This window comes from Rhinatrema bivittatum, chromosome 15, assembly GCF_901001135.1.
Source record: "Rhinatrema bivittatum chromosome 15, aRhiBiv1.1, whole genome shotgun sequence".
NCBI classification, from domain to species: Eukaryota; Metazoa; Chordata; class Amphibia; order Gymnophiona; family Rhinatrematidae; genus Rhinatrema; species Rhinatrema bivittatum.
The window spans coordinates 32509939-32570886 of NC_042629.1; the positions used below are offsets into that span (position 1 = coordinate 32509939).

At 44.8% G+C, this 60948-nt stretch overlaps 1 long non-coding RNA gene across 1 annotated transcript; it reads right to left on the bottom strand.

Moving 5' to 3' along the window:
- Positions 1 to 31849: 31849 nt before the first annotated feature.
- Positions 31850 to 59458, bottom strand: LOC115077063. Its single transcript, XR_003852949.1, has 3 exons — positions 59308 to 59458; positions 35213 to 35264; positions 31850 to 31889 (listed from the first exon to the last, which is right to left on the bottom strand). It is a non-coding gene; the product is annotated as an uncharacterized LOC115077063 (long non-coding RNA).
- Between the last annotated feature and the right edge of the window lie 1490 nt (positions 59459 to 60948).

The window sequence follows — 60948 nt, forward strand, 5'->3', positions numbered from 1 at the left end:
AAGTTTTGGCCTAACCAGTTACGTAACACGAGGCATCACTCAGCCTTGGATTTTCTGCTTTCAGCATAGACAGCCAAGTTGCAATATAGAATGAGCTAATAAGATTAACGTCATCGGCTAATGTCATCCTGTTCAATTCTAATTTATATGCAAATACAAAGCCGGTTCTGCACGTCACTCGCCATCATCCTTTGAGGCACATAGACCTTTACGGTGAGCGGCTGCAATAATTTTATCTCAAAGGAGAAAAATTAGTGATGACCGAGAAAAAGAAAATCTGGTTTTGGTGTGGGGAGGGGGGTTAATAGATTTTAAAATGTTACAGAAGCTTTGGGGTCTACCCAGCAACTGATTCATCTATCTTCTTTCTTCAGCTGTAATAATATGAGGGACTGGCAGTATAGCCGCTGACAGATGATAAATGGAGGCTCAGGAACGGTTTAGGAGTATTAGAGGAGAATTGAGCCAGACAGCAGAGGGACGGGGCCAAGAAATCAATTTGCAAAAGTACCTTTTCAAACAATGAAGCGGCTGGAAACCTTTCTAAAACCTATTAACCTGGAGCCAAGTGCTCTCCAAAACCGCTTCAGAAAAGCGGTGGAAACTTTGATTTTCGGGAGCCTGACAGCCACCCAGCACTGGAGTCCTCGGCGATTAATCTCAGCGGGGCCGGCCCCAGCTTCCAGCATGCTGTGTCTGCTTCCTCTGGCCCATCAAAAACCCCATATAAATATCCCCTTTAGCGAGGAGAAAAATAGTGCACGGAGTTTTGTCTAGTAATTGGTATGCACTTTTACCTTTTTCTTGTGAATCTGCGCCTGCAAAGGTGACAAAGAAAATGCTGGCAAGTGACAGCGCCTTGAGCACAGCACAAGCAGCAGAAGTGCAAGCTTCACAGCCCCACACGTGCACACTGCCTCGCCGCGCAGCACCAGCACAGCTTTTGGAGTGAGTGGCCTGTGCACGGGACACCTTTCTGTCTGCTGCTGTGGTCCCTTTCGTCTTCCACCGGCTCCGCGTGATCCTCCCCTGCTGCAGTCCCCTTCAGCCGGCAGGGAAAGTCAGAGAGCGGCGCTTCTTTATCCTTCTACTCTCCTTTTTACCAGCTTCACTTTGAAGCGCACTGGGCCCTGAGGTCATGCGGAAACCACTGGCCCTGCACGCTTCCGCCTTAACGTCATCATGAAGCCAGGAGAGGAGGAGGCAGTCACAGCTAGAGAGCATTGGTCGCCCTGTGCATCTTCTGCTGGTTGGAGGGGGGAGGGGGGAGGGGGGGATTTTGCTAAGGGGAGGAGAAGAAGATGATTTATGTAGTGTACTGGTCTGGTAGAGGAAGAGGGAGAAGACTTGTGCGATCAGCTGGCCTGAGAGAGTGGGGAGATGATTTGTGTGGTGTGTGGTAGCCGGGGAGGGATGGGAGGAAGGGTGCCAGGAGTGCAATTCCAGAAACTGCACTATCCTCTGTTTTAACAGCGATTCCATTAAATTTCCTCATCACCGAGATCAGATTAACCAGTTTGTAGTCCCCAGACTCCTCCTGACCTCCAGTTTTGTGACGGGGAATCACATGTGCCTGTTTCTAGAAGAGGTGGCGGTAGCCTGGAAGCCAATTTCTTAGTGAAGCCCAGAGCTCCTAGGAAAATCAGGCAGTGCTAGTCCTTCCTATCTGACAGGTCGATCCAGTATCGTCCGCTCGAGGATTGCCCGTCTGTAACGTGCTCGTAGCGCACAATTCGGGCGCGCAAGGCAGTTCGGCGATACAGTCTCCAGTTTCACGCGTCCGTATCGCTTCTGAAAACAGACGCATAACCCTTTCCGCACCCGGCATGTAAATGAACGAAAAAGCTGTATAATGAAGGAATTATCTATTCCCCTGCGATACTGTAACGGGCGCTGATATTATCTCCTCCGTAACCCGCTGTTCTGCCGCGGCCTTAACCTGCTAGTTTACCGCCTCCCCCTGGTAGGAGTTAGTGTAGTGTAGTGTAGGGTAAAAACATTGCTTACCCGCCCTGGTCCCGTCCGGTCTCCTGCTGCCCCGTCCGGACCGGACGGGGCTGCAGGAGACCGGACGGGACCAGGGAAAAAAAAAACAAACGAAAAAGTAGCAAGGCTCGGGCCTGCTATGGTAAGTTTAAAAAGTGTAAAAAACAAAAAACCTGTGTGTTATATAAAAAAATAAAACAATTTTAAATACCTGTCGGAGGGCCGTGGGTCCCGGTGGGCGGCGGGCAGCCATCAGCAGCATCCGGTAGTCCCTTCTCCCTTCCTCCCTCCCTCCCCTGCCTGGATGAGCGCCAAAATCGCACGGGCGGGTCGGCAGCGGGGGGGGGGGGGGGGGGGCGGCAGCAGGATCCGGGAGCGGCGGGTAGGTGGCAGCGGGGTCCGGGGGGGCAGCGGCAGCGGGGTCCGGGGGTGGCAGCGAGATCCGGGGAGCCAGCAGCGGCAGCATGTTCGATCGGGTAGGCAGCTAGGTGGCAAAGTAAAGATGGCCGCCTGCACGGGAAAATCGTGCAATTGGCCGCTGAAGACGTGACGTCACGACGTTTGGCGTCACGGGGTGTGACGTCACGTCTTCAGCGGCCAATTGCACGATTTTCCCGTGCAGGCGGCCATCTTTACTTTGCCACCTAGCTGCCTACCCGATCGAACATGCTGCCGCTGCTGGCTCCCCGGATCTCGCTGCCACCCCCGGACCCCGCTGCCGCTGCCCCCCGGACCCCGCTGCCGCCTACCCGCCGCTCCCGGATCCTGCTGCCGCCCCCCCCCCCCCCCCCCCCCCCGCTGCCGACCCGCCCGTGCGATTTTGGCGCTCATCCAGGCAGGGGAGGAAGGGAGAAGGGACTACCGGATGCCGCTGATGGCTGCCCGCCGCCCACCGGGACCCACGGCCCTCCGACAGGTATTTAAAATTGTTTTATTTTTTTATATAACACACAGGTTTTTTGTTTTTTACACTTTTTAAACTTTTTTACACTTCCTGGTGCCTGTCATTTCAAATGTCATTTTACTGTATAGGCGCTGTTACAGCGCCTATACAGTAAAATGGGTTGCGCGGGCATAACCCTTCCCTAATGCTTCACAGCCGCGGCATGCATTTGCATGCGATTAGAGGAGAGTATCGGGGAGTTAGTGAAGAGAACTGTGCGTGCGGGGAGGAAGGGTGCGCCTGACACTACCTCACTGTTTTTACCGCGGCCTTACTGGATCGACCTGTGAGTGTCTGAGCAGAGGAAAAAGGATCCATCCCAGCACCCACCCTCTAAGTAAGAATAATGCTAGATCCTACCTTACGGTACTGCTGGGATAGAAAGGATTCACGGGGCTGGATCTCCTTAAAAGGGAAACATTCTGTAGTGAATGAGTAAACTGGGAGGAAGCTGTGGGCTTTAACATTTTCGAGCATTGCTCTGAGTTGCAGATCTGTAGTTGTGGCGGATATATCAATGCTTTTACTATTGAACTGTAAACTGTAAACTGTGATCCCGACGTTCCAAGTCAAAACTATTAGGAGGAGGACGTTTCTACTGGAGAGTAAATTGTAAGATTTGGTAGCACAGGCAGATTGCTTTGACGTTCCTAGGCTTTCCTTGAGAATCTTATCGAGAACGGGAGTGGTGAACCATGATCTCTGAGATGGAACTGTGAAACTGACCCAGTTTGCTCACACTCAGATTGTGCCTATGAATGTTTTTCTATGTAAATATAAAAGTCAGGATAGAAGGAAGCTCATCCTGCTATCAGTACTGCCACAGAGAGAATATGCTCACTCTTTCACTTGAGTGCTTTCTCCTCTGGTGCACTATACCACCACGCTGACCATTCTTCAAAGAATTCGTAGACCATCAGAAATTGACCCCCACGAACAGTTACGATAGCCTTGAGAAGGGAGAAAGAAGACAGGTCAGGTGGTCATTATCTTTACAGAGTTTGTAGCAACTGTTTAACTGAAACTTATCTAAACTCTGCGGAAGAGCTCAGTGGTTTTTTTTTCTGCCTCTGCGTCTGTGACAAAGATCTTTTGAACAGGATGCACAGAGACCCGGATTCTCGGCAACCACACCCACTTAATGTATAGACTCTTTGTGCCACTAGCATGTTACAGGGAGCATTTTGGGCAGGGAGCCAGGGTTAGCTGACAATGTGAAAACCAAGGTCAGGAGAGAGAGAGCGACTGGACAAATGGACCTGCTGCATGCAGATCATGGTGGGCTCTCTCTCTCCCTACTGGCTTACAGTCCTTTGTCTGGGGCCAGTGGTTGGTCTGAAAACTGTCTTACCTTACTGTTAGGATTGTCATCTCACTCAGGACCACTCAAACCAGTTTATCCCATCCTACTTTTGCCTCCTTGCATGCATGGAGATCCAATTCTAATTTCCCTATGAACAATAGGACTACATTTCCATGCATGCAATGCATCAGCCCAGTTGGGTTGACCATGGTGAGCTGGCAGCCCTACTTTCTGTTTATAAAACAAAGCTTGTAAGCGAAAAGGAAAACGTCTTTGCTCACTGTCAGACTAGCTGCCCGTATCAGCAGAAGGATTGTTAGGGGAGGAAAATAGCAGAGGCAGAGAGGGAGGGAAAGAGAGATGGATAAGGAGGAGAGGCAGGGGAAGGAGTTGGAGGATGCTGAAAATGTTAGATTCCAGGAAAGAGCAGGAGGCTTGGAGGATATATGACAGAGGAAGGGGAAAAGGAGAAAATAAACAAGAAAAATGAAATTAGGAAACGAAATAGAGAATAAAGAAGCAAAAGAAAGTAAGAAACCAACCATTTAGCACAGAAGTTGGTTTTAGAAATATAGATTACAAAATAAAATAAAGCTGACATATATAACCTTTATATTATTTATTTTTATTTTAAAATAACATATTAACCACGTTGCTGATATAAAGTTGCCTGAGGCGGTATACAACAAATATATAAACATAATCCAACTAAAATACATTAAAATCAAACATTCAGTTAAAATTACTGGAACATATACTGTTCCAATCCAATTCCTGTTTCTTCAATCTCCCCTTGAAAAGACCATCTATAGCGGTAAGAATAATCAACTATGTAATATAAGCCGCCAGCCCAGAAAACACAAAATGAGATTGAAAAGGTTGCTAGACACCTTACTGTGAAGGTGCTTAAATGACCATTGACTAGATGAGTCAGAGACTCAGGTAGGAGATTTGCATATCACTGTCCCCTGTTGGTAACTTGCAGTGAAATTTCACTTTAAATCAAAGGATAGAAAAATGTTAAATTACAGAACTATGACTGGAAACATCCTACATTAGAGAATTCTGAATGAGAGAGGGATTTGTGAGAAAAACGTACTGAAAAACAGTCCTAGGAAGCAAACAGATTCTTACCCTGACTAACAAGGGGAGTCAGACCCTTGGGTACCCAGTTCTCAGACAACAGAAAAAAAGGGCCAGGCAGGATGGAAGGGTGTGCACATATTCTCTTTTCATGGTCCTGCCTGGGTTTTGGCATTTTGGCTGAGAGAAGGTAACCCATCAAGGCTGGGTAACAGCAAATGACTTGCCATGAGCTTAGCGGAGCCAAAATCACTGAAAGCTGACACTGTGGAGGGCCTGATTCATTGAATGCTAAACAAGTCATGAGCCTAGTTGAGCTGTAAACCCAAGCCAGGGAAAACCCTCCTACCAAAGGAGAAGAACTGAAGGACAGCATCAGATCTGGAGGTGGAGTGGCCCCCAGGAGGAAGGGAACCCCAGCAGCAAATCAGGAGGTGATCCTGGGTTCCCCTTGAGCAAGGGGATCCCAGAAGCAGATTGAGTGGTCCCCCAGGAGGGTGTGGACCCCAGTAGCAGATTGAGCTGCCCCCTCAGAAGGGGACCCTAGTGGCAGGTTCAGAGGTGCAGTCAGATTCCCCAGGAGAGTAAGGACTCCAGCAGCATTCCAGAAGGCAGAGACAGGTCCCCCAGAAGAGTGTGGACCCCAGTGACAGACCAGGAGGTGGAGTCAGGTCCCCAAAAGGGTGTGGACCCCAGCATTGGCACGGACCTTTCAGCAGAGCAGAAGAGGCACCGAAGACATGGCTGCAGTTTAGATACAATGGATTCCCCAGGCCCAGCTGCATCTTTTTACATAGGTAAGACTTGGGGGGGGGGGGGGGGGGGGGATAATAACACTTGATTAAGTGGGAACTGAAGAGGTCCCTTATATTCTATATGGTGGTATACTATGGGGGCCAATAACTACAAATTGCCAAATATTAAATGTTCTTGCTAACTTGTAGAAATGTATATAGTTGTGTGGCCTGAGACTATTAACCATGAGTAGATAAGTGTTCAGTTTGACATCCTATTAGCGATGTACATAGTCATGCAGAAATGTAAATACATATGTAGTCTAATAAACTTGTATATATTTGTACATATTGCCAGTCTTGTTCACAATCCCATTTGTTTTTCTGTGGTAAAAGGAGGGAAATCCCACCCATTAACACCTTCTTCCTCAGGTGGAGGCACCAGGTGCTAAGAACTTGAGGAACAATGGAATCTGTCCTGGGGGGGCTCCTGCCAGGTCAGTCTCGAACCCAGGAATACCCCATGAGGTAAGCGGTCAAGGAGCCATTACAACAAGGAAGCCTGAGATAAGTCCAGAGGAGGATCCCTAGTTGTGATGAAGTGAGGGGGAAGCTGAAGATCAGTTCTGCTCTGTGGCATTACACCAGGAATGAAATTGGGCAGATTAGATGCGCCATATGGTCTTTATCCATTATCCTATTCTATGCAATAGAGCGGTGGTTCCCAAGCTCTTATATGTCATGGCACATCCCGACACTGTGTCACTTCCTCGTGATATACCCTGACCTTCCTTCTTCACTCTGTCTCCCAACAGCATAATCACCCTTTCTTCCCCACACCCCTAGCATCACTGTAACCCTCCCACTCACTTGACATCACCACCTTCCCTTCCCTCCCCAACTTCCTGGCATAATCATTTTCCTTCCCTCTCCCACCTGGTATCACCACTTTCCTTTCCCTCCCTCCATCTTCCCATCCCCTGGTATCAATACCTCTTTTCCCTCCCTCTTCCCATTTCCTGGTATCAGTACTTCTGTTTAAAGGAACTTCAAAGTTATATTAAGACCTGTAAGGAACAATTATCGCAGCATGTTTTCATTGACTTACATTGGTCCACTTGGAGTATGTACAAGTGTCATGAATAAGGGGTGATTTGGCTGGATTGTTAAACTACAGATGGCAGTTCTGGATATTTACATGCAATATTGTATATTCGTTTTTGGAATGAATGAATCTGTTGACTGGTTGAGTGACCTTTTTTTCATTAATGTTTTTTTCTCCCCTGCATTTTTTTTTTTTTTTTTACTAAATGGCCTTTGAAAGGCTCTTTGTTGATTGGTCAAAATAGTAATGCTGCATTACGATTGGTGCTTGCGAACACTTATCATTTTTAAATGACTGGGTTTTTTTCTGTGCAGGACCACCTTCAGCACATACTTGGAGGGGTCTGCATGCTAACCAGAATGAAGATGAATTTCCCATGAAGCAGTCTTTTTGTAACAAAACACTGGGCCTGTGTCGGGATCTAATGCTAGAATGGTACGATAAGTATCCTGATTTCGATTTTATTTGAAGGTGTGATTTTCTTTATATGCACTAAAAATGTCTATTAGATAATGAGCTTAACTATATAAGGATCTTATATCATTTGGATATAAGTGTTTGATGCAGCAATTTCTTTAAATATTTCATCAGTACTTCCCTTTCTATCCCACCCCTGGCATCACCTGGCTTCTCTTCCCCAATCAGGAAGATATGTATGCTGCAGTACACCAGTGGAAGCCTCTGTAATAGGTAGTCCTTCTGTGAATAGTAGAGGAGAAAGGAGTACATTTCTCCCGATTCTTAGGGGATGGATGTCCCAGAATATTGCCATGTTCTCCTCTCCCATTCACAGAACCCATCCATATTCTCCATGAACTTAAGGCTGAATTGAAAGCTTTGGAAAGGGCAACTAAGAACAAGGTTTATTGTTTATGGTGCTTTATACATGGTGTTTATTGTACTGCAAATTACAAGTAGTTTCACAGAAGAGGACCTGAAATATTGTTTCAATTAGAAAGTCAGCGAAAGACTATTCAGTATTTGTAACTGCAAATAACTGTGTGCTTATAAGGAATGTGTTGTAGCTGGTTTCTCTCTTGGAAATCCACACTACCAAAAGGTATCAGCTTCTCAACTCTATTTCCACGTATCCTCCTTATCCGATGCTCATCATGGTGCCATTCAATGTGGTCTCTCTCTTTACTATCTATCTTTCATCTGGGAACCACCCAATACTTGTTAGGTTAATATTCCCTATTCAACATTAGTTTGATGACTAAAAGATGTCAATCCATTGAGTCAAAGAATCCAGAGAATCCAGAAAAATGTAAACAAATGTATTCGCATATATCAATGTATAGAACTTCAATCAGCAATGTTCCACTTATATTAGAGCAATCATTCTAAATGGAATTCATATTAAAACATTAAAAAGAGCATGACCATTAAACTCAATAAATAACATGATGATATCAATAAAGACAAGCAAACATACTATGAATGAATAAAATAACATACCATCAAATAAAAAAGGAAATCATGAATTTAAAAAAATATCCTAGAATAAATTGACTCAGGAGAAGGCCAGTTGGAATAAATATGCCTTCAGTCCCTTTTTGACCCTAGCGAATACGAGGGAATTCCTGGATCAGTAACTATTAATTAGCATCTGAACAAGCCTACTACCCTGTAATACCATTCACCTCGAAGGATTTTTCCCAACGTAGTTTTAAAAAAAATCTAAGTGTATAAAACTTTTCCAGAAGACACTTCCTGACCAATCAGGATCAGCTGGAGAAATGGGTTGTCCAAAGATCTCAACCCATGAATGTTATGAATATGGATCTGTGATTTATTCTGGTGTGTTTTTGTGATCCTGCACTCCCCTTTCCCCCAAGATTCCTCTAGCAACACCAGCTGGAGTGAGACCCAACCTGTATGATCTTGGAAGCTAAAAAGGAAGGCTTAAGGGAGAGGGCAATGGATCCCGAGATCAAAAGCAGCACTAATAGTCATATCTAACTTGCAAGTGAGCATTGATTTTAAATTAAAATGCAATTTAACACCAGGGCAAAGGGAGTCACAGAACAACCTGGACGTCTTGAGTCTCTGCTACGAAAATCTCGATTCTTATGCATCAGGAAGATTGGGAGTGGGTCTAGTACAAGGAATTTATGTGAGGTTAATAAAAGTTGGAAAGGGTGCCGGAGAGCACATAAGCAAATTCAGAGAAGCTGCTGCCTTCCCAGGCTTTTCATTAAAATTATGAGGACCGAAATAAGGAGGTTGTTTTTTCTAATTTATATTCCACCTTCTGTGACTGGTCAGGCACTCCAAAATGGATTACATAAAGAACTGAAGGTATTTCCCTGTCCCCAAAGGGCTCAGCATCTAAGGGCCCTATTTACTAAGCATTTTTCCCATAGACACAAAATGGGAGAAAACGTTTGTTCCTGAGGCAATAGGGGGTGATGTAATTTGCCCAAGGTCACTTTTTCTAAAAGTTAAAAATACATGTGTATTTTCACTTTTGCACGCATATCTATGCGCATAAAAAGGGGCTGTCTAGGGGAATACATTTATTTATTTATATTCTGTTTTTCGGGCACATCAGAGTGGATTACATTCAGGTACTGTGGCTGTTCAGCTTGGAGGGGGGATATGATAGAGGTCTTTAAGATCATGAGAGGTCTTGAATGAGTAGATGTGAATCGGTTATTTATACTTTCGGATAATAGAAGGACTAGGGGACACTCCATGAAGTTAGCAAGTGGCACATTTAAGACTAATCGGAGAAAAGTATTTTTCACTCAATGCACAATTAAGCTCTGGAATTAGTGTAGCTGGGTTCAAAAAAGGTTTGGATAAGTTCTTGGAGGAGAAGTCCATTAATGGCTATTAATCAAGTTTCCTTAGGGAATAGCCACTGCTATTAATTGCATCAGTAGCATGGGATGATCTTAGTGTTTGGGTAATTGCCAGGTTCTTGTGGCCTGGTTTGGCCTCTGTTGGAAACAGGATGCTGGGCTTGAGGGACCCTTGGTCTGACCCAGCATGGCAATTTCTTATGTTCTTATGTTCTTATTTCCCTGTCTCCAGAGGGGTTTGCAGTCACTTCGGGCAGGGCAACAGTTATGTGCATAAGTTGGCATTTTAAAGGACACGTGCACATTTGCCAGCTTACTCGTTTATTTTCACACCTGCTGATTATTCATTTATTTTGAGTATTTATATGCCGTGTATACCCAGCACTTAGGCAGCTCACATCCATACATTCATAAAATCATGGCGTATATAGATAAAACATCACCCTACAGTGACAGACAGCATTTGTTAGTGCGAATGTTAATTATGGAAAAAGTTCAACATTCTAGTTGTAAAATAGGCCATCATTTTAAAACTCTAGTGCCTGTCTGGAGTAAGTGGTATTGAATATGCTTATTGTCTAGTCCTGACTGGATGGGAGGACCGGGTGAATGGGGGAGATCAGGCTGATTAACCAGGAGGGTCTCCATGACCTGGGGGACTAATTGGTAAAACTGGTAATTTCACTCATGTGTTCAGGTTTTAAAATATGCGTCTAAATCCCGCTTTATTTTGCCACGTAAAATACATGCACATAATTTTTCAAAGAGATGGGTAAAGCATACGTGTTCAATGCATTGCATGTATTCGTGCATAAGCCTACGTACAGGCGTATGTACCGGGGTAAAGATAACTGTATTTCATAATACGCGCAGGTTATAGAAGACTAGCGTAGATGTAGGTGCGGCCATATATGCGCACAGATTCCACCGCTTGTAGTTGTGTTAGTTATCCTCCCTGTGCGCCCCTTTTTTTGTTCAACCTTTTATAGGCAGAGTTCAAATTTGTGCCCTATAAGCCAATGTAATGCAAATAATATTAGAATGTCTTGTGTACACTGTTTTGCTGTGTGCGCGGGCTCAGAGCTTGTGCTCATGTGCACAGCGTAAAGGGAACAGGGCACACAACCCACTGTGTTTTTTGCTTTTTCTTTTTTTTGCTGGGGTAGGGGGTTGTAATTTGTGTTGACTTCAGCACCCCCATTCTTTTTCAAAAGTTGGTGGTGGTTGCAGGGGAGCGGAGGGGCTAAGGCTCTGCTGCTGACTGTGACCTGCCCCTGTCTTCTCTCTGCAGCTGGGAAACGTTTCGCGGCACACCTGAGGTTCCCCTGCGGCACATCAGTGGGGAACCTCTGCTCTAGGCCGCAGCCGGCGTCTGGAGTTCTAACAAATCAGTACCTCTACTTTAGCTTGCGTGCCTGTATTTATTGAGCAAAGCTAGGGACGTAGGGGAATATAGTCTTCCACGTCTTTTTCTGACGCGGCAGAGATTAATGGGAAAGGCCAGGCTCCGAAGACACCAGAAAATTTCCGTGATGCAGGTGCAGAGGCAGGAGAATACAACACTGCTTCTTCCCATGCAGCTGTAAGTGGTTACTTGGGGAACACACAGAGAGATTTATACCTTCCAGCCTGACCAACACATAAGGCGGATGCCGACCAGCTGGCACTAGAGGACGCACTGCATGGCAGCAGTTTTAGGATAATCATAATCTTTTCGGCACAGTGGCAAGTGGGTTATTTTACAGCAAACATAGTAATCCTATACCTGTACCATAGCAACATTGGCTTGTTGTAAATTAGGTAATGGAACCTTGCCTGAGAGCTAATTACATGAGTGCGATTATTCTCTGACTCTTAAAGAGAAAAACAAAATTGAAAATAAATACTTTTTTTTAGCCCTGTAAGTCATCCTGTTTGTGTATCTGTTCTAGACTGGTGTTGATGAGCGGTGCAATAACTTTTGCTAGATGCAGCTCAAGTTTTCTAACCAGAAAAGAAGGCATTGGGTCCAGGGCAGAGGTGGTAGAATCAGTGCACTGTGCCCAGAAGCAGATTGATGCCTGCTGGTGTCATCAGATTAAAAGAAGTAAATGTATCTCAGTTAAGAAACAGGAGAAGTCTCATAACAGATCTCAGACTAAATTTGTCTACTGGAAAAAACTGCAGGATCCTCATCGGAGAATTCCTTACAGATTTTAGCAATTTTTTTTCCTAAAAATCAAAAAGCCACAAAATCTGCAGCGAGAGCACTAGTGATGGAAGGTATATCTGTAGGCGTATTAACAAAATGAGAGACCAAACAAACTAAACAATTGTTTTGGCCAATTATCTTACCAGATTAAGTTAGCTGGTAGATAGTTCTTTTTGGCCCCTTTTTTATATGTCATCCCGATAGTTATTTGAGCATAGTCTAACGCTCTCCTTTTCTCTAAAGTTTTCAGCCTTTGCCAAAGTCATCCACGATGACAAACCTGCCTCTTCACTAAGACCAGGGAGGAACCAAGCCTGACCAGACTTTGCATTAATGCAACAATGTTTACGTGGGGCAAGTTTATCAAGTGACCTTTCCGAAGCACGACGTTTGAGCACCTGATCTGCTTCTCAACTGGCAAGTCAATAAAATTGCCAGGAAAATGGCCCAATTCCTCAGATAATTCCTCTTGCGTTGGCAAAAAAAAAAAAAGGGATGTACAATCTTAACTGAAAGGATAGTAAAAAAAATGATCAGTTGAAGAAAAAGAAGTAATAGAATCATCCATCACCAAATTATTACCAGAAGACAGAATTAGATCAAATGTGTGTGTGTGTCGGTGACACAATAGGCATCTTAGAGACTTGCTGAGAGAACAGACAGCCAAAGGAACACAGAAGGACCAGGGTCCAGAATATAGCAGAATGACAGAGTGGTGGGATGGCGCTCTATATTAAATATTACATAGAGTCAAGTAAGATACAGATTCTGGAGGAAACAAAAGTGCACTCTCGAATCTCTATAGAGAGGAATCCCATGCATGCTGGGGAAGAGAAGAGCATGACGATGAAACAGATTGTGAAATACTAACAGAGATTAGAGAGGCTACTAAGGGGAAAACCACATTAATAATGGAAAATCTCAATTACTGTAATATTGATTGGGTGAATGTCTCATTAGGGCATGTCAGGGAGGTTACGTTTCCAGACTCCATTAATGACTGCTGCGTGGACAAACCGGTTCTAGAACCAGTGGGTGGGGGGCTGATTTACATCTAGCTCTCACTGGAAAAGCAGGATTTTGTGCAAGGGATAATGGTGGTAGAACCGCTTGGCGCTAGTGATCATAATGCATCTGAGATGACCACTGGAGGAAAAATAATAAATTCAGCTACTTCTTAACATGTACCTTTAAAAAGGGGTATTATGATAAGATGAGGAAACTAATTGAAGGGAAAGTAAAAGAAGCAGTTGAAAGGGTTAAAAGTCGGAATGAGGAATAGACACTGAAAGCACCGTCATGGAAGCCCATTCTATCATGTGTTCCACAAATTAAAAAAGCCAAAAGAATGAGCATCCGGCAGCATGGTAAATGGTGCCATGAAAGAAGCTATCAAAGCCAAAAAGGTATCTTTTAAGAAAAGGAAAACAGTACCTAATGATTCAAAATAGAAAGGCACATAAGGGTCCAGTTTAAGCCGCTGTCTGGACAGCAAAGTTAGGCAGAATAACTTTTCTGGATAACTTTGGTGGGATATTCGGTGGCGCAGCCGCACCATTGACTATACCCGATTATCTTAAAGTTAGCCGGATAAGTTTATCTGGTTAACTTTAGGACTGGAAAATAGGGAATGGTGATTTACCATTTCAAACAGTATTACTAGGGGACAGTCCATGCAATTACCAGGGAGCAGATTTAAAACACATTGGAAAAACATTTTTCCCCCCCTCTCATCATACAGTTCAGTTGTGGAATTTGTTGCCAGAGGACGTAGTCAAGTCGTCTAGCAATAGCTGGACAAAAAGGGGTTTGGAAAAGGTTCCTAGAGGATAAGTCCATAAACAATTATTAGCCTTGTAGACTTGGGAAAGCCATCGCTTAACCCTGTGAGTGAGAAGCAAGAAACACTTTATGGATTTATCTTGAATTGTTGCCCACTACCATAAAAACCGAGATACACAAGCCACTTCTGAAAATGTTCTCCTGCTCTTCTATTTACATTCCAAGGTTTGGCTCCCGAGCAAAAAAAAAGAAAAAAAAAAGAGACTTCAATAAAACATCTCTCTCTTCCTTGTTAGGTTTTTCCAGCTACAGCCACTGGTTAACGTTTCCGAATGCCCTATAAGCCGCCCTGGCCCAGATGCTGTTCCATGAACATTCCACTGTCACATGTAAAGTCAGATTTAAGAATCGAGCAAAGGCAAAATCAAGGTAACAAGCCTGTGACCGAGTTGCTTATAGAGTCCTGAAAAAGCTGCATCTGTTACCCAAGGGTAGAACTTTTTTTTTTTTTTTTTTTGCAACTTCTGTAAGAGGAAAAAAAATTCAGTAGAAAAATACTGAACCAAAATAAGCTGGGGGACTTTTGCTGTTAGTGGTTAAATTTAAGGACTGGGCAAAAGTCCCTCCGGGGCTTTCCGGCCAAGTCTCAGCTGGTTTTCGCGGCTTCCAACGAGCTCATTCGTTGGAGCGCCATAAGAACGCAGCTTCCAGTTTCCCGTGGCAGCTCGGAGGTGAATTCTGTGGCAATTATGTGACACACATGCAGACATCTGCATATTCAGTTATGTCCCTCTGTGCTCTACTTTATAGGAATAAAGGTGATGTCTGGCATTTCTTATTTATGGGTAGTGTATTTTGTTCTTTTTTTGAGGAAAAGGAATTTTAGTGATTGGAGGTGGGAAGGGAGGGGGCTAGAGCAGTGTTTCCCAGCTCTCTCTTCCAGCTAACTCGTCAGGTTTTCAGGATATCTGGAATGGATAGGCCTGAGATAGATTTGCATGCTTTGGAGTCACAACATATGTTATTCATTGTGGCAATTCTGAAAATCCGACTGGATAGTTGCGTCTCTAAGAGAAGCTTATGAAACTATGCTCTAGAAAACAGAGGTAGGGAAGGAAGGCTGAGTCTTGGAGGAGGGAGATGAAAAAGGAATCTCAGGGGGAGAGGAGCAGATAGACGGATGGGGTAGGAACAGAGGGCATGGAGGAAAAGGGAAGGAGAAAAAGGTGGGTTCTGGGGCAACTGGGATCAGAAGAGGAAGGAAGGGGGTAAATCCACTCAAACTCCTCCTTTCAATGCAGATCCCTTTTCTCTCTCTCATGCCCTCCAATCCCTTCACTAATTGCCTCCCCCCACAGCCCATCCAATCTCCTCACTTAGTTAAGCACTCACCCCCCCCCCCCACACACACTCAGCCATCTCATTCACTCCATAATCTACACCCCACTGTCCCCTTTACAATCAAATACACATGTAGACTCCCACCTCCAAAATATGTCAGGATTTGTGGCTCGTGGGTGGGTCCCGCGAGCTGCGGCACACATGGCAAAGGTGCCGCTTCTACAGATACCACTGGTCCCTGCACGCCGCTGCTGAGAGCAGCACGTATTCTGAAAAGAAACCTACTGCAGATGCTGCTGAGAGCAGCACGTATTCTGAAAAGAAACCTACTGCAGATGCTGCTGAGAGCAGCACGTATTCTGAAAAGAAACCTACTGCAGATGCTGCTGAGAGCAGCACGTATTCTGAAAAGAAACATACTGCAGATGCTGCTGAGAGCAGCACGTATTCACAAGGACGCCGCTTCACAAGTTCCGAGACAACTATGCCCTCCCTGACCTGCCTTAGGTGCGCGTGCGCCCAACTTGCCCATTCTTAAAGGGCCCGCAGAGCCTTCCGAGGAGCAACAGATGCCTCAGCAACAGATCTCCTCTTTGCAGTGTGTTTTTCCAGCGTTCCTGAGCTCCTGCTTCTTCAGCTTGCCTCCTCCTGCCTTGCATTGTCTCGTTCAGCTTTGCCTTTCTAGGCTCGACCTTGCTTTCTCCTGCTTCCTTCGTTCAGCCTACCTCATTCAGCTTCTCTTGCTCATCTCGTCCAGTGTCTTCGTTGTGTCTTCATCCTCCCCTGGCCTGACTCTCTGGATCTTGACCTTGTGCCTGGACCTGACTACTTTTGCCTGCTGCCTGGACCTGACTTTCTGCCTGGATCTGACCACTTTGTTCACAGCCTACCTCGACCATGACCTGTCTCTGACTCAATCTGCCTGCTGCCTGTCCTGACCACGGTGTTTTATTGGACTCTTGGTCATGCGTCCACCCTAGGGACCCGCCTGCCCCAGAATGTCCCTTCAAGTGCTGTGGTCTGAGGAAACTGCACCAGGAGGAAGAAGAATTGGAAAGGACCACAGAAGTGTGAGTAGCCTATGTATTTGGGACTTGCATTTGGTCCCATTGAACGTGAAAGTTGATATAGATGTGCTAAAAGGGAAGACCTGTCCCTAACAAGCCTGGGAGGTATGGTACCACATAAGAAGGTAAATACCAGCCATTCAGGTTGGGGCAAGGAAAGTATAGCCGAGAAGGAACGTATCATGTTCTGTAGCAAGCTGGGATATCGTATGTAATGCTGACTGTTGGAAACCCATCAATTTCTGATTTATTCAGTGCGCAAATGTAATCATGCTTCACATCCCTGTATGTAGTTTGCTGGCTGGTTAATCCAGAGGATAAAGTTTATAGGGCTGAATTTGGAACTTGGTGTCTGTCGCATTTTTCCCAGCCAGCATTGGGTTGAAGCAGGGGCTCAGAGCTGACGGAGGGGAGTTGAGGGGGTCTCCTCCCTGTGCAGTGGGTGAAAGATGAAAATGGAGTGCGGAGCATCTAGTCCTATTTTCGCCAAACAGCCCTCTTCACCATCTGCATGGCCACTCAACACATTTGGGAGGGCTGACTCTTAAACACTAGGGAAATCCCCCATCTATCAATTAAGGTGAATTGGAAAAGCTCAGCGTGCACACGCGTGAAGCTGGTATGCACTGAATTTTAAAAGCTGCTGAGATGCGTGCACATCTTACTTGTTTCCAAAAAGGGGCGTGGTCTGGGTGGAGTGTGGGCATGGGCAAGAGACGTGCATGTAAATACTTACACACCCTGAGCTCCCCTGCCGCGTAACTTTACTTCTTTCCGTCGGAAAAAAATCAACAGAACCAGAGGTCACGATTTGAAGCTCCAGGGAGGAAGACTCAGAACCAATGTCAGGAAGTATTTCTTCACGGAGAGGGTGGTGGATGCCTGGAATGCCCTTCCGGAGGAAATGGTGAAGACCAGAACTGTGAAGGACTTCAAAGGGGTGTGGGATAAACACTGTGGATCCATAAAGTCTAGAGGACGTGAATGAAGAGTGGGTGGCTCGCGGGAATGACGGCTACTACCTGGAGATAATACCCTTATTCAATAAATATACACACAGTTAATGCAACTCCAACATTGCTCTAAGCTTCAATGGCAAGAGGAAATGTGGAAAAAAAGGATTTGCATTCACAAAAAAGCGGGGAGTAGCTTGCTTGTTACGGCTGTTACTACCCCAAACCAAATAAGCCTGATGCTTCACATTCAATGCATATCCAGCATAGCTCTCTGCTTCAACGGCAGGGGGAATGAAGAAAAGTGGATCTATATACAGACAACAACCAATAAGGACTGAATTACATAGTCTGGGTAAACAAATAAGCATGGGTGTAGCTTGCTTATTGCGGCGGATACTACCTCTAACTAATCAAGCTAGATATTTCACTTGGATGCAGTTCCAACACTGCTCTCTACATTAACGGTGGGGGTGGAAGGGAAATAGAACCAAAAGGTTAATAAGAGCCAAGAGAAACAGATAAGTATGAGAAAAAAAAAGTGCGAATCTTGCTGGGCAGACTGGATGGGCCGTTTGGTCTTCTTCTGCCATCATTTCTATGTTTCTATGTTACATTTAAAAAAGTAAAAAAAAAAAAAAAAGAGATATGAGGGGTTTAAAGAGTATGGGCCAAGTGGGAGGAATGCAGGCTATCGAACTGGGGGAGGGGGGAGGGGGTTGGCAGGACCTAGACGGTAACTGGGCGAACCGGTGAATGAACTGGTAAAACTGGGAATGGCATCAGAAGGAGCCTCTTTAAAATCCCCCGACTTAAGCGGGATTTGCACGCACCTGGGCGCACCCACGTAAAACTGGGCACATGAATGCAGCCAGGCTATTTTATAACATGGACGCGGGCTGACACCTGCGCCAATATGTGCCTGTGCGCCGGTTGAAATATTACCCTCTTTGTGACGTACTCCAACCTGGGGTAACACACATACTCCACGACCCTCTGATCCATGCACTCGCTCATCCTCCACATACAGTCCAATAATCCCCTCCCTCTCTCACGCAGAAAGCCCATGCCCCCTCCAACCCCTCACTCACTGACCCTTTCACGCCCTCTCTCACTCAGCCTCTACCCATACCCCGAATCCCCTCCAGTGCTCTCTCTCACTCTCAAAAAGTGCAACCTATACTCTCTCCACTCTCCTCATTCTCGCTCCCCATTCTGATCGCTATTCACAACTGCCCCAAACCTTTCCTGATCTTCTTCCTCCGCACACCTTACACCCCCTGTCCCCTACATTGTTCAAAATTGTGACACTGCGGCTCCGGGTGGTAGAGGAAGCAGCTTGAGGTGCCGGGTCACCACTGTACTTGTACCAACCACCAAGCATGGCGATAGGAGAGGGATTTGGGCAGGTCACTACTGCTTCTTCTGGTTTGACTCAACACCCAGTCTCCCATGACAGTTTTTAAGGCAGAGGGAATTCAGTGGCAATGGCCTTTTTTTTTGTGTGTGTGTCCTTCCTACAGCCACAAAATTGCAGAGAGCAGGAGCACTGCATAATAATAATAATAATAATAATGATGATAATAAAATGTTGCAGCCCATGGGTCTTTGAGAGCAAATAAGTGACATCTTCAATTGTAACTGCAAGGCTGAAAGAAGAAAATATTTATATCTAATTGCGGGGCAGGAATTCCCACAGTAGACATCATCAAGAAGCGTTGAGTGGAGATCAGTTTAGCATCAATTAGTATAATTTAGCTGAATCATAGTCAGTGTAGGTGTTAGAAGTCTTGTAAACAGGCTATTAATGTAGGATCTTATGAGGACAGACAACAGAAATTGTTGCGTACCACGGTGATTCATGAATCCAGGGTCTTAGTTCAGTTCACTACATTTTAAATCTAATTAATCAATTTTATTTACATTCCTGTAGCCTTCTTTCTTGCATGAGTTTTAAGCTGCCTTTAAGGACCAAGGGTGTGAGCGGGTTGGGGTTGGATTTTTTTGTTTGTTTGTTTGTTTCAGTATCGTTTTGTTAGTTGAGGGGGGGGGGGGGGTATGTTTCTTTTCAGAATGTATTTTTTTTCCCCACTGGGCACTATTGGCAGCGTGCATCAAAGCCCAAACCCACTCCTTACACTTAATAAACAGCCCCCCTGGGCCATCTTCCCATCCCTCCCGTACCTCTCTAACCCCATCGCTGATATCAGAAGGCAGCAGGAGTGATCCCAGCTGCTCCAGCCCCGCTGGTGCCCTGTTCTAAGATGACCTGGCTGACCTGGCCACCCCGGCTGACATTCTCCAATATAGCGCCAGCCCGCACACACGATTGTGGAATATTTCGCTGGCAGGTCAGGAACGACAGGGGTTCCCTCCTGCTTCCTTCTGACACCACGGACGGGGTAATAAGGGTCTGGAATGTAGAAGGGGGATAAGAGTAGAGGACCCAGGACTCTTTTGATTAAAGTGTAATGTACAGGTTTTCTGGCAGGGGTTGGCCAGGCTGGATTCATTGTTCTTTCCTTTTGTTTTCAAAACTAAATGAAATGCAAGAGGAAATTTCCTTGAGATATTTTTATTTAAATTTCATTTTAAACAAAAGCATATCCCATTTAAGGACCCACATAGTTTGGAGACTGCTCCTTTTAGATGGTCCCGTGCTGTTCTGCAGGTGTGTTTGGTGCTACACCTGAATACACAGAGGTCCATTTTCAGCCGTGCAGTGAGCAGGTAAGTTAGTCGTAGAAACTCTTTCGGTTAACTCAACCAGCAGCACACCCACACCACTGAATATACTAGATTGAAAATCTGTGTTTACCAGCTAACTTTAACTGAATAAGTGGCTCCGCCCCAGAATGCCCCCACCTCACCCCAGAGATAGCCGGATAAAATGTTGCCCAACCATCTTGAGGGCGGGTGACCATGATGAAAATTTTTAAATCCCGCCATTCGACTGGCTGACCTTAGCTGGACAAATGGCACTGATATCAGGCTCATAGGGTGATTCAACCTTATTTGGAGAACCTGTTTGATCCTGTCCTCAGAGCACGTGCCGAGGCATTTCTTAGAGAACCAGCTTTCTCCTGGACCAATACAACTGTGAGAGATCTGCACTCCCGTGATTTTGTCTGAGTATTTGTTTTTCTATGAAATATTTTCCTTTCCAAAGGTTTCAGGAAATTAAGCCTTTGGACAAAAGAGACATTATTTCAAGTGTGAGAGTCTGGAAATGTTTCCTATAATGACTTACAATGAATACCTTAAAGACTTTTTTGCATATTTGTGCCTTAATTTTTCCTAATCTTTAAGGCTGGCATCTGATCTTTAGTGTTGCTGACTGAGGCCTAGATTCATCATTTTGCTATAAATTTTGCTTGAATAGTGCCCGCAATAAAAAAAAAAAAAAAAAAAGGATATGGTTAGGGTAATTTTTAGTTATTGCAACACGCGCTATTTTACCGCAATACACGTTAAATTTATCACACCCACAATATTTTCACTTTGCAAAGTGCCCAGACAGGCTTTCCCATGGTTTGGGCTGCTCCTGGCTAGAGAGAGAGACTCTTTATAAGGCTCTCATATTAGTTAACTATTTATACCACTGTAGGAGGGTCAACTGGTAACTCGAAGTGTGTTTTTGGTGATGATCTAGGGTTTGGGGGCAGTTTTATATGCACAGTTAGAGGTGCGAACAGCACAGTACACATCAGTGAAGCTTTGATGTGATTTGGAGTGAGGAAAGGGACACAAAGTTGAGATTTGTACAATGTACTCTCACCCTAGCTTGATAGCAGCTAGGTAGAGAGTGCATCAAGCTAGGGTGAGAGTACACTGTAAAAATCTCATCTTTGTGTCCCTTTCCTCACTCCAAATCACATCAAAGCTTCACTGATGTGTATTGTGCTGTTCCTACCTCTGACTGTGCATGTAAAATTGCCCCCAAATCTTAGACCACCACCAAAACCTCACCTCAAATTACCAGTTGACCCTCCTACAGTGGTATAAATAGTTGACTAATATGTACCAACCCAGAGGCGCTCTCTCTATCATGGGCGTTAAGGCCCTAGGGTCCTAATGTGATTTGATAAATGACCCTGTGATTCAGGTGAACTGAAACAGGCTGCTCCTGTTCCAAACCTAATTTTCTTTAACATAGTAATTAATACGTTGATAGATAGGGACCTTTTGGCCTACCCAGTACGCCTGGTTGCCCTGCCTTCACTGCTGTAGGAAAGGCTATCTCCCAGCTATATAAGCTTGTCCACCTGCAGGAGATCATGCCTTATCCTTTTTGCCCTTTGCTGGGAAGCAGATATTAGACTAGCACAATTCACAAAGAAGATATCAGTTATCCAGATATGATCTCAGTTGCGCAGGATCAAAATATATGAACTTAGAATTTTGATAGGAAAAGGTAACATTTACAGGGATACCGAAGAATGAAGTTAGTGCTAAGGGATAAAACTTCTTGACACATCATAAGAAATGTTTTCCTTCTTTCCTGCGTAGCACGTGTAATATCTGGATGCATCCATACACGAGGGCCAAAAAATAATGATGATCTGTGTTGATAAAACATTTCTAGAACAAAATCACGTTCTTTGGAAAAAAAAACGAAGGAAACAATCAGCATCCCTCGATTAGAAATCACGAGATCAGTAGAAGATTCTAAGAACTGTGTAAAATACAAATCTAACTGACGGGTAGAAACATTTGAGTCCACTTCTGAGTTCTTCAAAAACTAGAGCTTGGCAATAGTAGGCATAATGTCAGGTGGAATCTCAAGAACTTCCGAAGCATATTTCTTAAAAAGGTATCAAGTGGAGATGATAAATTCCTCAATGGGAAATTCAAAACTCTAAGATTTAAATAAAGGAGGGATTCTTAATATATTCTAACTTCCTAGAATTAGTCAATTGAGATTGAACTAAATTTGCTTGAATGTTTTGGCACGTAAGTTATTTGATTACCCATATCAGTAATTTTTTCTCCATGTTGAACAACCAGCAGTTCAGTACCTTGAAACGGTTGTATAAATCAGAGGTGACGCCAGCCAGGGAAGAAATAGATTTCTCTAGAGTCATTAAAGTAGACCAAACAGAATCCAGAGTCACCACAGCAGGCTTTCGCAGCATAGGATAAAAAATGGGATTTCTCAAACCTTGACTGTTGGGAGGCGATGGAAAGCCTCAGAGTTCTTCTGCTCCCTGCAGAGGCGTTGATGCGTGGATCTGTGCGATCACTGTGGTCTCTACAGCAATGGTTTATGTTATTGCTTGTCCCTGCAAACTAATATACATCGGGAAGACTGTTTGCATGATCAAAATCAGGATGATCGAACATCAGTCTAGCCTTGCTCATCACTGTGTCAATGCACCTTTAGTCAGACACTGTGACTAATTTGGTTATTGCTTTAAAGATCTATGATTTTGCATCATAGATCAACTGACTGCTGACTGGTGTGGTGGGGATCTGAATTTAAAAATGGTTGCGTTTGGAGCAATGGTGGATATATACCGGTAAATTAAAAATAGTCACCCCCCTGGGGGTTTGAATTCTGAGTTGGACTCAAGTGTTTTTCTGGGTTAATCTTTTTGTGCTTGAAGTATTCTAGGTAAGGAATTTCCACAAAGCCAGGGCCACCATTGAGAAACTATGGTCCTTAGTCTGCTGTAGATGAACATCCTTCACCATTGGGATACGCAATAACCCTTCTTAGGAGGAACGCAAACATCAGCATGTACAACAGCAGACAGTGATCCTGGTCAGCCTTGCATGTTAACATTGGAATTTAAAAACAGCACCGATACTCCATAGGCAACCAAATGGAGACTTTTCAATATTGGGGAACACATTATTTCTATAACTAAGTCCACCAAAGATCGTTGTTGCAGAGTTTTGATTAATGTACTCTCTTTATAGCTCACGTGAAGTAACCCAACACAGAGAGCATCACAGTAAACCTAAACACAACCCGGGAATACCTCCTTTACATGAGACTAGACATGAGTGCGTTGTGCAATACCTGGCAGATGTGTAGCCAAATTGAAGATGGGCAATTTCCACAGCTGATTTCTGCATTAAATTGCTATTTAACTATTTAAATAACTTTGAAAATTGTTCTCCCTCTCCAACATCCAGGCTCCTTCACTTCTTTTACTCTTCTGCATGTGTCCTAAGTGTGCTTAATTTCAGTTAATGGTGTTGGGTACTGCTGCCTCTGCTAATTGGTGATTCCTGGTATCCAGTACCTTCTCTGCAAAACATATATTTCCTCCTAGTGTCTCTCGCTCCAGTGTCAGAGCATGGCTCTTTCTCCTTGAATGTATTTGTTAATGGAAAATGTTTCTCTCTTTACTTTGAGGCCTGCTAAATATTTCTATTGTATCCTCCCTTTTTCTTCTCTCTCTGTGAGTACATTTTGAGTTCTTTAGGCCTCTTTGTGCAGGGTTTGTGTTGCAGGCCCTGTATCATTGTAGTAGTCCTTCTCTAACCTACTTCTGTCGTACAAAGGAATCGATCTCTAAAAGTGTACATAGAACAGTGCTGGGGTCTCACTGACATATACAAGGGCAATATTAGCTCATTTTCCCTGCCTTGATGCCCCTTATGTACCCAAGCACACTATTAGCTTTCCTTGCTGTTTTATTATTCTGACCGGCAACCTTCAGGTCATCCAAGATGATTACTTCGAGGTCTCATTCCTGTGTGGCAGTTTCCAGTTCTTGTCCTTTTAGTTAATAAATGGCTAATAGATTGCTGCGCCCCAGAGGCATGATTTATACCGTTTATCCGTTGAAGCATGGCTTCCAACCTTTTCAAAATCCCCAGAAGCAAGGATGTCATTTTTAGGGGGTGGAGCCCTCGAAGAGTGATCACGACAGTCATGCAATTTCTGCAGTTTTGTGTTCCAGAGGAGGATGGAGGAGAGAAGGTGGTCAGTGGTCAGCGCATAGCGCTGGGCTGGGTTTCATGCCCCACAGCGGAGATCTCATTAGCAGGCATTTAGAGCAAGCTCCATACCGCTACCCCACACAGGCAGGGCTGACAGCCTGCCAGTTTCTCAACACACTGAGCAATGCGTTCAATGTGCGATTTCCAAAGCACAAACTGCAACATTAATCATAACGAATGCGGAAGATATTGCACAACAAAAGCTGTAGGGGGCAACTCATATTTAATCTTCTCTTTCACATCTTTTCTCTCCTTTTACTCATCTGCCCTCTGCCACTCCTTTCCCCCCACACTTACATAGTAAATGACAGCCAATAAAGACCCAAATGGTCCAGCCAGTCTGCCCAGCAAGTCATTTCAGGCAGTATCTACTGCTCTGTGCAGATTTCCCCCCCCCCCCCCATGCAGAAATGTTACACCAAAGGTTAGCACAGGTTACTTCGCTTCTTTATTTCCATCCTCTAGCCAGTACGGATCCTCCATGTTTCTCTCATGCCCCTTTAAATTCCATTAGCGTTCTTGTCTTCACCTCCTCTTCCAGGAGGGCACTCTATGCATCCATCACCCTTTCCATGAAGACATATTTCCTCACATTGTTCCTGAATCTACCTCCTTGGAGTTCATATCATGACCTCTAGTTCTACATCTTCCTGTCTGCTAGAAAAGGTTTGATTCCTGTGCAGCAATAATACCTTTCAGGTATTTAAAGTTGTACATCAGATCTCCCCTGCCTCTCCTCTCTTCCAAGGTATACATATTTAGGTTCTTCAGGCTCATTTCCTAAGGCTTTTGGTACAGATCCCACACCACTTTGGTTGCCTTTCTCTATATCGTGTCATTCTTGTCTCTAACCTTTCGAGATGAGGTCTCCAGAACTGAACACAGTACTCCTGTACGGGGCATTATCACCTCCTTTTTCCTGCTAGTTATGCCCTTCAATATGTAACCCAGCAACTCTCTGGCTCGAGTCACCAGATCATCAGATGCTATCATCCCAAGGTCTCTCTCCCAGCCGTGCACATCAATCTTTCACTCACCTTTCATCTCGTAAGAAATTGCCATGCTGGGTCAGACAAAGGGTCCATCAAGCCCAGCATCCTGTTTCAGAGGCCAAACCAGGCCACAAGAACCTGGCAATTACCCAAACACCAAGAAGATCCCATGCTACTGATGCAATTAATAGCAGTGGCTATTCCCTAAGTAAACTTGATTAATAGCCGTTAATGGACTTCTTCTCCAAGAACTTATCCAAACCTTTTTTGAACCCATCTACACTAACTGCACTAACCACATCCTCTGGCAACAAATTCCAGAGCTTTATTGTGCCTTCCAGTCCATCGAAGAGCATATTTTCCTCATCTGCTCCGTGTCCGCTGAAGTTACATGTGCTTCCCTGCAGAGTGGGGATGGCTGCATATACACACGTGCCTGCCTAAGGGGTTCCTCTGGAGATGCTTACTGCTGAGCTGGCAGAACTCAGACCGTGCATTTGTGAATGGTCTCCTGTATTTCCCTGCATATAGGGGACTTCCTGTACATGCACCCATGCCTGCTATAAGGGTGGTCTACACACTCTCTCACGGTAAATAAGCCAGGATGAACTACCCATCCTCACCAACTAAGCATCTCTCCCATCTATTTATTTGCCTCTCCCTCTACCTCCATAACCACTTTGCTCTCTTGATCTGCTCCCTCCATTTTCTCCTCTCATACCCTCTCTCCTTCTCTTCCTGTTCTCCCTGGCACACTCTGTCGGGGGAGAGATTGGTAAGCTGTCACAATGGAGATTCCCCTGCCCACCTCAAAGGCACACAATAGCCATAAGCTCAATTGGTTTGTGTGTTATGGGAGGGCATACAGTTTCCATGATTTGTCTCCAAAAAATGTCCCATTTCACAACATTTACACCTGCATGAGTTTCCTACCTCACAGGAAGCCTTTGCCGGAGGAGGTGGCAGGCCACAGCTAGGCCTGCGAGCACACACTTTGGCTCTCAGGTCCTGTGCTGGCTTTCTCTCTTATCACTGCCGCTGGAAGTTGGCTGTGTGGCGGCAGTGCTTGTCAGCAGCTCCAGGACAGATGACTATCACCACCAGGCCCCCTTTGTTGGTATTTTTTATGCATAGTTTCCTAAGCTGCAGTACCAAGCACCACGGCTTATTAAACTCAGCAGCATTTTCCTCCCGGGGGAGGGGGAATGCTGCCGCTTAGTAAAAATAGACCCTTTAGAATATTGTACGCCCTCTGGAGCAGAGATCTGCCACCTGTATCTGAATTTGTAATTTGTCTTGAGCTTGGGTTTTGAAGAAGTGAGTAATTTAAATTAAAAAAAAAAATCCAATGTGGGCATTCGGGAAGTTGCCCTCAGAAAGCCTAGTGCCCCCCGGAGTCAGAGGGAAGGAAAGCAGCCTGAATTCATTCAAGGAGCAGGAGTCTGGCCCAGGAAGTCTGCTTAATGCAAGAAGTCTTTCAGCTGTTGCCACTGATGAGCTCGGTTAGAGGAAGAGCATGGGCAAATATTTTCTTTTGGAGCCTCAGTGGATAAGAAGCACTTCAGTGCCAGCGAGCAGAACAGCGCCGTAGTTATGTTGATGGAACACCAAGGTTCTGCGGAGGCCCAGCCTTCTGATTGCCTAAACAGCTCTTCCCACAGGATAATCCAGAAGAGCAACAATAGAAAACCATTAGCAAAGTAAACCAAAGGGTTTATGAGCTGACGTTTTACTGCAGGTTTTTAGATCTTTAATTTCCCCTTTATATCTACAGCATATCAAAGTTGTGAAGGGGCTTGAGTGGGTGGGCAGCACTTGCAAAGTTACAATTTAATAATAATAATTTATTGCAATTTACAAGTTATAAATTTGCTTCTATAATACATATACAAAAAAAAAAAAAAGGGCAAATAGCATTTGATAGTGTGCTTGCCTTAACATTCATGCTCATGCCTATGACAAAATGCAATGGAATATATAATGCAATTTAATTTACTATTAGCAATAATAATAATTTAGCACAATTGCCCAGGAAATGTAGAAAAAAAATCTGAGCAAATATCTTAACAAAGAACAATCTCTGGATTATACGATACAAATTAATTTAGCATACATCTTTCCTCAGGTCCAAGATAAAGACATCTAATACTGATAAATGTGGAGGCCTTAAACAGATCATAGTGAAAGTAGAAAACTGAAAATGTTGACATTTTTGTCCAGTTTACTGGGTATATAAACCCTTTACAACCATCTGCAATCAAAGCAAATTACACAATCCCTGGAAAAAGATGTTAAGTAAACCATCCCACAGAAACTGGAAAAGCTCAATGACCCTTGAGGAGACAATTAACCAGTTAGCTGCATGGTCAAACAGTCAACCTGGTGAACTTCTAATTAGTAAGAAGGGTTCCCTCATCTTATTCTGCATGTTGTAAGGTTGTAACCCGGCATTGCATCCGTCTCTGGTGAAGCCTCACCTTCACTTCTGGAAACCTCATTTACAAAAGGGCATTCACAAGGTACAGGCAAGTCAAACGGTGCACAGCCTGATTTTAGGTGTTTATAAATTTAGGTGTTTAATTTCCAGCTAATCAGGGGTTCTTTGGGGGTGGAGCAAAATTCGGTGTTTATCTGTGTTTTTGCACCACAGATTGAATCAAATACATGCGTTTGTGTAGTTAAGCAGTCATTAGCATGGAAAAAGCACAAAAATCAACAGAGGATCCAGGGTAGACAAAGGAGGAGTGAGAGAGCACTAGGGGAAGCAGTATTTTTCCAGTGTTTATCTAATAAATATCTTTTTTTTTTTTTTTTGTATTGGGGGTGTTTTATCGGGGTTTATTGGTTAAACCTAAAATCAGAAGCCCTGATTATGTCAGGTGCAATGAGAATAGGGAGCTAAAGATGTGCTCTCTACAAGAAGAAAGGGAAAACAGACATGATACAAACATTCAAATACCTTGCAAGCTTCAATAAGGTACCAGAAGGAAGCATTTTCCATACACTGAGAAGCTTATGAACAAGGGATTCATCATATGAAACTCAAAAGGACTGTGAAAGAATAGAGGATAGTGGACTCCTGGAACAGACTTCCAGCAGAGGTTATAGGAGTCAAACCCCTGGCAGAATTCAAACATGCATGGGACAGAGAGAGGGAGAAGACCACAGAACAAATAAGACCTTCAGATGGGCAGTCTGGATGCCTCGTATGTTCCTGATCTGCTGACATCCTTTGTGCTTCTACGCTACACTAAAGAGAGTCTGTGAAAATGTAGACACCAACTTAATATCTGTGTCTATGGAAAAACATTTATTGAACCAGACCCCATGGTACCATGAAAGCTACAGGGTCAGCCCACAGAACCAGGACTGGGTCTATTAGTATCTGATAACCAAGATTTGCATATAAATGTTCCCTTTCATTCAGACCTTAAGAGCCAAAATGCAGCACATCAGAACTAAGCCTACAGAGGATTTCTTTTTCATTCACTTTCTGCCTTTTTTTTTTTTTTCTTCACCATTTACTTGTTATCTTTACCTTGAATGAATAATCACAGAGTGCATTCAGGCTGGGATAAACTAGAAGCTACCTGCTGTCTCTGAGACTGTACTTTTGTTCCTTTGACCTATATTTTGAGATTCAGATATATCTTTTCATATACGTCTGCAAATATATGGCACGTGTAGTATACCGAGATCAAGATTACTTTGAAGCATCCCAACTCCACTTGTATTGTAAGGAAGCACGAGACCCATTTCCGAATCCTGTACTGGAAACGTTGCACGCGGCATGCTTGGGGAGCTCCTTGTGTATGCATATCCTGGCTTATATGCCAACTTTTGTAAAGAAAATTGAGCATTACAGAACAGAGATAAAAATGTAAAATGGATATTTTGGATGCAAATGTGAGCTTGCTTAAGAACAGGCAGGCAATGCTGGATTTGTGTTTGTATTGGGTGAATTGTTCAGTGCTAATGAGGGAGAAGAACCCAGGCTTATTTACCTTGGCCATATGAGCACGCATTATTTAACCTTCCACCAAAACCCCCTAATAGCATGTTTCAATTCTGGCCTGACACAAGCCCATAAAGCTTCCTATGTCCTGATCTGCGACATTCCCCAGGGTTCCACTGGGGAGCTTCCTTGCACAGTGAGGACATAAGATATACCAAGGGGTGTGTGTGTGTAGATCCATTGAGCCCAGTATGCCATCTCTGACATGGGCAGTCCAGGCCATAAGTACCTGGCATATCCCAAATCGTAGATCTATTCTTCTTATTCACTCCCAGGGAGCAATGGCTTTTCCTAATCTATCTGGCTAATTATGTTTTATGGACTTTTTCTCCAGGAACTTGTCCAAACCTCTTTTAAAATTCAACTGTGCTAGCCGCCTGCACTACGTTCTCTGGCTACAGATTCTGTAGCTTGATTGTGTATTTTCTACAGTTTTGTTTTTTTTAATCTGTTGACTGTTAGTTTCATGGAGTGGCACTGGTGTCAGTGGCGGGAGCTCCAGCTCCGTCATGCAAAGCACTTTCCACTGCTATGCACACTCAATGCTCAAGCTCTGCCTCAAAAGCCTCCGATGAATGGGTAGGCTGCGAAGGGAAGGGTGAGACCAGCTTCTCCTCAGGATGCCGAGGAGGATCTACATCTGACACCGGAATTGGTGCGGATGGCCTCGGGCCACCGTATGCGATGGGGGGGGGGGGGGCCCAAGGTCTCCTCTCGCCATGGCCGCTTTGGTGGCAAGGCGGCAAGCACCGAGACCAACCTGAATCCTGCACCACTCAAAGACGGAGACCGATGGCAGTGCTTCCAAGATCTCCCATGGTGCTCGGCCCGGTCTTTCCCTGGTGCCAAGGATGAAAATGATCCAGAGGTCCGGGACTTAGAAGAAATTGATCTCCGGTGCCCCCCTCACCCGAAGGGCCCGGGGGAGGAGACACCAAAGGAATGAAAGGTTTCCCCGGATCCTTGGCATCGATGCTGGGGTGAAAGGATCAGACTTGCTCGATCGATAAACCTTCTCCATCTTGTCCAGCCGGGCATGGCGGCCCTTTGGGGGTCATCTGAGCATACAATTCACAGCCCTGAACATTATGCGATGTCCCCAGGCACAGGATGCACACATCATGTGGATCTGTTAGGGACATAGTCCAAGGGCACTGGGGGCATCGACAGAAGCCCAAGACCGCCATGAGGCACACAGAAGACTGCAAGGACATGACGGATACTGAGGAGAGGAAAAAGAAACTCACCAACTGAAGAAAAGTGAAGGGGAACCGGAGAGGGACCCAGCGCAGGAAGAAATTGAAAAATACACATTTTGTGGAGTATTTCCCACAAAAAAAAAGAGCATAAGCTCCAGAACTGCAAGATGGTAGCTCCACGAAAAAGAAGAGACTGAAGAAAGACGCTCGTGAATAGTGGCATGCTGGGCTCCATCTGATGATGTCACCACACGTGAGGACTACCATCCTGCTTCTCCTAGGAGAAAGGATGATTTCCAGCCAACCTGTGAGAGGAAGAAGGAGAAAGAGGAGAGATGGACCACATCAATGGCCCATGAATATCTTCTGAAGATTGGAAGATGAGGAGAGAAAGGTATCAGTAGAAGAGGTAAGAGATAAAAGACTAAATGCTAAAGTACTCCTTCCCTTTGATACTTCAAAGTACCATGGAAGGGAATTGCAAAAGATTTACCCAATACCTAATGGGAAGGAAAGATATCAAGTAACTAAAAGAAATGATTTAATTTGATATAACATTTGAATTTAAGAAAGACTATAAGAAGTCTCAAACTTATTATGGTTATGGTTAAAATGTATTTATATGCGCGGCTCACAACAAGACATATACAATAAAACATCAGAGGAACCGACTCAGGATCCTCTTACCTGATTGCCATGCTTGACATTTCTGCTGCATTTGATACAGTCAATCACGATGTCCTCCTCAATATCTTGAAGAGTATCGGGATTACTGGCAATGCCCTCACCTGGATTCAATCGTACCTCCAAAATCGCTTCTTTACTGTTTTAGTGGACAACAATGAATCTGACCCAATCAGTCTCCCTCAAGGTGTGCCCCAAGGATCCTCTCTCTCTTCTACCCTCTTTAATATATACATGCTTCCCCTTACCACGCTTCTCACTAACCTTCACATCAAGCATTTCATATATGCTGACGATGTGCAACTCATTTTCCCATTCTCTGACTCTCTACAAACTGCGCTACAGAACTGGGAATCCTGTCTCTCCTCTATCAACCAACTTCTCAATGACATGCAGCTAGCTCTAAATCCCAACAAAACTGAACTATTAATCATATCTAACAGGCATCCGCTCCCAGACATTCCTTTTGCATACTCATCTACCACTTTCCCCCCGCACACTCGCAACCTAGGGGTCCTTATTGACAATCATCTCACCTTTAAACCATTCATTAAATCCATCCTAAAGGAATACTACTTTAAGCTCCAAACGATAAAAAAACTCAGACCCCTGCTTCATTTCTCCGACTTCCGCACAGTTCTCCAGTCTATCATTTTGTCTAAAATAGACTATTGTAACGCTCTCTTCCTCGGCATCCCTGCAATACATACCAAGCCTTTACAACTTTTGCAAAACGCCGCCGCTAGGATTCTGTCAAACACAAGAAAAAGAGACCATATTACCCCCACACTCATAGAACTACATTGGCTCCCAATAAACTCACGAATTCTTTATAAAGCACTCTCCATCATTCATAAAAGTCTGTTAAACTCCAACCTCAACTGGATCAACCCCCCCCTCCTCCCCGGCACCTCCAACAGACCCACCCGCCCAGCCCTTCAAGGAACCCTTCGTGCCCAACCCATCAAAACTTTCAAACTCTCCTCTACTATTAGCAGAGCTTTCTCCCTCGCCGGCCCCACCTTATGGAACTCCCTACCCCATGATATACGCCTAGAGACACATACACCCAAATTCAAAAAAAAAACTGAAAACCTGGCTTTTCCAGCAAGCCTACTCCATATCACCCCCCACCACTTAGAATTTCCCCCATTAGAGAATTCCTCTATAATATATACTCCTCGAGCTATGACTGTGAATGCCTTCGATTTAAGACTAAGAATTTGCCTGCTGATTTTGTACTTTGAACCCGCTTATCTGTGTATATAGTTGGTTTACTCATATTGATTTATATTTATATCTAGTTTTCACCCCCCTGTTTAATGTACTCTATTGGTTATATGTAAGGGCCCCGCCCAAAAGTTAATCTTGTTCCGCTGTTATATGTAAGGGCTCCGCCCAAAAGTTTTTGTTTTTTGTAAACCGATGCGATGTGTCAACGGATGTCGGTATAAAAGAGACCTTAAATAAATAAATAAATAAATAAAACATAAGTAAGTAAAAATAGTAAAACATAAATTAAGCATCTCTAGCCACAGGGTAATAACTCACAATAAAATTAACATCCAATCAATCCATTCTAATTACAACATCTGGACAAGTCAAAAACAAGCAGAATTAAAAAAAAAAAAAAAAGTTATCCACACCTTCTGGTATGGCTAGCCAGAGAGCAAAAGTAAAAACGTAACAGTAGGCTTGCTCAAAAAGTATGGTTTTTAGTAGTTTCGTAAATGCTTTCAGGCAGGTCACAGATCTCAGCTCGTCTGGTAAACTATTCCAGAGGTCTGGACCTGCAACTGAAAATGCAGTCTTTCGAATTATGTGTAAGTGAACCTTCTTCTCCTAAGCTCGTACAGCAATATCTTGGGTTTCCACCATGATTGAGCCTTACTGTCCATCTAGATCTTTGCATTCATCACAAAGAGTCTTCCTTGATGTTTCTTCTCCGTTGTGATGAACGCAAAGTTCTAGATGGACAGTAAGGCTCAATCATGGTGGAAACCCAAGATATTGCTGTACGAGCTTTTAGATTGCGGACCAAGTAGGTCATTTTAAACTTCATTCTAAAAGCAAACAGCAGCCAGAACCGGAGTAATGAGATCCTTGACTGAAAGGCCAGAAATAAGGCAAGCAACAGCATTCTGCAGAAGCTGCAGGGTCTTAATGGCGTAAAATGGGAGTCCTGAGAATCGAATGTTACAGTAGTCAAAAGGTGTTAACACCTGAACTACTAATCTCAAATCTCAGATTGCAACAGGACCTTCAGAGGCCACAGCAGTCTTAATTTATAAAAGCCTGCTTTAACTACTGCTCTAGTTTGCAGGATAAATGACAAAGCCCTTGTACCATCTTAAAATGAAATACCCAGCTATAAAAAATGTAAACCATTTGCACCTTCTCAATCAAAATAGAAGTGTTGGAAACCAGCAGACAACTCTCCCTGCCCTGACTTCATCCTGCCTCCATGTCTCTGCCCAAAATCTGCCAGCCCCTTAAGTTTAGCTTGCTTTTCACATCTGCCTGGACCCTGCCCATCCTGCCTGCAATGTGTCAGCCACCACCTGTCGGGGCCTAGTCCGAGCTCGCATGAACTGGTTGGCACCAACCCAACAGCGGTCCAAGGCCTCACCTTCTAGAAGTGTCTTCTGGGTGTTAACAGCCAATATAAAGAAACAGCACACCTCACAAAATGATGCGTATTGACAAAGAGCTAATCAACTATTTATGGCTAATGTAAGTATATAATTAGGTTAATCAAATGTCAGCTATACCTCAGTAAGTGGTCTTTAAGAAACCAATACATAATTTAAGCAGGACTGCCTATACATAATTTATTGGAGAAAAGTATCTTTGAAAAAAAATTAAATGAATATTTATTTATATAACAACTTCAGTGCAATGGTTCTATACAAGATAATTTGACACAGGTCAAAGGTCACCCAGAGTGTGGTAGATATGTCAGATTGGTAAAGAATATAAGATAAGTTATACTGGGTCAGACCAAGCCCAGTATCCTGTTTCCAATAGAGGCCAGTCCAAGTCGCAAGTACCCAAACATTAAATAGATCCCATGCTACTAATGCTGGTAACAAGCAGTGGCTATTCCTTATTGATCAAAAGCAGTTTATAGACTTCTCCTCAAGTAACTTATCCAAACCTTTTTTAAACGTAGCTACACCAACTGCCTTAACCACATCCTCTGGCAATGAATTCCAGAACTTAACTGTGCATTGAGTGAAAAAGAATTTTCTCTGATTTGTTTTAAATGTGATACTGGCTAACTTCATGGAGTGTCCCCCTAGTCTTTCTATTATCTGAAAGAGTACATAACCGATTCACATTTACCCATTCAAGTCCTTTCATGATTTTGTAAACCTCTATCATATCCTCAGCCGTCTCTTCTCAAAGCTGAACAGTCCTAACCTCTTTAGCCTTTCCTCATAGGGGAACCATGCCATTCTCTTTATCATTTTGGTTGCCCTTCTCTGTACCTTCTCCAGTGCAACTATATCTTTTTTGCAGCTTAGATCTGTAACTGTGGGAGTGATTAGGGAGCAGTGTTCAAGAACTTCAGACATCAGTTATGGTATTTGTTTCTTATACAGAAATTTAAAAAAAACAAACTGATAAAACAAAGTACAATGACTTTTCTATTGCTTGTCTGAATCATGTATGTGCTTTCTGGAGTGAGCCCTGCAACTTTAATTCAAAGGGATGGGATGTAACATTTGATAAACTCTAAATGCAGCCGTTTTGGTTTCCTCCTCCTCAGGCAAAAGTCCTGAGCCCCATTTTCAAGACTTTAACCACAGGGCAGAGAACACAGCCCACATGGCCTACAGACTGCAGGCAAGAATATAGTAAAACTAGACAAGGACCATCATGTTCTGTGACTCCTGCAGGCTCCGGCTGAAGCCCTAGGGAAAACAGAGCCCTTTAGATTGGCGTCTTACTAAATCTTATTCTGTGCTGTGCTGCAGCAGCATGTTTGCAAAATGACCATTGCAAACATCATTGTTAAATAAAATAAGGCAAACCGTACGACAAACGTAAACATAAAATAATCTCTTTACCCTTTCCACCAGATGTTTTGTCCTTTCCAGCAGTTGCTCCGGAGCCTTTTCGCTAAGGGGATAACAAAGAGAGAGAGAGAGAGAGTGAGAAGTTATTGTTGGGAATGCTTTATTTTCACTGTCTTGTACTGAAGCTATTACTGAGCATCAACCTCAAAAAGATCTCATCAGGTGACTGAAGTGCAGAATAGGAAGTCAAGAGAACTCCTGGGAGTGAGTGAGAGTGACCCAGCTCAAGGTCACGTCACTTACCTTTCCCTGATACCCAACTGCTTGGAGTAACAATATTGGGTGCTAGAAAAATGCCCCCCCCTGGAGGCGGCAGCCTGCAAAGTTGTGGAGCATTAATTAGTAAAATATGTTGGGATCCTCTTTGGATGGGAGCTGCCTTATAAATGGTAATTGTTCTTTCAAAACATCATAAGTAAAGAACCAATATCAAGCAGAAAAGCAGCCCTGCCAAAGTAATGCTCAGGTAGTGCTGTAGCCTCATGTGATTGCTTCATGCTTGCAAGGCCTCTGTTCTAGTGCTTTTCTCTGCCTCCCTACAAGTCGTAGGGTAGAACATCTCTGTTTTCCCAACGTGCTGAGCTGACTGCTGCAGTGGCTTCCTGTTGCTGGACGTGCAGGTTGCAGCTCACCACAGAGCTATTTTTAACATTTTCCTCTCTGGGAATGCACTACATGTCACGCTAATAGCAGCCTATGGTACAAGCACTCCCAATTCCAATTATTCCCAGGGGCCAGAGCTGGAAGTCAAGCTCTCCTTCGAGACACTGCCAAGAGGCAACAACTAACCAACCATTAGACTAGCAAATGTGTGCTCAGTCTGAGCAAGGGTAGTATGCAGATTTGTAGGAGACTGGCCAGAGAATCATCAGCGTTAGCATTTGAGGACTTTCAATCAAGAAATACTTGGCATCATTTCAAATAAAAGAGAAAAAGGTGCTTTTCTCAGAATTATTTTGGAGCTTTTACTTCACAGGAAAGATCTCTAAGAGAGCAGCATCTCTGCTGTACCCCTGAAGAACCCTTCCTTCCGCTGCTCATTCCACGTCATACATCATGATTTTATTTATTTATTTAAAGATTTATTTTTTTTTTTTTTATATACCGCGGCACGTGTGGCACATCACCTCGGTTTACAGAAAACATTAATTCAGCAAAGCGCTTTACAGTAAAAACATATTAACTGGTAAAAATCAAGTAGTATGTTTAACCAATAACTAGCGGCATTGCATTACATTTAACAATTGCAACTCTGCAGCCACACAAACTCCCGCAGCATTCAGGCTTCTCTGCATTGCTTTCCTGTATTGCCCATGTGTTTTGACATTTTATATTCCTGGTGCATAATACAGTAGGAGGTGGAAAGCATTGATGTGTTAGCTTGCAAAAAATAAAGAAAAAAAGTTAAGTGGGAAAAGCAGTTTGTCCAGGTGTCATGCGTGCCTAAGCTATATGAAGGCGTAGAGGTACCAGCTTGCTCTGGGGCAAATGAAGTCTTCTGGCTTCACCCTCTCCTGTCTTCCATGGAGCTGGAGGCATGGAAGAGAAGGGGGCGAGATACCCCTTCCGCCTCAAAGCTGTAAGGAGGCAGGAGGTCCGATACCAGCCCTTTAGCAAAGGAATCTGGCAGGGCCTCCTCTGTGCCACCCTGGGTGTCTTTCCCAGTGCTGCTGCGCTTTCAGCACTGCATACTACAGATGTGAGCAAGTACAGCTGCTGCTGCTGGCCTGTGACAGCCCTGCCTAGGCAGGGATTATTTGTCTCCTTCCCTGCCATTCCCCGCCGCCTTCACGTGGGGGAAAGAAGCTATTTGTATAACGTTGTGGCTCACTCAGTCACCAAGAGGACACATTAACCACACCAGAACCAGCCTGTAATCTTCCCTCCCCCACAATCAATTAACGTGCTTAACAGCAGCCTCCCTGCATGATTCCTCTGCACAGGATCCTTGAATTCCGAGGTGACAGTTCTGTCTCTGGATTGCCAGTTTTTCTATGTGAGAGCACTCATTAAACGTAGCAAGATACAGCGGTAGAAAGAGAACTTACTGTAGCATCCTAGGCAGAGGCAGCTGCCGGCACAATCCCCTCAGCTTGGCCAAGTGGGTGGCAATAGCAGCTCTGCAATCGCCCGCATCCGTCTCTGACAGCTCAGTCTACACCCTTGTCAACGAGGCACCCTCTCTACACCTGCCTCCCCCCACAGCTACAACGCTGGTAATTTATATTATACAGACATATTTGAAAAACAGCCAGACTTAGAAAAATATAAGAACAAAAAATTGTCATACTGGGTCAGACCAAAGGTCCATCAAGCCCAGCATCCTGTTTCCAACAGTGGCCAATCCAGGCCATAAGAACCTGGCAAGTACCCAAAAACTAAGTCTATTCCATGTTACTGTTGCTAGTAATAGCAGTGGCTATTCCCTAATTCAACTTGATTAATAGCAGGTAATGGGCTTCTCCTCCAAGAACTTATCCAAACCTTTTTTAAACCCAGCTATACTAACTGCACTAACCACATCCTCTGGCAACAAATTCCAGAGTTCAATTGTGCGTTGAGTGAAAAAGAATTTTCTCCGATTAGTTTTAAATGTGCTACTTGCTAACTTCATGGAGTGCCCCCTAGTTCTTCTATTATCCGAAAGAGTAAATAACCGATTCACATCTACTCATTCTAGACCTCTCGTGATTTTAAACACCTCTGTCATATCCCCCCTCAGCCATCTCTTCTCCAAGCTGAAAAGTCCTAACCTCTTCAGCCTTTCCTCATAGGGGAGCTGTTCCATCCCCTTTATCATTTTGGTCGCCCTTCTCTGTACCTTCTCCAATTCAAACATTTATTTATTTTATTTATTATTATTTTTATATACCGACATTCGATCTCAATTGAGATATCACACCGGTTTACATTCAGGTACTGTAGGTATTTCCCTATCCCCAGAGGGCTTACAATCTAAGTTCTGTACCTGAGGCAATGGAGGGTAAAGTGACTTGCCCAAGGTCACAAGGAGCGACAGCTGGACTCGAACCCTGGTCCACTGGTTCAAACATATGCAGTTATGGATTGGTCTTTGCTATTAGAAAGTAACAACTTCAAAAGTACATATTTTCTATTTTCAATGTATTAGTCTGGGGATGTTTTGATTTTAAGTTATTCACAACTTTCTGTTACCTGAGAAGAAATGCATATGGTTATGAGTTGTTTTTGAGATGTTATGAGTGAACATGCATGCTGTAGGAACCTATAAATGGTGCATTAATATTGCAGTGGGATAAATTCTCTTTCACTGCTTTGGTGTGTGGGGTGGGTACTTCATTGTATTCATAGAATTACCTAAGTTACTTTTTAACAGAGTTTCAAAGATAGAGACTAGCAGCCCGATATTCAAAATGACTGGACAAGTCTGACTTATCTGGCTAAGTTATGCTGAATAATGAATATCTGGCTACATTCAGCGGGTGCCATTTAGCTGGATAGGTCACTTATCTGGCTAAGTATTTAGCTGGATAACAGGGGTGGAGAATGGTTGGATTGGGGAGTTTAGTTAGCTGGCTAAGTTATATCCAGCTAATTCCAATATTCAGCCGGATAAGTTATCCAGCTAACTCTGGGTGGCTTATAACCTCTCCTGAAAGTTAGCCAGATAAGTTTATCTTTAAGATAGCTGGGCATATTCTGTGGCGTGGCTGTGTTAGCCAACTGAATATGGAGCTCTTCATATCTCCAAGTCAATAGGGCAGGCCAAGACAGTCCTGGGTAGACCTCAAACTTTGTAAGGAAATCAGATCTGCAGTGGGTCAGCCAGCCTCTGCTGACATGGAGCTACCTGGTCACCCTGTGCAAGACGCATAAGATGCTCCCTGGCAAGAAGAGGGAGCAGGGCATAGTTAATTCCTGCAAAGGTTGCAGTGCGGCTGATGCCAGCTGTAGGAGCACCTGTTATAATGGTCAAAGGTCCATATGATATTTTGCAAAGCTCAGTCACATGAATAATTCCAGAAGGATATGATCTCTTCTGTATACTTGGTATATGCACTCTTTCTAGAGAGAAAAACACTTCAGAAATCAAACCATCAGACTATCCTGAGGCAGGGCCGCTTTTAGGCAGGTGCGAAGGATGTGATGGCAGCAGGCTCCCGTGGCTAGAAAGCCCGGCAGTAGTTGCACCTCAAGGCATAAATACAGAGCTGTTGGGCCAGATGGACAATCCCTCCCCCACCCACACTCCTCCTTCCCTTTAGCAGCTGTCTCCCAAAACTGGGACACTGTCGGAAGCATTCCTGAGCCCTAGAAAGTGCTCTGCTGGATCAGATAAAAGATCTACGGAGCCCAGCACCCTGTCTCGGACAGTGGCCCATTCAGGTGATTAGGACGTATCTGGCAGATCTGTTCCTTCTATCTCACTCCCAGGGATAAATCATGGCTTTCCCTGGCTTTTCTTCTGGCACCTTGTCCAAACCCCTTTTAACCCGAGCTGTGCTAGATGCCTTGACCACATTCTCCAGTGGCAAAATTCACAGCTTTATTGTGCAATAAGGGGGGGGAAAAAATCCCATCTGCTACTTTCCTGGAGTGCCCCCTATTCTTAATACTATTTGAAAGAGTAAAGAACAGTCCCCTATTCACCCGTTCCATCCAATTCGGGCTTTTATAAATCTCTATCACATCCCTTCTCAGTCCTCTCTTATCCAACCTGAAGAGCCCTAACCTGTTCAGCTTCTCCTCAGAAGAGACCTGGCCCATCCAATTCAACTTTTTTTTTTGCTCTTCTCTGTACCTTTTCTAGTTCCACTATATATTTCTTGAGGTTGGGTGACTAGAACGGCACGCAAGGTATGTTTCACTATAAGCAGAATATAGATTTTACAGTAAATAAATGGTAATAAGAAAAAGGCATTATGCTAGGCACAGTTTTGTTCCTTTCCAAACGATTCCTAACATTGCATTTGCTTTCCTGACCACCATCGCATACCGAGCCCGGGGTCTGGGCCTGGCTGGCACCATTTGGCATGGAGGAAGTGGACAATGGCGCCAGCCTCGGTCTGCAGGCACCGTTTATAATTGCAGCACAGAGAAGGCAGGCGTGAGCAGAGATTGGAAGAATCTTCCCTGGCAGAAGCAAAGGGCACGGGTCGCTGGGAGCCACCAGGGGCAGAGAGACCCAGGAGTGTTTAGTTCTCTCCTCCGACAGGGCCCCGAAATGATTTTAAAATTCTTCTTCCCTTTCATTTTAAAGATGAGTTGGAAGGAAATTTGAATTTTTGTTTACATTCTGCATTTCATTTCGAATGAATGCATATCCTTAATGTATGTTTCCTATCATTTCACCAATTACCAATGCACAGCAAGACACCGCCTCCTATCCCATGACTTTTTAGTTTTACGAGGAGTCTCTCATTAAGGATTGTATCAGACGGCCTTCCGAAAATCAAAATATATCGGCCAGCTCCCCTTTTATCCATCTGTGTATTTATTCCCTGAAAGCAGGCACGACCCCCCCCCCCCCCTCTGCTAAGCCCATGCTGGGTCTTTCCCATCAAGTCATGTTTATCCACGAGCCCGGTCATTTTGTTCTTAACACCACCTGCTACCGTTTTACTCAGCACGAAGGTCACAACCCGAAAGCCCAGCGTCGGCATCTTGCCAGGGAGCAGCAGGGCCTACGAAAAGCCCTGCGTTACTGCAGCTTGGGCCCACTCCCGCCTAAAGCCAGCTCTGCCCTTAGGTGACCTCGCCTTGACTTCCACCGGTTTATTTTAAGCAACTGCAAACACAAGGGAGCAAATGGACTAGGAACCTCGGTGTGTGTTCCACGGCTGCCACTTGATATCATCAGGCCGTCAGCCCCAGGAGCAGACCTTAAGTAACTCAACCTTTCTTCATCTAACAATAACAGGACGGGCACAAAAGAAAAGTCATTCAGAGCCCTAAAGCCAAGCAGGAAGGAGCAGACCCCACCCGCACGCATCCCGAGAGTACAGCTTTACAGAAGGATGGATCCCCAGCTGCACCCGGCGCACACAGCAGACAGGGAAGGCCTGCGGCATCTTCCAACGTAGAATTCATGTTGTCTAATCCCTCCCTGGGGGTGCTGGGTGTCGGATTAAGTGCGGGAACCTAACACTCATCTACCCAGGATGGCGGTCAGCTAAAGAGGAGGAAAGCAAGAACTGACTTGCATATCCTACAGGCAGTCAAGTTCCTACAGTTGGCAGCTGGGATAGATCCTTAACAGTGTAGATTGCAATAACTGAGCACATTCGGGGTGTGTGGGGGGGAGGGAGGGAGGGTCTGTTCCTATAAGATTTATTTTCTGCTTTTCACTATTTCCAAGCAGATTACATTCAGATACTGTAGGTATTTCTCTCTCCCAGAGGAGATGGAGCTCTGTGAGGGGGCACCTAGAGAGGGGGGTTCTGTGAGTGGGAGCTCTGTGCGGGGATACTCAGTGAGGGGGATTCTGTGAGTGGGAGCTCTGTGTGGGGATACTCAGTGAGTGGGAGCTCTGTGTGGGGATACTCAGTGAGGGGGATTCTGTGAGTGGGAGCTCTGTGCGGGGATACTCAGTGAGTGGGAGCTCTGTGCGGGGATACTCAGTGAGGGGGATTCTGTGAGTGGGAGCTCTGTGCGGGGATACTCAGTGAGTGGGATTCTGTGAGAGGGAGCTCTATGCGGGGATACTCAGTGAGGGGGATTCTGTGAGTGGGAGCTCTGTGTGGGGATTCTCAGTGAGTGGGAGCTCTGTGTGGGGATACTCAGTGAGTGGGATTCTGTGAGTGGGAGCTCTGTGTGGGGATTCTCAGTGAGTGGGATTCTGTGAGAGGGAGCTCTATGCGGGGATACTCAGTGAGGGGGATTCTGTGAGTGGGAGCTCTGTGTGGGGATTCTCAGTGAGTAGGAGCTCTGTGTGGGGATACTCAGTGAGGGGGATTCTCAGTGAGTGGGAGCTCTGTGTGGGGATACTTAGTGAGGGGGATACTCAGTGAGGGGGAGCTCTGTGTGGGGATTCTCAGTGAGTGGGAGCTGTGTGTGGGGATTCCCAGTGAGGGGGATTCTGTGAGTGGGAGCTCTGTGTGGGGAGCCTCAGTGAGGGGTTTCTGTGAGGGAGCTCTGCTTGGGGATTCTCTGTGAGGGGGGTTCTGTGAGTGGGAGCTCTGTGTGATAGGGGAGCTTTCTGTAGGGACATTCAGTGATTGGGATGCTCTATGAGAGGGAGCTCTGTGTGGGAATACTCAGGGGGTTCTGTGATTGGGATTCTCTATGAGAGGCAGACGTGTGAGAGGGCACTCAGTAAAGGAGACTTCTGAGTCATAGGGGAGAGACTCTGTGTGATGGGGTGCTCTTTCAGGGCAGAGGAGGGGTGCTCTGGAACTGCTTTAAATAGTAGGAATTTTAAACTGCCAAATTGCTTCATATCTGATCGTATTGATCCTGGCCATTAGTGATAGATCCAAACATGCAGAATAAAAAATTCTCCATCATACTGCAGCCTTTGCTTCTTCTATGGTTGGATCTAGCTGGAGATGAATTGATAAACTCTTTAAAGGTGATAATGACCTCTGTGTCATGCACTTATAGCATTTCAATGACCAGCGAAGTTCAGAGTTACAGCAACCTAATACTTATATTATCTCCTCTCCTTAACACGTGCACAGCCTGCTCCAAATTGTTTGGTGGACAAATTATCTGAAGTATATTTAGCAGGTAAGGATAAAACTGGCTCATCAGATTTTCATGTTCATTAAGGATATGCAGCCTTAAAGTTTTCATTGCAGTTCAATTTTTCATTTTGGGGATGTTCTGTTTATGGTACGTTTTAAGATTTTTTTTTTTTTTTGGTTTGGTTCATTTTCTGAAGTTGGAAGGCAGGAGCGAAGCCCACTCATGACTGCCCGTGCTCTCCATGCATTAAAAATGGCGGCCCGTCAGATGGCGCCAAAGTGGCGTCACTTTGACATCAGCTGGTGCCATTTTCCTGCATGGTGCTGCCTGGCAGGCCTCTGGCATCACTTTGAAAGCACCAAGAGCAAGAGTGAGTGGACTTCACTCCTGCCTTTTCAACTTGCCGGGGCTATGGATGGGTTAAGTGGAGTCCACGGAGGTCCCCGGCCTCTGGAAAATTGTAAAGGGTAGATTCAGGGTTGGAGGGGCACCGGGAGGCCCAACTGGATAGACCCAGGACCTGGACTGGATTTTACACTGTTGTGGGTGGGGATGGGAGAGGCACGGTGAAGTTCCGGCTGAGTCCTGGGCTGGCGTTTGAATTGGTGGTGTGCGGGCATCGTGAGGAGGCTCCAGCTGGGTAACCAGAGAATTGGATCGAGGAAGAGCGCTCGGTGTCTTCTATTTGGATTTCGCAAAGCTTCTGATACCGTTCCACATGGGAGGCTTGTGAACAAAATGAGAAGCTTTGGAGGGAGCGCCAAGATGATGGAGTGGATTACAAACTGAATGGCAACAGCGTGTAATGGTAAATGGAAAGTACTCTGAAGAGAGGACGATGTTAAGTGGGGTGCCAGAGGAATCGGTATTGGGACCGGTTCTGTTCAATATCTTTGTGAGTGACATTGCGGAAGGGATAGAAGGCGTTAATTGCTGAGCGCTCCTTAAACCAGTACAGAAAAGCAGAAAAAACTGCTTTTCTGTACTGCCTCCTAATTAATATCGTTGCGATATCAAGAAGGAGGAAAAACAAAATTAAACAAAGTTAAAAAAAACAAAACAAAACCAAACAAAAAAAATACTGGCAGTCGGGTGCAGGAAACAGACGCTTGAATGACAAGCGTCTGTTTCCTGAATCCCCTGGCTGTGCGGCATTTAGGAAACCGAAGCAAATAAACTCGGCATCAGTTTTCCTAACCGGCGGACGGCCGACGCCAATCAGGTTCACGTTAGCAAGGAGGCGCTAGGGGCGCGCAAGCAACCCTGGCGCCTGCTTACTAATGCGACCCCCTAATTTAAATATTGCATGGCGCCCCCCTTTCTATGCACATTTATTGCATTGGCCCCTTAAGGAGCAGAACCTTTATGTAATGCTCCTAGCTTGTGTTTTGTGCACGTTAACCATGCCTGAACACATCAAGCATGCGGTTTGTGCGCATTATTAATAGTTTTAAGTTTCCATGCTTTTCTAACTCCTGATGTACTTCCATACTATTAGCATCCTGCATCAGGCGTTAACTTTGCTTTAACGCGCAAGCAAAGGCAATGCGTGCTGAAATGCAGGGCACAATTTTCACTCCTGTCTTACTGCATCGGGCCATGAGCTGGCTTACACTTCAATGTTATGGCATCTCCTTGAAGGAACTCTGCCTGCTCAGGATTCACATTATGGATATTTATGAGTCTACACTGTAGCACACAGAAGAAAAAAAAAATCAATGTGCTCAGTAACTGCCAGACCTAGTTTATGGATTGTCTGCCCACTTCAAGTAAACCATTCTAGTTTTGTTTCAAGCAAACAACTAATTTCAGGCTGTTTTACTGAACTGTAGCACTGGAGCAGTATCACCAGGTGCTCCTCGATAATCTGGAACGCTGCCTTGTGAGAAGATCTCTGTGCCAACAAGCCCCTGTAAAAGAAATTCATGAGGACAAGCTCTGAGTTGGTGGTCAGAGCCCTCCAGAGGATCTCTCGTTCTCTAACTTCCTGCAGGAGCAAGCCCAGAATGTAACATTATAGATTCTAATTGCCCAGCTATCTCTGAGGATGGCTTTAAAATGCGCGTACACACATGCATATTCACGTCTATTTGTGCACACGCAAAACTCCAGTATTTTGTATCCTGCGCATATACAATGTATGCAGATTATTAAATACATGCAAATGTAGCAAGCAACGTGTGTGCATTTGAAAAACATGCAAATACATTTTTGCATTTATCCAGATTTCTCTCTAAGTAGTGGCAAAGCTGCTGCATAGCTAGATATGTCTTAAAAACGCTATTTACCCAACAAAATCAGATAGCCAGATGAGAAGCACCTTTTTTTTTTTTTACTTATCCGGCTATCTGACTTTGCTACTACGTAGCCGAATAAGACAGACCTTGTCTGGATAAGTGCCACAGCTTAGGCAGATAACTCGGAGCTGATCCTGATAAATACAAAAATGTCGCTACTAAGCTGGATAAATCAGAATTTAGCCAGATCAGTGTGTGCTGCTGGTATACCCATGTGTTTTTACATCTAATTTTAAAGTGATACCCGAGAAGATTTAACACTCATAAATTAGACGCACTTAAAGTCAGGTTTTACACACACAAGTCAGGAGATTTTCTATTATGTACGCAATAATAAAATTGCCAGTTTTATCAATTAGTTTACCAGTTTGCTCAGTCCATCTGCAGCTCATCGAGACTCTCCTGGCTCTTCAGCCTGAAGTCCCTCCATTTCACCCAGATCTCCACCCAATCAGTATTTCATGTTTAAGATTTTTGACAATCACTTACTCCAGATATTGAGCAGGAGTAACTATAGGCGATTAAGCTGCCAAATTTAGGGCCTGATTTTAAAAAGCCTTTACTTGAGTAAAACTGGGTTATACTTGAGGAAATGCACTTCACTCGAGTAAGTAGACTTTTGAAAATTACAACAATATATACAATTGAATTGTCCACAGGATTCACTCACATAAGTGCACTTTACTTGAGTACATGTCTTTTGAAAATTGCTACGATAGAATGTTACATTTACACCGTAACTCCTTTGAAAATGACCTCCTTAACGTGTTGATTGCTTATAAAATAGCAACTTATTCACGCAAACGTTGACCCTGCCCTGGAAGGGCCCCTAACTCGCCCGTGTTGTACACGCACAGATTTACTCATGGACCCTGATTTATGCATGTATGTTGAGGTTTCTAAAATAGCACAAACTCGCATATTATGTGATTTTACATGCATAGCGGCTAATTTTTATGCACACAACATTTGAAAATTCAACTTTCTATTTGCAACTCAGGATTTTGAAGGGGTTACTCCTTGGAGATGGATGGAAGTTAATGGATTAAGTCTGAATGCCTCCAGGCCAGAGTTACTTTAGATTAGTAATCAATGGTAAATCCATCAGCTCTACAAATTAAACTGGATCGAGAAATTCTTACTTACAAAATCTTATCTGGATGTTGTTTGGACCCCCATTTTACATCTGAAAAGACACATATCTCCGGTTACCCAAAAAGCTTGGTTTAAGCTTCCACTGATGCACAATCTGATGCCTTCTCTGTCTAGTTGGCAACCAAAAATGTTTCCATGCCTTGGTCATATCAACTGTGAATTACGGAAACTCTTCATAGGCTTGCCTCTGAAAACACTGCACAGCCTGTGGACTATTCAAAATACACCTGCAAGGTTAGATATGAGTTGCAAAGCAAGAGATCGTATTTATGTTTTACATTGGCTGCTACTTATCTTTAGATCCCTGTTTAATTCATGAAATGACCCTTTGGGATTCATTGCTAAATTGGCCCTAGTAGAGGGAGGGGTGCACCATTTTAGAACAGCTCCTCCACCGAGGTTGCTGGAATGGCCAGGCTCCTTGGGCTAGAAAAACAGCTTGCGTCATTGCAAGGTGTGGCAATCTTTAGTTAGCAGCTAGAGGACAAAAAGTGTATTTTGAGTTAAAGTTTGTCCTCCTGTTCCGACCCTAGGCCTCACAGCTTTGAATCCTGCCTGGAACAAGAAAGAGCCTCAGGAGTTGTTCGTGGGTTTTTGGGATTTTCTTCTATGGCAGCCCTAGTACCCCCTGGCTGGTGGACAGGGACGGATTGGCCTAGCGGGGCTTCGGGAATGCCCTGGTGGGATGGTCAGGCCAGTCACGTGATTGGCGTTTATCACAGCAACCCTAGGCCTGCAGAGCTGCTGTGATCAGGGCCGCGGAAGCACTAGGCGAGCTAGGCCGTGAGCGGCAGGGGCAAAGAGGAGTGAAGTTTTCTTATTACTGGCAATTTATATTTCTTGATTTCATTGTTTGATGTTTTATGATGTTTTATGTTTGATGTTTATAACGTTTCTGTTTTTCAATCGTTCCACTACAGACAGAGTCTGGCTTCTTGCAGTTTCCCCAGTTCAGTTTTAGTTTGCACATTTCTATATATACTTTATGGGCTCCTTATTCTATGTTTGGTGAGGGTCTCTCTGTACTGCATGTGTGTCCAAGGTGAGGTATTCTGCTAGTGTTTAGTTTTAGTGAAGGGATCTCTAGCAGCCTGTTTTCCTAACAGAAGGTGTATTGGTGTTTTAGGGACTGATGTAATATTTATTTACAGTGTTGTATTTACATAAGTAGGATCGTCATTGTTTGAGTGCTGGCATTTATTTCTGTTTTGGTATGGGAGGTTTACTTTATAGTAATTATAATTCAGTGTACTCAAGGCTTGCTGAAAGCTGAGCCCACAGCCAACATGTGTTAGAATAGCCCTAATGCAATATGGGATCCAAATGTCTTTTTACTTTTTAGGCAGTGTTTTCTGTTTGGCATCACGACAGTGCATGTAAATATAATGTACATGTTGTGATATTTTTACCTCATAAGACTGTATTTTAAATGCCTTTTTGATGTAAAATCTGTTGTCATAAATGCATAAGTTTAAATTTTGTGTGGGGGGAGAGGGGCTGGGGAGTACAAGGCTGTAAGGTTCACCTATGGCGCCTAATTCCCTGGCTCCGCATGGGAAAGCAGGATTCTGGAGCTGTGCTGCTTTGGGTCCTGGGACTCTCCTCTGTCTAGTCCAGGACTTCAGTTTTCTTTTTTTCTTAACACCTAGAGGAACAACACGGATCACTTCTTGTCCTCCCTCCCTTAGAGAAAGTAGGTAGTGCAGCGCCTGTAGCTGCATAGCACACAGTCAATAGGAATGCAATGAAGGGAGAAATGGAGCCAAGCTACAGTTACAGAAAGGGATGGCCTGAGCCGAGAGAAAAGTGGCTGTGTAATGTTGGGAAGGCTTCTGTCTGCTGGGCTCACATCTGAAAGGGGCAGCTGACTGTGGAACCAATGAGTTTCTTGGAGAGTGTGGGTGCCAAGAAGGGATGGTAATGGGAAAGGGCTGGCATCAAGCAAAAAACTTTACATAATGATATAACAGTACCAGAGCTGGGGCACTCACTGTGTGAGTACATGAGCAGCAGCACAATGACAGAATGTGTGTGTATAAGAGAGAATGTGTTTAAGGGCATCTGTCTGTGTCACAGAGAGACATTCACACACATTGACACTCACTCTGTGACACAGACAAGACACATCCACACACTGAGAGCGAGAGTGTGTGTTGGGTGACTGTGTCAGAGAGAAAGACACCCACAAACCTTTTCAGACACAAAGTGGGTGTCAAAGTGAGTATGGGTGTTTTTGGTCTGAGAGACTGAGTGTTTGTGTCTGACACTGGCTGCCAGTCTTATTACTTGGCAACTGGTTGAAGAGCTAATTGGTGGTTGGCAAGACACTTTAATATATGAGAGATGTAACCAAATTTGGGGGGGGGGGGGGAAATAGCGCAACTGATTGCATGGATGGAAGGGGGCTTGCAGCTATGCTTTCTCACCTCTGGTCATAGGTGTGCACAGTTATTTAGGATAAAATTTGAAATTGTTGGCGATTTTAGGCTTCAGTTCTGTCAGGCTCCAGGTCACATGATGTATATCTGAAGGGTCAGTTTGGCGAGCTTTTGGGAACTGTTGAAACTCACACTGCAGGGAAAGGAAGTCTGACAGATTCCCTGTGGGCTGGTTTTGGGGAAAAAAAAACAAAACCCGGGCTGCTATTTTCCGTCAACCCGCCCCTGTTGGTGGATTTCGGGAAGTCCCTGGCTAGGTTAGATCAGGAGGTAGAGAGGATTCCACTGCTCTCCATCCTCATACAGAGTTGGCTTGCTGCAGAAGGATCCCACTTTTGAAGATTATTCTCTTGAGTTTTGGGGTGAAAGTTGTGTCCAACCTTCCTGCCCTGAGAAGCAGAAGATCAGAAGAGCTGCAAGTCTCTGCTGCCTGAAACATTTCCTCTAAGAAATCCTGTGAATCATCTTGAGAGAGAAAACTGTAAGAACCATTTTTATATATCTGAGGACACCCATTCAGAGTCTTCACCCTGGGTAGAGGTAAAACTGGGAGACCGTGCAGAGACTGAGATCTTATACTTTTGTATGCGAGTGTAACCTTTTTCCAGGGAATGAGTCTCTTTCCAAAGGACCATAGAAGAATTTATTAAACGTGGCTAACTCCTCTGTCCTTTCCCCTATTCTTCTCTCTCCCAGAAGAGGAGGGATTATTTTCTATGGGGGGAAGGATAACAGTCTTGGCCCAGGCAGTAGTGTTCTCCCATGTCTGTGTGTTACCATAGCTCTTGCCAATCACCGATCATTACCTTTTGTTCTGCTTTCCAGCATCATTGATCGGCTTCTGCTTTGCTTTTTGGGTCCTGTCATAACTCTTTGGGACAGGTACCCTTACAAACCAGGCTGGACTCACTGGACGGGTGTTCAAATTAAAGTTTACTTTTAAAGGATGTAAAACGTGTGTCCAGATACTTCCAGCATTCCCAGATTTACATGAGCCAGGATTTGGATGCTTGGTGGACGTGGCCCTCCGGAGGGGGCTTGGAACCTGCTTATCCTCCATGGTAGAGAAAGATAATTGTCCCGAGGGGGTTGGGGTATCCTAACTGTGATCGGATCCCCTTCCCCAGTACCTGAGGTACTGGGGAAGGGGTACGTTGAATCCCGAACTTCACCTGACAGTGCCCCGGTGTGGAAACTCCCTGGGGTGACTCCAGATGTTTCTCCCTTGATGATTCCTCTTCAAAATATACAAGCCGGCCTCCCAGGAGGAAAGGCCTGTACTGGAAACAGTTACCAAAAGTTTCCAGTTCAAGGGAAAAGAAGGGAGTAGAATAATTATCCCTTTCCCCAAAGATGGAAAAATAGACAACTTGTAAAAAAAAAAACCAAAAAACCCCAGGATTTTTTCTCTCACACTGGGTGTTGCAACCTCCTCTTATGAGGGTCCAAAAAGTTTGCAGTCTCTCCTGTCCACCATGGTCAGGGGGTGCTGTGTGCCACGAATGGAACAGATCAAAAAATGTAGAAACCTGGAAAATGGTTAAAACTTCTTAATCTCCCTCTTCCTTCCAGCTCTATTAAAGAAACTGGCAAGGCATGTGCCTCTCTCATCTGTCAGACTGGGGGCCTAACTTACCGGGTCATTCATCAAAATGCATTAATGGCGTTAACGCATGCAAAAAGAATTGTAATGCCCGGCGTGAATGCAAATTTTGAGGAGGGGCGGGATTTAGTTAAATGAGGGGCAATATTGCACCGTGTGATAGCATAACGCATGCTGTCGCATGGTTTTAATGCCAGAAATAACTACACCTTTTTTCCTGGCTTTAGGCTGTGCGATATGCCTGAAATGGCCATAACGCAATTCGCAATAAATGTTTGAAATTGCACTTTAGGTATTTCTGGGCTTGAGAAGGAGAGAGAGGGGGAGAGAGAGAGAGAGCACGAGCCTCTGGGGAGGGCCTCACTATGTGCACCTATTTATATCTCTATAGGAGGGCCATCTAATAGGTTGAGGTGAGGTGTTGGTGGTGGTTTAGGGGCCAGTTTCGCATGCAGAGTGAGACGCACGAACAGCACAGTACACCTTGGTGAAGGTTTGACGTCATTTGGAGTGAGGAAAGTCTCACAAAGATGAAATTTTGTACTATGATATCTCACCCTAGCTTGATGGTACCCTGTTATAGACACCTCACCTCGACCTATTAGATGGCCCTCCTATAGAGATAGAAATACTTATCTACTGTGAGGGCCTTGTAGATAGTCTCTCTCTTTCTCTCTAGTGAAAATAGGTAAGTTAGTAACACTTTTTGATGAATCTAGGGGTTATTAGAGAGTCCACACGATACACATCCTTACCTGCTGAAAGCAAAATTACATCTGCCCTAATCTCACCTAAACTAGCCCCCCCTTCCCCCTCCCTAAGAGGCTTCCAATTCCCGTGGGGGAGGTGCGGATCAGAATGGTTGGTCCCCCTACAGCTCTCTAGCCAAGGATTGGGACTCGGGACATCTAGTGGACACCCCAGGGGGTCGCTACATCGGTATACTGGAAGGAGAGTTCTTTCTGCCCATCTAGGATAGCCCTGTCCACCTGGGAAGCCTTGCTTTTCCATGCCCTGGAGAGTGAGAGTCTTCTTGGCCCGGATACTGAGAGACCCTTGCAGAGGTAGAATAAAAGGATTGATTTCCATCTGATGTGCACTGCACTATTTTCCCAGTTAAGGACTTTTTACAGTAAAGAGTTAACTTGGACACTCGGACTGAGCCTTCAGAGTATTTTGTTGGCACTCGCATTCCTTATGGGTGAATGTGAACTGATACCTTCCCAGGACAGTAACCCTGAGATTCATCCCTGCCACCTTGGCTCTTGCAGGATTTAGTTTTCTGTCCCCACTGGAAAAGAGCCTGGTCCTGGGGCCCCTGGACTGTGTTTGAGAGGGACAGAAGTTAAGGACTAGCCCTGGGACCCTCATGTGCCCTTGACTTCATGGCTCGTAAACCGAAACAGGGGTTACACTTATAAGACCTTCAGGGCCGGTGCTAGCTTGTTTGTTGCTCCCGATTCATTCAGTGTCTGTCCCAAGCCCAGCAATCTATACTTTTAAAAACGGACACCCCACCCCCACCCCAGAGCCCATGGATAAGAAAGGGTATTAGGAACCCTAGGCAAACCTTACAGCCCTACGCACACACACTCCCACACCCTTTACAGACACACACAATTAAATTATGCATTTATAACACATTTACATGAAAACATTCAAGAGTAGTCTGCCGAGGGAAAATCATCACTTACAACCGGCATATTATATCTTATGGAATTAGACTTTTTGTAATGCGTATTGGGTGTGAGCTTGGCCCTCAGAAAGCCATGAACAAACAGAATTACCATTACGATATAGTAAACCTCCCATACCAAAACCACCCTAACAACCTTATCTATGAAAAGGCAACACTGCACATATGTTACACCAGGGCCCTAGAACACCAATAAAAGCTCTTATTAGGAAACCGGGCTGCTATAGATCCCTACACAGAAATTACATGCTAGCAAAATACCTGACCTCGGTCACACATATGCAGAACTCAGAGAGACCCTGACCAAATACAGAATAAAGAGATCTGAAAGTATAAACAGAAACGTGCTGAGAACTACTGAACTGGGACCTACAACAAGCCAGCCTCTGTATGCAGAGCAACAATGGGAAAACAGAAACATTACCGTTCTTCATAAAACATTAAGTAATAAAATCAAGAAATATAAAACATCAATCATAATAGTAAAGTCATATTCATAAAAAGAATTTCAAACCAGTTAATAAATAGAATATCAAAAATTTTCCAAACACCAAAAAAAAAGTAAAAAATCTGATGAATAAAAAATCCAGTTACAAAATGTTCTATTCCCCCCTCAAAAAAATATATTTCAAAACAGCAGAATAATTAAATTACACCCAATAATTAAAACTTATCAGGATTTAAAAATCCGCTCTCCATAACTGGGATCTGAATTCCAGTCACCTTGAGACTGTTGTGGATTGGGGGAGGTAGGGCACACAAATTTTATCTTCTCTATAACATACACAGGCTGCCGCTCCCTCACCCTCACAGATACATTTTGTGTGGTTGTGTGTGTGCCTGTGAGAGCCTATGTATGTGACTCATAGGCTCTCCTGGCACAAAACATACATAAACACACAAGCTCTCATACAGACACACACACGCAGGCTCTCACTCATTCACACATGCATACAAGTTCACATCCATCATGGTGTCTTCGGGCCATGGCGGGATGAGCTCCACCAGGGCCCCGTGGTCATCCTATCTTCAGGCCGCACGGCCCCACCAATCTTCCTGTTTGGGGGGAGAGGGGCAGAAGCTGCCAGCAACAGCTTTGGGTGCTTTTATGTTTAAATATATTTATGAATCAGTTTTATACAGTCTGGTACAATGTAGGAGAAGACACATAAAGGGGAACACTGGTTGACTCTTCCTAGTGTCCCCAATTTGGCACGAGCACCCAGACCAAATACCCTACAACTCCCCCACCCCCTCCTCGCTTGTCTTGATCTAGTTAGTAGCTAACTACAATTGAAACAATATAAATAACCTTTTTAACCATCATTAAGGATCAAACTCCTTGCCCTGTGTGGCCATGGCGGCAACAGTGGCCCCGCGTCAGATCTGGTACAAGGATTTTTCTTCTTCTACGTTTTGTATTTTGCTGTGGTTGTTCTGTTTTCTATCATGTTAAGGGGTTTATGGTTATAACTGACTGAAATCCGCCCTGATCGCTATTTGGCCCGAGAAAGTGCGGAATGTACATTTTTAATAAATTCAAATTCCAGAAATGGACACGGAAATAGAGGAGGAGTCGGTGCTCAGGGTGATCAGTGGAGAGTGTGGGGGAGGGGGAGGAGTGGGGGACGGGGGTGATGGCCAATCTCCTTTCCACCCTGCCCCCTTCAGTGGTGCAGGACTGCCTCAGATCCCTCCCCCTGTTGCCAGTGACCTCTCTCCTCTCTCTCTCTCTCTTCCCCGGGCTCTGGCTCACCTTATTTCTGCGGCTGGCCTTTCCTCGCTCCTCTCCTCTTTCTCAGCCATGCTGCAGGCTTCCTTTAGGCAGCGGTGGCGGTGCAGGCCCACTCTTACTTCCTACTTGGGGGGGAGCGGAAGCTGCGCGCGGATGTGCAAACGCATGGAATGCCCACCCGTTCACGCCGGGCCTGAAGGCCTTACTAGCCCAGACGCTGAGGGCCTAGAATCTGGCTAGCAAACTCAGGCAGTACACCCAGAGCATAACTTTAAGGTTCACGAATGCCGATTTTGCTCTGTGTCCTGCTGTTTAGGGACTGTCAGCTGGTTAGCCCGGGACGCAGGCCTTTTCATTCTGGTACCCAACCCCTTGGAGCTCCCTCCCGAGAGAACTCTGCTTTGAGGGGGGAGCTCCTCAGGTTTAGACAGCTGCAGGTGGGGCACCTTTTTGGGATGGCGTCCCCTGACTTTTAGATGTCAGTACTTATCCTTATTTTCGATTTAGTTTGCTGATGAATGGATTTTTTTTTATAATCTTATACAGGATAAGGTTAGGATGTTACTGAGGTTCTGGTACTGTATTAATTTTGTGCTTCTGTATAATATTGGCTGGAATCGATCTGAAGTCCATTAGTGAGAGAGATCAGTGCTTGTTTTATTGTATTTTTGTGGTAGAAAGCTGTTTTAAATGTATTGCTTTATTTTTATAATTACTGTCTGGTACTGCGTGCCAGAGTGTTTTGTATTTTTATTGTAAACTGGGCTTCCTGTACATCGTCTTGAGCCTGCAGGTTAGGCAACAAATAAACAAGGTGGGACTTTCCTGGCTATTTCTGGGATTCTTGGTCTACTTCTAGTGCCTCTAGTCAGCTCATGTAAGCAGGGACTCGGCAGCCAGTGGCAGCGGCCTGTGCATCTGTAAAGTTAAACCGATACACGGGGGGCAGACGGACAGCGATCTGGGTGCCCTGGCAATAAGGGTCACTGGCCCCTACCCACCCATCCGAGGCAGAGGGCCGTGGGCCCACAAGCGCTGCCCTGTTGCACTAAGGACCAGTCTGCCCCTGGACAGCATCCCTAGATAAAAAAGAGCTTTGCGGCAGTAAAGTGTTTGCTGCTATTTCTACTACAGACCTGGAAGTTTCTCCACCTACCTGCGATTCCCCGTGGAAGGGGCTATGGTAAATAAATCTCCTTCCTGTAAATACATTGACTCGGGTCTCAGCTCCCTCATGAAAGAAGTAAAAAAAAAGAGTATCCTAAAGCTGTACTTCATAAAAATCATCAGAGAAGAGTTCCCTGTCCTCAGAGAGGTCTGGTCAGCCCTGCACCTCCTGAACTGATTGTTAAAAACCCTACGAGCTCCTGTATCTGATTCGCCCAAACAGGAGTTACATAATAAAATCTAATTTTAAACATGGCTGTCATTCAATTCCAGCCACCATCCTAAAGTAACTGACTCTGAGTACAATTCAAAAGTTGTCTGCTATATAATATTCAGTTTTCTAATATGTACAAGTAATACATCTGAAAATACTGAGCTGCTTCTTTGTTTATAGAAACGTTTATAGTTAAAGGACACCGTTTGTTTGCTTTAATTGTAAACAGCATGTTTTAGTTTGGCATGTCAACCAATAAATAAGTATCTTTCAAAAGACAATTATTCATCAGAGACCAGCCTGCTGGCTGAAAGGTAAAGCTGTGTACTGCTATGCGGAAGATGAAGAGCTGGGGGTACTGTGGAGGCAGCGTTCACAGCCCCAGGGTGGGTGGGTAGGGAGTCCCAGCCGTCACATGGCGGTGATACCCAGAGCGTGCAACCATCTGTGATCCCTGGCCCAGGATTGTTGTGGCAATGGTTGAGCTAGATTGGGAGGGGGTGGAAAGGGATTAAAAATGGGACCCTCCCTGAGTTGTTGTAAAGGAAGGTTTATGATTTATAGCTCAGCAGAGAAGCTGGTTCTGATTGAGCCAGGCCAAAACAAAATATATATATATATATATATATGTGTGTGTGTGTATGAAGAAATGGGTTAAATCACGTATTTAAATTAAAGAGTCTTCATGGTGACTGAAATCATTCTTAAGTTGGCTGGCTTTAAATCAATGCACTTCATAAAATGAGCAACTTAATTTTCAAGTTGGCCCAAAGTAGCCATATGAAGAACAGTAAATGGTCATTTATAAGTCTAATCATAACAAAAGTACAGCATGGTCCTCAGATAATGTTCTCATCCAAAAGAATTTGGAAACTGGTTTTAAATTGTAAAATTAACTGTTTGTAGCCCTGTACTACTGCTTTAAAATCTGTTTTCAAAGTAATTGTAAATAAGTTATGTGATCATATGATAGCCAGAGCCATGACCAGGGATGCAGGAAGCAAAGCGCAGAGAGGTTAACCTCGGAGAGAGGCCAAGGTATTAAGACTGGTGCTGAAATTGGTGCTATTTTTCTTTGCATATTCCTCCATGGGATGTAATAAGGGGACAGCATGCAAATGAGATATATGCAAAAAAAACCAAACCCCAACCCTGCGGAATACGTAAAACATGTGCCAATGCCCACATAAAAGCCCGATGCAGGAAGCCACCGGAAAAACAGGGACTAAAAAAGGCACTTATGGGAAAATGCCACAGGCTCATTTCTTACTATTTCAAGTTTTTACTATTTGAAAATAAATAGTTTCAGTTCCGTTTTGGCCCTTTCACTCCATCGCTGCCATTAGTGTGGTTGTGTAACCTTGCAGCCTTTTCCTTGCTGAGCGCTCGGGGCTGCTCGGCACGGATCAGCCCCACCAGGAGAGAGCAGGAGCCCAGACAGATGGACCGGCGATCTCCGGGGAGCTACAGACAAACGCCAGCACTGTCCAGATCCACAACATCGGGCCCGAGACTGGGTCCCGAAAGCCGTATGGGGGAATTGCAGTGGGCAAGTCCCAGGCGCCTCCAGCTGGGTGCTTTCACTTAACCCCTGTTCGGACCCAGGTGCTTACTAAACCCCACACTAACTGTTCCCCCTGCTAGCACAGCTTTCTGCAGAACCCGTTAATGGATAATTGCCTCCTTTACATGCCATTTGCAGGCACTTGCCCACGGGTCTTTTGTGTGGGTTCGTGTGCGCGTTTTTCTGCACCGAACGAGTTACTACATCCACGCATAAGATCTGTGTGGGAAAACCAGCTCAATTGTGCATGCAAAACCCCACAGAAGGTTTACTGGAGCTTATTGCATTGGCCCCATGGAGAGCTCTAGAGGGGCCAATACCCAATAGTACTGAGGCAGAAAGCTTCTCTCAATTCTTGTACTTGAAAAGATTCCTAGGCTGGAGGTCTGGGCAGTAGTGTGAGCTGAAAGGTTAGAGGTTAGGCTGGGGAGCCGCGGGTAAGTTGAAAGGTCAGAGTGCTGAGAGCTGCAGATACGTTGAGAGATTCAAGGTTAAACAGTGAGCTGAGGTTAGGTGGGTAAAAGCAGGGGGAAGTGAGAGGGCAGAGGTTAGGCCATGGGGCTGCAGTTGGCGTTAGAGGTCAGAAGGTAGGTAGGGGAGCTGACCCCCATCCCTCATTTAACTCAGAAGTGCATGGTGGGAAAAAATGCAGGCTCTCCTCTCTGACAATTAAATCTCCGCTTTGAATGAAGCATTAGTTAAAAAAAAAAAAAAAAGAGGGAATTACAAAGGAGTAATTTGAGTTCTCTCTTGCTTGCTGTTGCAGACACATGGCGATAAGAGAAGCTGGGAGGATTTGGAATGAACTGCAAGGAGTCGATAGGAAGGTAATTTCTGCCTGGGGGGGCCTTCAGTTTTCTCCACCGGATTTACAGTCCTGGCTGCTAACACCGATTTCTGTAAACGGCCGAGGCTCCCTCCCCACTGCTGCATTTCTGCCCACCCTGTCCTTCCTGAAACGCACGCTGCACCCAAAGGCGCAATCGAGGTAGGCAACTCCGTTTTTAGTCTGGGGGTTTATTTTGCCCATTCATGTGGCAGTGGTCACTACAATAAATACAAAAAAAAAGGGAGGAGCCAAATGGAAAAATCTGACTCTCTATTTTTCCAGGTACATAAAATGTGTGCTCCTGTTGTAATAAACACTGATAAATTCCCAGGGAAAAAGAAATAAAAACCGAGAAAAAAGGCCCCCTTAAGTCTGGGTCTGCAAGATTATTTGACTTGTGGCTTCTGTGGGCACTTCCAGCTCTGCAATTCTCCTTTCAGGAACCTGCTGCAGGGACACCCAGAGAGTCCTGGGTCTGGAGCTGTTACCAGGGCACACAATAGTGCCCATTGTCACTGGGTAATCATGGCAGCTCCAGCAAAAACACAGCCTGAGCTTTGCACGCTGCATTCAATGGGCAGGGACTGCACCTCCAATAAAAGAATGGAATTGGTAAAAGGAACAGCCTGCGAGCTGCAAACCACAGAGCTGACGCAATATCGGGCAGACCGCGAGCTCTTCACAGGACACTGGAAAGCGCTTACTTAGGGACTCTCTAGCTGCATTATAGGAACCCAAGAATTTATGCCGCTTAATGGGAGGGCAGACTTTTTTTTTATTTATTTATTTATTTATTTCTTTATTTAGATTCTTTTACTATACCGATACTCAAGACCGATACTCAGACTGCCAGAGGAGATGGTAGGGGCCAGAACAGAGGCAGCATTCACGCGTGCATGCGATAGACGGACGCAAAGGGAGCGCGGTGGCAGAGGCAGGGGGGGAGAGGTCCACAGATTGAGCAGGATCGGTGGCAGCGCAGGACGGGCGGACTGGCTGAACCCTATCTGCTGACATCTTCCATGTGTCTGTGTTAGAGAATGTAATGTACACCTTCACAGCCCTTCTGTCCAGCTGCTCAGGACGGATCTTAAAACGGGTTCTTCCTACAGACCGTGGACACGGTACCACTTGCTTTCTTAACAGCGCTCCATTCCGATGCACCGCTGGATTTGTGCTTAATAATGGGGGAAATCCCCTAGAATGTAATTATGACAATCTTAAAAAACAAAAACAAACCAAAAGACAAAAAAACGTATCTATCTACAGCTGTTCTGGATCTCCGTGCATTGCAATGGAGATGCAGGAGTTAAAAAACAAAACAAAACCAAAGACGGGCAGAAAACACACTTCAGTTGTTGCCTTTTAATTAAAATAACTTTCTTCCTGGGACTTCATTAAGTCAGTTTGCTTAAAAGATGCCTCCTAGAATTTGCCGACTCTTCAAGGTTTCCAACCCAAGAGGTAGCAGAGAGACGCAAGTTGGTTTAAAAGATAATTTTACTTTAACTATAATAAGGAAACTAAAGTGACACCAACTCCCTTGTCCACTTCTGTTCTCAAACCAGCAAAATCCTGCTCGCTTTCCACCAGCCCCAGGAATGCAGATATCATTAATCTTGTTTTCGTTCTGGCACTTTGCAGCCTGTGCTTGGAGGGACCGTGGCTTCCCGTGGGGTGAAGCGGAGCCCCTAGAATCACCAGGGAAAGGGCAGTAACTCACCTCACTCATCGTTGATGGGCGATGAAGGGTCTCTGGGTCCTCAGGAAGGAAGGATGGGTTTGCACGGAGCACTTTGCGCTGGCTTTCCTGTTAAAAAGGGCTGCCCTCGTGGCATCATACCTTCCACAAGCCAATAAGGAGCCTTCGGGTGCCAAAGTGCTCGGCAGCTTCCAATGTGAGGGCCTCGGGAGCCACCTAGTGCTCAACGCGAGGTAGAGCAGGTTTCGAGCCCGGTGCAATGCAAAATAGATCTAGAAACCATTCCTGTCATTTTGTCAGGCCACTTTGATCCCCCTACTTCAGAACGTTTGAATTGTGGTCACCCTGAGATTACTGTTGATCAGTGGGAGAGGGAGAAGAATGATTTGTATCAGCTTTTTTCTTCCACCCTGCCCCCACTAATCCATACCCTCTCTCTTCCCCCCTCCCCATCACCACCAAAACCACTTTTCCCCACTCCAGGAATGATCCTAGTGTTCTTCCCCTTCTTCTCTCCCTGACCCTAGCATGCTCTTGGTTTCCTCCCTCCCTTGACTGGTGCTGCCCTCACCCTACCCTCAGCCTAGCGAGTTCAAGTCCTGGAAGCACAGCTGCGAGTGTGATTCCCTTGGAGTTTCTCTCCGCATGCTGCCTGCAGTGAGTGTTTTCCAGGCTTACTGAAGCCAGAGTGGCTGGAGCAGGAAACAGAGAGGCTCAGAGCTGTTAATGTTTCCCCTGAGATCCAGTGATTTATACAAATTTCCTGAGTTTCCTGAGTTTTTCCTGAAGTATGGGATGATCAGGAGAGGGCGGGGGGTCTCACAAATCCACCCAGCACTTTAATGGGACATTGCTAGGGTTGGTAAAACGAGAATCTGAAAATTGCTACTTCTGGTTAATTCTATGTTGATATTTTGCCATGGCCTTTAGTGTATGTTATGTATTTTTTTAGGTTTTCAGCTGCTTTTTCACACTTATAATGAAAACTTGAACAGTGTAGGGTCCTAGTGTGCTGCACTGCAATAGCTAACTTTTGTGCAGCAGCTTAGATATGCAAATTACAGCAACTAAGCAGCAGTCCAGCACCAAGTTTCTCTCAACAGGATTAACCAGTTCTGCTGTAGTTTGCATGCCTTTGCTGCTGCACCATGCTTATAAATAAATGAGAATTTGAAAATTGTTGACTTAACTTAATCTGATGGTGCTTCTTTTTTTTTTTTTTATGTGGATAAATGAAAAACTATAGACTATTGTGCTGATGAGTAGCCAAGCTTTATAATCATATAACCAGGAAGGACATTCTATCACCAGCAGGTTTGTTATAAGATAGCTCACTAGGTATTGATAGACATAGTTTTTGGGTACTTGCCAGGTTCCTATGACCTGGATTGGCCTCTGTTGGAAACAGGATGCTGGGCTTGATGGACCCTTGGTCTGACCCAGTATGGCATGTTTTTATGTTCTTATGTTCTTAGTGCAAATCCCGTCTTATTTATTTATTAAGGCATGGGCATTCTTAGCAAGTACTTAACCATCTTGGGACTGTCCCTACAAGCAATCCTGAGCCCATGTAATATTTACTCTTTATATAATGCCATCACTGTACACAGTGCTGTACAGGATAGTGCATAAGAGTATGCTGTCTCCGATAAGAGGATGTAG